At 36.2% G+C, this 60948-nt stretch overlaps 2 protein-coding genes across 3 annotated transcripts in view; one reads left to right on the forward strand and one right to left on the reverse strand.

Annotated features, from left to right (window-relative positions):
* The window catches only part of ntn1a (netrin 1a), an 81050-nt gene extending 52370 nt beyond the window's left edge, over nucleotides 1-28680 (reverse strand). For both annotated transcript variants that reach the window (XM_051113333.1, XM_051113332.1), the window contains exon 1: nucleotides 27163-28680. In XM_051113333.1, the coding sequence (XP_050969290.1) occupies nucleotides 27163-28180 (1018 nt within the window). In that variant the 5' untranslated portion in view covers nucleotides 28181-28680. The remainder of the gene's footprint in view (nucleotides 1-27162) is intronic.
* A 2961-nt stretch (nucleotides 28681-31641) lies between these two features.
* Nucleotides 31642-59126, forward strand: pik3r5 (phosphoinositide-3-kinase, regulatory subunit 5). Its single transcript, XM_051112203.1, has 18 exons — nucleotides 31642-31898; nucleotides 41379-41489; nucleotides 43141-43241; nucleotides 43555-43623; nucleotides 44506-44644; nucleotides 44987-45056; nucleotides 46472-46646; nucleotides 47080-47248; nucleotides 48639-48707; nucleotides 48900-49759; nucleotides 51203-51328; nucleotides 51625-51756; nucleotides 53492-53585; nucleotides 54095-54171; nucleotides 54266-54359; nucleotides 54488-54570; nucleotides 55061-55176; nucleotides 57492-59126. Exons 2-18 carry the CDS (start codon nucleotides 41390-41392, stop codon nucleotides 57637-57639), a joined length of 2622 nt encoding a protein of 873 aa, XP_050968160.1. The 5' UTR covers nucleotides 31642-31898; nucleotides 41379-41389; the 3' UTR covers nucleotides 57640-59126.
* The last annotated feature ends 1822 nt before the right edge of the window (nucleotides 59127-60948 follow it).

Below are 60948 nucleotides of genomic sequence, written 5' to 3' on the forward strand. Positions count from 1 at the left end.
ATTGAAGGGTTGCTTTATTCACAAACTCTCTTTCGGATATTCTGATTTTTCGAATGAAGTAAATTCGCAGCTTGGGTGGAAACAGAGCTACGGACGCATAATGTAAGCTTTATCCGCACTCGAAACCGACTTCCTTTTTTTCCAAACTGTTTTGCCATAGAAGCACTTTGAGACAGAGCTTCTTACACTACAGAAAGGAAAGTCCATCCCTACAAACAGTGGTGACTCAACCCAAAGCCTATGGAGGAGGAATCGGATCGGTTACGTTTCCACACCCTCCGGATTTAAGGATGATTCGCAAAGTTTGTAAGACAGATGACGCCCAAGGAATGAAAGCCCATCTATGAGAAGTCGACTGTTGTCTTGGGCAGCAACCCTACTCCACAGTCTACATCCAGTTTACCACCTGCTGTGGTATTTGCATAGCAGCGCAAGTTCCCTAAAACTCAAATATCTCTGGTGTTTTCTGTAAATGACTTTCGGGAAATGGCTTCTGGGATACCACATTTGGAATTGGCACTTTTTAGTTGAGGTCTGAAGAATTACGGCACATATGAATGTGTTTAGAGCTAAAAGTGACTATTTTCATTGATAAAACTTGGAGCACATATGGTTATTATAATGTTTGTAATTTTTTTAACAAGTCACAGATAGCCTGGGAATATCGCCTTTGTCTCTATTATATGCGATTAGCTTTCATGTGATTTACTATCTGACCTTTTCTCCCTCCATTAGCCTCATTAGCAATAACAATGTGGCTGTCACATCAGGTGTGAGGACCTTAAGGCTCTCTTTTTCATTTAACCCCCACACACATACCTTCTCAGAGTTCATTCACACCAATGTGGTGGGAAGGTCTCAGGGTGACCAGACCTTCTGGAGCAGATGTCATTAGCGCGTGTCACCTCTCCGATTTACCGTCCTCGCTCAACGTTAACAAGCGTTCACGCTGTTTTATTGGAACACAACTCCACTGCAGCGGATTTTTCAATAAAATTTATAGAGCATGAAAATGACTTCAGTTGGGCAAGCAGGGACTGCAGTGGAACAGGGGAGAGGAAGGGTATGAGAGGCTGGAAAGACCATGGGAAGTCTGTTGGCTGATCGGAACAGATTGCCTGGAAATGACCCCGGTGTCCATCAGCCAGTGAGAGGGGGAGCACTTCAAACATTTTTTCAAGGCTCAGCTCTCTCAGTGCATTGACCTGTGTGAGTGTTTTAACAGGCTGCTAATTAGTAGAAGGAGTCTCATGGGAGATATTACCCCAAACCGAGAGGCAAAATACGAATATTGGTATGTAAACTCTGCAAACAAGTCTTGTTAAGCAGTGGAGCCACATGTATGAAAATTAGCTTCTGAAGTATTCATATTTCAGTGTTAAAGGACTTTCAGGATTCAGATTTCTTGATAATTTACTCACCCTCATGTCATCCAAGATGTTCATGTCTTTCTTTCTTCAGTCGCAAAGAAATTCAGTTTTTTTTTCAGGAAAACATTCCAGGATTTTTCTCTATACAGTGGACTTAAATGGTTTAAAGGTCCAAATTGCAGTTTCAGTGAAGCTTCAAAGGGCTCAACGTGATCCCAGCTGAGGAACAAGGGTCTCATATAGCAAAATGATCGGTTGTTTTCTAAAAAATATAAAAATGTTAGGGATGTTCATTTCGGTTATTTTTCCTAACCGACAGCCGACGCTCGTTAAACGGTTATTAACCGTTAACCGACAAGATTATTTTAAAAAATAGAATTTAATTATTTTAGAAAGGATAAGTGTCTGTGACTCGTTAAAAATACCAAAATTTGTTTTCCAGTGATTAATTTTACATGTGCAAAAAGCAGCAAACAACAAAACATGAGGAATCGCATGGACGCATCACATCACGCACTTGCAGCACTTCTGCCAGCAGAGAAAAACATCATAAAGCTAGGCTATATATATAATGAATGAATAGGCCTATACAATAAATATTTTTACTAAACAAAACGAAAGAAAAAACTGTGCAACAAGTAGCTATAGTATGCAGAGTTTTTGGTTCATTTTTGTGCTGCGCGAAAGGAAGACGGCTAAAAAGCGCCATCCTATTTTGATCTTTATTTTGCAAAAGCACAAAGATTTGTTTTTATTGTGAATGTACACAAACAAAAGCAAACCGTTTACATTTTCGATTATCTGTTTGACTAGAAGGAGTCATTTCCACTGTTAGAAGGAAAAAGCCTTTCCATTATCATAATAAAATACAGTCAGCCAAACATATGGAAAAATCACACTACCTAATCGTTATCAACATACTGAAGTAATATCATGCCAAACCATTTGTTTTATGTGGATACTGGAATGCAAGTGAAGTACAAAACCAGGTTTATGTAATAAATAATATTTTGGCATTCAAATACATCTCAAATACGGAAACAGTTGGATTTGTGTCGAATGAGAGACCCGACATTAGTTTTAGTTTAACTTTAACCTTAATTAATTTATTTTGGCTTGTCGTTTATATAGCCTAGCTTCTTATATTTTACATCCTTGTTCTTTCCTGAATATTGTTAAATTGAAGAATTTTTTATAGAGTGAGGGGGAACTAAAATAGCCTAGCCTATGTTTATATTGTTTTTAAACATTTCGCGTCGGCTTCAGAATGTAATAATAAAATGCGACTTATAGGCCTAGACCATCTATCTTTTTTTTTCTCTCAAAAATGCAAGTTTATTTTATTTTAATCATCCAGAAAACGTTTTAAAGTATTTTGATCAATTACTGGAAAAAAAAAAAAAAAAAAGAATGACCTTTTAAACCGTTTAACTGATTGTATTAATCGGTCAATATTCTTTCCGTCGGTTAACGGTTAACTGGTTAAGATGAGCATCCCTAAAAAATGTATATACTTTTTAACCACAAATGCTCGTCTTGCACTAGCTCTGCAATGCGCAAGCGCAACTTAATGCATTACATAATCATATTAGAAAGGTCACACACGGTTAGTTCTCTGTCTGTGTACTTTGGTTTGAAAATGTAGGGTAGGGTGTAGGACTGCACGATAAATCAAAATGAAATCACAATCACGATTAAGCAAAAGCTCCTTGTCAGGGAAGCATGGTTCTGTGATCAGTAGTAAATCTCCATCCGAAGGCCAGAGGGCGCTCTCTCGTGGAAACTCCAAATATACCCAAAGAAGAAAACCCAAGAAAATCAGGATCACTGCAGCTGAATAAACAAAAGATTTTACCGCTTTCATTGATTCATTGGTTCTTATTATAATTTTACTTATAATACAGTGTATAATAATCCAATGCCTTTATCACTGCTTAGAATACTATGAATACTATTCGTGCCTTATTCTGTGTAAGAAGCCACATCATCGCACAGAAGGATTTATTTCAAACACTCAACTGACATTATGAAGTGAGTTTGGAGTAAAAATACGTTATTAAATGTGATATTTTTACGTGCTTTCAGATGTAGCACCATTTACTACACAGAGCCATAGTTCACTGAAAAGCTACGCAAACAGCTGCCATTATCGCAGAACAATTTTGATTTCAAATTTGCATGGTTGCACAACTGTGTACTAAATGCTGCTACATTTGAAAGCATGTGAGATTTACTACTGATTACTGATTTACAACCGGCTTTACTGACAAAATGCGCATGACAATCGCCTTAGATTAATCATGCAGCCCTAGTATGGCGAAAAAATCTCATTTTCTCCTCAAACTTCAAAATCGTCTGACGTTGTTTTATCCTTTTTTGTAAAGGGTGTTTGATTTTCTTTGCATATTCGCTTTGTTAACATTGAGTCTGTATTTTCGCCTACATCAAGCGTGACTTTTCCAACGTGACTACGTAATGTATGAGGTCGAGTTAGTGGAGATGAGCATTTGTGGTTAAAATGATATAATTTTAAATTTTTTTAAGAAAATGACTGGTCGTTTCACAAGATAAGACCCTTGTTCCTCGGCCCTTTGAAGCTGCATTGAAACCTTCAACCCACTGGCCACCGTTGAAGTCCACTATATGGAGAAAAATCCTGAAATGTTTTCCTCAAAAAACGTAGTTTCTTTGCAAATGAAGAAAGAAAGACATGAACATCTTGGATGACAAGGGAGTGAGTAAATTATCAGGAAATTGTTATTCTGGAAGTGAACTAATCCTTTAATTGGAAATATTTGATTTGTATGGTCTCCACCTTCATCTGATTGATGAAAATTAAGGTAAAATTTCCATCTAAAGATGATAAATGAACACACAGACCACACATTCACGCACCCGCCGAGGTCTCTGTGCATCGCCCAGGACGGTAGAAACATATCACAGCCAGAATACAAATATAACGAGACTAACTTGTCTTCCATCCATTTCCATTGTTCTCAGACGTGCTACTAAAGCCTCGAATGGGCGGTTGTCCAAACCTTCATCAACAGCGGGCTGTGTTTTTTCTCCTCCCTGCCACATGTTCTGCACACCGTCTCTCCCAGCGTGAGCGGGGAGCAGACAGGAAGCCCCTAAAACTGTAAATCTAAAGCCCAGGTTGCCGATTCATCCTGCTATGACATGTTTATTGTTCTTTTTCTAACCGTTGTCCTCACTCCTCCGCCATTTTTTTGGATGACGCCATTCTCTCCCTACGACTCCAGAATCACTTAGCGGCTTTCTTGAAAAGCTCGTTGTGGTGTAATCAGCCTTTCTCACCATGTTAAAGTCATCAGACGCTCAGCATGAGCCTTCGGAGTGGCTAATTGCGTGTGAAGAAAGCACCTCTGTGGCCACCGGCCACACATTCCCTCAAGAGATCTTCCACAAGACAGATGGTCAAACCAAATCACAAAGCTATTAAATCATTTTTATCACATATTTTCTAAGCCTAACAAGGGTAATTTTCTATGGTAATTTTCAGTAAATGATAAACAATGTGTCCCGTAACCTGCTTTAACCCTTATCTGCGTCGCACCGCAATGACATACCACAATTAAACATCATTATCTAAAGTTTCCAAGTGTATTTAACTCTAGTTAAAAAAGGAAAATTGGGAGCCTGGCAAATGCCACAGTGATCGTAATTACTTTCTTTTGGGGAAATTAATTTATCCAACAATAACAATCGCCAAAGTCAGAAATTCAAACATATTTCATCAGCTGGTTTGTTCCACTTAAATGACTTCAGACAATGATTGAATTTAGTTATTGTTACTGTACAGGTTCCATAACCATAATTACCACAATAAAATGCCCATTATACTGTCCTAGTTCCAACTGGCATTCCAGGGTATGTGGAGGAAAACCACTTGCTCTGTTACCTTGAAACACTTACAATAACTTCTAAGCAGTGGAAAAAAAAAAAAAAAAAAACTTTCCACCTGTTGTCAAACTTAGAAATACAAGACACATTCTGTCCAGATATCCACCTGCTGAGAGCTATTAGCAAAACCAAACTGTGAGCTGCAGAGGCAGGTGCAGGTTTTATTGTCTGGCAAAGGATTGGATAATGCAGAGGCCTCTCGCTGATAACGGCAGAAGGTGCAGGCGGTGACACTGTAACTGTCATTAAATGATAATTACTGCACCGCAAGGCTTAATGAGATTTTAATGTCTCTTGAGCAGACACTACTGGGAAAAAAAGGTAGCCTTAAGCAATGTGAGTTACCTAAAATGAAAGCTGCGGTGACGGTGTTCAGGACCACAGAATTTGTTGACTGGCTTCATACAAAAATTTTATAAACACGTAAACAATGAGTTGTGTTTCTTGATTCAGTTTCCTACATCTATTACTTGATTAGCTCAGACACAAGTGAGGTCAAAGGTAAGCTCTGCTATCTCTGTAGGTAAGCTCTGTAAGCCCCCTGTGCTGTAGATAAGCAAGAAAGAGATGAGATAATGTCACTTTAAATACACGGCACACAAATGCGCACTTGCAGTCTACTTCAAATCTCTTAAAAAAAATACAGGTATTATAATAATGAAATAAAAATCCACACTTAAGTACTTTTCAAAGTGTACTTTATAATAATGTTAAATTAAAAGTTGTACTTTTAAAGTAAAATATATCATCTTGTTTTAAAACAGTACACTTATGTTGATATGTTGGAACACAGTTTTTTTGTTTTTTTTTTTTTGTTTTTTTTTTAAAAAAACCCTGATTATAATTTTACTTTAATGCATTATTTGATATTACATTTAAATACAGTTAATATATGTAAATGTACTAAACTGCACCTTCATCATTACATATAATTACAATTATATTAAAATACATGATGTTAACGTTTCAATAGATATAACATTGACATATTTTTTAGTTTACCATAAATACCAGTACGTTAGGCAGCACACTTTAACCATATTTGAAAGTAAACTGAAATTTTGCATAAAGATCTACTTCAGTCTAACTAACTGCATTTAATATAAATTTAAACTATAATACATTTTTATTTATTTTCATTTAATTCACATAAGTGTCTGAAAACAGAAAATTCATAATAAATCATACTAAAGTATATTATTAAAGGTATATTATTTCCATAATAAATACTCATTTTAATATGCCATGTACTTCTTTTTCACAGAGGTCAGGTTTAGGAACAAAATAAAAGATTATTTGTAACTTCACTCTTATTAAGTGAAGATGTCCTGTTTTTTTAAATGCTTCACAAAAATGCACTTGTTTAAAAATAAATAAATAAATAAATTAGTGTTGTCAAACAATTAATCGCGATTAATCGCATCCAAAATAAAAGTCTTTCTTTACATGATATATTTGTGTATACTGTGTATATTTATTATGTGTATATAAAATAAACACACATACAGTATATATTTTGCATGTATTTTCATATTTATATTAATATAATTAATATTATATATAAACATTTTTTTTAAATATAAACAATATATTGTTCTTAAATATATACATGCATGTGTGTGTATTTATATAAAGCTACATGATAAATATACATAGTATACACACATATATTATCATATTATGTAAACAAAAACTTTTATTTTGGATGCGATTAATCGGCATTAATCGTTGGACAGCACTAGGTGAGAGCAAATGCTTGATGAAACAAAAAGGGGCACTTAAGTTTAAATATCATGCTCTTATAAAGGGTCTGTCATCCACCTGCTGTAGCCCCCCAGGACTGAAAACTGTATTTCATACTAAAACTTACTACTGTACCATTAAAGTAATCCAGTCCAATGAACAGAACAGACGTACAAATTATAATTACTTAGTGTTTCCGGATGATGCACTAGAACAATAATAATCTCTGTAGATGTAATAAAAGTTCATAAGAGTGATATGTCTATATGTGTGTCCAGTTAGAGTAACCAAGAAAAACAAAGCTGAGGTGCAATTTCCGACCAACTGTCTACACTAGGCCCATAAAAACTGCAAACACGGCTGCTGTTACCGTTCTCCTTCATGTAACTCCGCTCTTCTTTTTTGTCCCCACTGTGTTTGTTTTTGAGGTTCTGCAATCTCTCCATTTCCCACCCATCACTATGGAAACCAGATACTGTATCTCAGCCAGGGCTATCCTGTGGAAACAGCTCACTTTCTCAGATAAATAAACGGTTACCACGAGGCCGCGGGAGGAGTGCGGGGAAAGGGAGATCAGGGAGGAGGTAACGCAGCAGGGCAAGGGAGCTGTGAAAAGCATCAGGCGTGGTGATCCTTATCACACTTTCAAAATGCAGCTGTGCCCCGGGCAGTAAACATCTCTACTGATCTTGACCACAAGGAAGAGAGATCATCTGGGACCACCAGCTACTGTAGAGGTCATTTCCTAAAGAGCTGCTGTTTTTATTCAGTTCATTCATTTGATTTAACAAAGCACACTTGCATTATAAACATGGTAAACTTGCATATGTCTTTTGATCTCTTTTTAAAAAATAAAAAAATCAGTGTTAAAGTGCTGATGCAACAGTCTTTTTAGTTGTGGTTATATAATACTATAGTATTTATTAAAATTATCTTTTATTTTTATATTTAAAATTTAAATTTTAAGTTTTAGTAATTTTTTTTGTTGCTGCATTTTTAGCTGACATTTTTTTATTTTAAAGGGGACATCGGATGCTAAGTTCACTTTTAAATGTTGTTTGAACATTAATGTGTGTTGACAGTGTATGTACAAATCTACCCTATAATGATAAAACTCCATGCAGTGGTTTTTAATTAATCTGTAAAAATAATATTCCCTTTTTCAAATCGAGCCATTCTCAGATGCCTGTCGTTGTGGCGTCACACTGACAGAGGCCGCTCCCAAATACTTGACTGACATGAGCGTCTTACCTAAGATCAGTTGTAACAGTCCAACCTCCATGTCTTGATGGCGGAGCAGGGATGTAATTTAGACAAGAAATGAGCGATTGAGTTGTGTTGTGTTGCTGGATTTAATAATGAACATAGTGGTCGTCATTTACTCCCGACATCTGAGCTGCTGAAGATGCAGTGGATTACGTTTGTTTGTGAAGGGAATGTGCCTCCCGATCTACATATATCCGTCTATGTTCGCGCGAATCATTCGTGATCCAGCTTCACTTACAGCAGAAGTGATTATAAGGGGTTTTTTTAATGAATCTTTGCGATCGCCTTTCCTAATAACATGCTAGTTAGCAAGTTTAGCGGCTAAATGTGGCTTAAGTAAACAGGCTCGTCACTCCACAGTGAGAAGAGAGGGGCGGGGGCAGAGCTCATTTGCATTGAGGGGTGGGAGCAGAGCTCATTTGCATTTAAAGAAGCCTCGACCAGAATGGGATGATTTTTGCAGATTTTGGCAAGGTAAAAGGGTGTTGTTTTACACTACCATTGAGAATTTTTAACCAAAGTATATTATAGACTTTTCATTAAGACCATAAAGAATCATATCAACTTGTGGAAAATGGGCATCCGATGACCCCTTTAAATATTTATATTTAGCTTTTTTATTTCAGATTTACTTTACATGTGTAAAGTTAGTTAGCAATTTTCAAAAGCCCCCATTCACATGAATTACAAGTGCCCTCGCTTTAAACCAGATTTTTGCTTTTTTTAAGGTAGACAAGAAAGAAGTCAGCATTTTGGTATTGAGCCTGAAATTTTCCTTCATGTATGAAGGAAGGTTTCACCTTGAATTTACCACAACAATTTGCATGCAAAACAAACTAACCAATTCTGACATTAAACAGATTCCTTAGATGTTCCAGGTTAAAAATAACGTTTCATGTTGGAATATGTTTTAACCTTACCGTTACACATACTAAACTAGCTTATAAAAATTCGGAGGAATGTTTGAAGCAGTCTCGCTGAGCTTACGGTTAAGGCACTCTCTCATGCTGCTGGACTCCCTCCAGCCCTAACACACAGGAGGAAATAAATAAAGAGGGCCATCAGATTGATCATCCAAAACATGTCTTTTATCCAAAGCCAGAGCCCTGTCCACTGGACAGCATAACATATGGAGCCTCAGTGAAAAGATCTGGAAAAGAAGCACCAGCACATCCTAAGATGAACTGAACTGAGTGCCTAGAGATATCTGCTGTGATTGGCAGCTGCCTATTTCAGGCCAAAAAAGGAGCCCCATATTCTGGTTAAAAAAGAAAAAGAAAAAGAAAAAAGCATGACTGCTCTGGCCTTGTCTAACCACGGTTCTATTTTTTACCACATGCAGTACATGGTGGTCCTGAAAAAAAAAAAAACAATAATCAGCTGTAGAGAATGACCTCTTCACAACTTCATTTCCAGCCAGAAATAGTACCTTGGAGTATCATGTCATAACACAAACATCTTTATTTAAACCTCAATTTCCTTATCAGCAAAAAGACTGGTCTTGGTTTGTTTGCTTTTCCACTTTTAAATGAAGAACAATAATATACCTAAATGGTCAAGCAAAAATGAGTTTATCACCCTCACGTCAGAATCCTTCTCACATTTCTTAATTTCATTAAACATTATACTGTATATTTAGAATGGTGTTGGGGAAGTTACTTTGGAACTGTAGCATAAAATATATGGTAAAAATCACATAATAATTATAATAATAATAAACTTTAAATAAATAAATGAGGGAGGCACAAAAATATTCTCATATGAGTCAGAATTTAGTCATATGTGACCCTGGACCACAAAACCAGTCTTAAGTAGCATGGGTATATTTATAGCAATAGCCAAAAATAAATCGCATGGGTCCAAATGATTAATTTTTCTTTTATGACAAAAATTATTAGGATATTACGTAAAGATCATGTTCCATGTAAATTTCCTACTGTAAATATATTAAAACTTAATTTTTGATTAGTAATATGCATTACTTCATTTGGGCAACTTTAAAGGCGATTTTCTCAGTATTTTGATTTTTTTGCACTCTTAGATTCCAGATTTTCAAATAGTTGTATCTCTGCCAAATATTGTCCTAACAAACCATACATCAATTGAAAACGTATTTATTCAACTTTCAGAAGATGTATAAATATCTATTTAAAAAAAAAACGAACCTTATGACTGGTTTTGTCATCCTGTGTCACATATTCGCTTTATAAACAGTTTATTATTTATATACTGTAACAGAAATTGTATTTTTATCTGTGCATACCCATAAAAAGTAATTTTGAGTTGTATGAGATAACAGCCAGTTGCAATTTGTCAAGCAACACATTTTTGGAGCAAGGGGTGAAGAGAACTGTTTACAATCTTTGAAAAAATTTACATAAATCAGTATACGAATGGCAACAACAACAGCCCATAAGAGACTCATAAAATTGAATGACTAAATTACTAAAACATAACATAATATGCAGAGCAAGCAGAACAGAATTGCTGAATAAATGTTTTGGTGTTATTCAGAATATAATTAGAAATATTTCAATAATTCCAATTACAATAATACACTCTATAGGGCATGAAAACCTTTTTCTGGAATTAAAGCTTAATGAGAATACAACTTGATCAATAAATGCATTTAAGTAAATGTGCTTAACAAAATGAGAGTTTTATTGATTATGAGAGAAAAGAAATAGTAAGATGACCATACCTGCACTTACTTTTGTAGAGGATCTTGCCAACTGCATATTAGCATGGATATTTTTAGATTTGATGAACTTAAGCACTTGCTTTAGTTTCATTCTAGCTCACCATTTAATGCTATTTTTGGACGTTTTAAACATTATATTGAGTAGGTCAAGCATATGCGCCTGTTACAGTAGTTCAAAAAATTTGCGTTTAGCTAATATAGCTAATATATACTTTCCAGGAAAATATGCTATAGTATCATTCATGTAATTCACATGAATGGCCACATGAATCATTCACAAATTGGCCTTTTTTCACAGATTTTGGGAATCCTGGATTAAGTGGGGTCAAGTACGGTTAGTTCAGATGACCTGGAAAACCCTTCCTTCCTCTCTCTCTCTCTCTCTCTCTCTCTCTCTCTCTCTCTCTCTCTCTCTCTCTCAAAAAAAACACAAAAAAACACAACAAAACAAAGTTTTTTTTTTCATCTGGTGGTCTAGTTATTTCTTTGTTACACTGTGATCATTAACATTCCAAAAAAAAATCACTGACATTGTTATCGCTTTGCATATTGTTTCCAGATAAAATCACCACTAGTGCCGGTAAACCCCAATCATGATAACAGACGCAGGTTATTTATTAATATATAATTTTAGAATTACATAATACTGTGTTATGACCTCACAATAAAAGAGCTAAACAACTCAAATCATTTATTAGTGTATGTTGTATATTATTTTTTAAAAGAGAGTGGACATGTAATTTCTGAACTGCCACAAATGTGTTGCCAGATTCACGTTCATTTGTTTCTGAAATAACTGAACAAGCTTTTAGTGCCACTCACTGGACATTTCACTTTGAACGTGTTGCAAAACATCCAAGAAACTATGTAACATTATCATCATTTTGCAGAAACGTCGCCCCAAGCACGTTTTTCCAATGAGCCTAGATCGGTATTTTGTGTAGTATTGGATTGAAGGCTCTGAAGCTTTGTCCAAAGCACCAAATTCTTTCTGTTTGATAGGATTTTCTTAAATCTTATCTAAACTAACCTATTAGCCTTGTTTTAGCATTCTGATGCCAGTACATACATTCAGAGTGTCGAGTATTAATCTAAGTCAATACCCTTAAGCAATGGCTCTGTGTACAGTTGAATCCTGAACAAGTCTCTGCAGTTCCAAACCACAAACAGTTACAAATCAAAACATGGTCATGTTCAAGTACCACAGTTTAGGTAAATAAAGACAAATTTGCTTCAAATGAGGCGAGAAGAGCTCGGTTTACCTCAAACCGAGACTCACCATCTCTCAAAAGAGGGTCAGCAGGCTTTTGGCTCTTTCCTTCTGTATAAATGCAAATAGAGGTATCTCATTTATCAAACTTGCGTAGTCCCAACATCTTCCAGTCTCTCCTGCGCTATCTCAATATTTTCCAGAGCACCTTATAAAACCTGTCATTAGTTAGTGTTCACCTTAAATCCTGTAGTATATTTACACTACTACATCCTTCATAACTTTCCTCTGAGGTAGGGCAGAAGCCCTGCTGGGGTTTGTGAGGGGGTCCGGTTAGGAGGTCCGGGACAAAGCGTATGGCTAAACACACGTAATTTCATACAGCCATTAATCACAGAGAGCCAGTTGCTGCGGGAACTGTTGCCTTGGGGACGATGCACTCATGCTCACCACTGGTGGTCCTGTCGACAGACCTACCGGACACATCAAGCCTTAAGTGCCAAGGGTCGCACCTCAGGTGGTACAACAGAAACAAGGAGCGAGAGAGATGCAGATCTGTTTTTCACTCTGCGGGCATGCTGTATAACTGCCAGCTCTGTGTTGCTCTTGTATTCTCTAGAAATACTACCAGACGTGAATAGTTTGCATGCAGGTGAGTTCTCACTCACAACATCTTCACATATTGACGCTTGGTCAGGACCCCTTGGCGTCACTTTTTGACACTCAATGTACCCATTTAGCATCACTTTTCGACATTCAGGGCCCTCCATTGTTTTCAGTTGTTTGTATTTATGATTTGCATGCATTTGTAAAAAATAGAATATAATTTTATATAAATTTATACACTGTAAAAAAAAAGTTGTTTCAACTTAAAAAAGTAAGCATTCGTGCTGCCTTAAAATTTTAAGTTTACTCAACTCAAATATCTACTTAAATTTTAAGGCAGCACAATCACTTACTTTCTTAAGTTGAAACTACTTTTTGTTACAGTGTACTGTCATTTGAGCACCTAACCCCATCCCTATACCCTAAACCTACCCACTTCTGAACAATATAAAACATGTAACAGGCAAATATAAGTACAGTATTTATTGCAAAAACTGACCATAAATAAGCAATATAAAAGCATTACAAACAAGTACTGTCGCATTCAGAGTTTTTCTGAAGCTGCGATATCTTTAAGCGAAGAAGAGAGTAAAACATAAGGTTTTAATCTCTGAAAATGATCCCGCTCCATTAACACGCTCACATCTCAGTCAAAATTGTACTTCCGTAGCATGATGTAATTATTCATGAGGCACACAAGAGCCAATAGCATTTCATAACCAAGGCTGATGTAAGGCTTCCTCACAGACTGCAGAGTTAGCTTTACAGCACACAGAGACGGCGATCATGTCGATTCCTCTCACAAATCAATCGTTTTGCCTCGAAAGACTTGGAATATTAATATTTTTTGAATAAATTATGACTATAGTTGTATCTGCCTGTTATATTTTGTGTTTTTTGACAAATGGTAGGTTTAGGGGCAGGGGTTAAGTTACATGCTCATAAATGTATTATTAATGTAATGTAAATAAAACTTGTGACTGTTTACACTGAAAAATCACACCCCAACATATATGCAATAATGGCAATATTATTGCCCAGTATCTAATTTAATCATTACAATAAAATTCACGTCGGCATATTGACGCCAAGACAGGGTTGCCAGGTTTTCGCAACAAAACGCACTTAATTGCTATTTAAATCTACCCCAAATGCATTTTGAGGAGGGTCCTCTGGTAAAAATAGCATTTTGGCAGGTAAAATACACATTCTTTTTGGAGAGGTTCCCTTGGTAAAATTCACATTCCAGAGGCTCGCTTTAACCCGCGGACATGAAAAAGAACCTGCATCAACAGTGTTAGAGTAGCCTGTGCCAAAGGTTTCTTATTTAAAGCAAAGGAGGAGGCTGCAAGTCGAAAAATGACACTAAAGGGGTACCCCGTGCATCAAAAAGTGACGCCAAAGGGTCTTGACCAAGCATCAATATGTGTCAAGTTGTGAATGAAAATGTGTTGGTGAGACAGGACAAGCTAAAATGAAACCTAATCAAAGCATTATGTGTGGTTGGTTTGGTCCTCTAATTTGATTGGACATGCTAAGTTAAAAAAGAACTAGTATTTTTATACCATTGGAAATTCCATCTGTTGTCTGTGTTTGCAGTATTCCAGACTGCTTTAGGAATCATTTTTTTTTAATGTAAACTTTTGTAACATTTGTGACCCTGGACCACAAAACCAGTCATAAGTGGCAAGAGTATATTTGTAGCAATAGGCAACAATACATTGTATGGGTCTATTAAGGATATTAAGTAAAGATCATGTTCCATGAAGATATTTTGTAAATTCCCTACCGTAAATGTATCAAAACTTAATTTTTGATTAGTAATATTGAACTTCATTTGGACAACTTTAAAGCCGATTTTCTCAATATTTCTTAAGATTCCAGATATTTAAATAGTTGTATCTCAGCCAAATATTGTCCTGTCCTAACAAAGCATACATCAGTGGATAGCTTATTTATTCAGATGATGTATAAATCTCAAAAATATACCCTTATGACTGGTTTTGTGGTCCACGGTCACATTTGTCATACATCCTCAAGGAAAAACATTGCATTGTGTTTGGTATTAAAATAAATGCAATGCACAGATTTTTGGATTTGTGTACAGGTACACTTTTCCAATTGCTTATTTTATACTGTTTCATTTCACTTTTAATTTTGGCACATTTTCAAATGTACTATTAATATTATTACATAATAATAGACTTTTGGACTTTGAGACTTTGAACTTAAAATAATAAAAAAAGACATTTTAACAAAATATTTTTTACTTTATGCTAGAACTGTACCACATTTGAACAGTCTCTATCTTTCTCTGCTCATTTCGTTTTTTTCTTCACTGTATGTTTGGTTTGGCTGAGAATCCAGCCCAAACACTTGCCCTCCACAAAGGAACCACCCTAAGCTGAGGTCATCAATTCTGAACCTATACCCGGGCAACAGAGTTTAAGTCACAGAGGAGAATAGACGTCGAGATGAACGGTCGTGCCGAGCAGTGCACATGGAATGTGTCAGTGTTTCTGCACTGTTTACAGCTCTGTTTATGATCTGTGTTAACAGTGTACTGACACTTTAACTGGCTTCAAAACAGCCGCCAGCACGAGGGCCATGAATCTAGGGCGGCAGCAGACCTGCGTTTCACCTCATAAGGAAAGAGCAGGGAATACCTCCTTCCAGACGCTGTCATCTAAGCAACTGCTTGTGTTTGTTTTTGTTTTTTTTTAGAAGAACAATAAGAACTTTTAAAAGACACAAATATACTTGTACTAGATACCAAATTATTGCTATTTTTTCATCAAATTCTTATTCTTAAGTTCATCCGATGTAATTAAAACCTAATAAACTGGTATTTTGCAGCCTTTCACCTCTTTTTTGTCATGAAAGCACTGACTTCTAAGAAATCTGACTAGCTCATTTTAATACACTCTTGAAAATAAAGGTGCTTCACAATTCCATAGAAGAAACTTTTTTGTCTAAATGGTACCATAAAGAACCTGTAACATCTGACGAACCTTTCTGTTTCACAAAGATTATAAAAAGGTAAGAAAGAGATGGTTCTTTAAAGGGGTCATCGGATGCCCATTTTCCACAAGTTGATATGATTCTTTAGGGTCTTAATGAAAAGTCTATAATATACTTTGGTTAAAAATTCTCAATGGTTGTGTAAAACAACGCACTTTTTACCTTGCCAAAATAAGCTCTGCAAAAATCATCTCATTCTGGTCGAGGCTGCTTTAAATGCAAATGAGCTCTGCTCGCCCCGCCCCTCTCTTCTCTCTGTGGATTGACCAGCCTGTTTACTTTAGCCGCATTTAGCCGCTAAACTTGCTAACTAGCACATTATTAGGAAAGGTGATTGCAAAGATTCATAAAAAACCCTTATACTCACTTCTGCTGTAAGTGAAGCTGGATCATGAATGATTCGCACGAACATAGACGGATATATGTAGATCGGGAGGCGCATTCCCTTCACAAACAAACGTAATCTACTGAATCTTCAGCTGCTCAGATGTCGGTAGTAAATGACGACCACTACATTCATAATTACATCCAGCAACACAACACCTCAATCACTCAATCGGAGATATTCTTGTCTAACTAACTTGTCCAACCCTGCTCCGGCATCGAAACAAAGAGGGCCGACTGTTACAACTGATCTGAGGTAAAACGCTCATGTCAATCAACTATCGTGGGAGCGGCATCTGTCGGTGTGATGCCACAACAACAGGCATCTGAGAATGGCTCGATTTGAAAAAGGAAATATTTTTTTTACAGATTAATTAAAAACCGCTGCATGGATTTTTATCATTATAGGGTAGATTTGTACATACACTGCCAACACACATTAATGTTCAAACAATATGTAAAGTGATCTTAGCATTCGAAGATCCCTTTAAAGAACCTTTGACTGAATGGTTCTTTGCGGTACCAAAAATGGTTCTTCCGTGGTTGTGAAGAAACTTTTGAAGCACCTTTATTTTTAAGAGTGTAGTGTTCATCGAATAATTTGACCTCAACAAAAGCACATTAGGCCTATAGAAATTTAACTGAATAAATTCAATTGTTTTCTTTTCATTTCTTTTCTTTATTTTGGAAAGAAATAATTGTAATCATTTATAAACATTAATAATTTATTCTGCAAAAATGCATGAATTGATTAATCGTGACATGACTGTAGTAAATTCTGCTTTGCCATCACAGGAATAAATCACATTTTAAATCAAAAACAGTCATTTTAAATTGTAATAATATTTCTATTACACTATATTCTTAAATCTTCCACTGTGTTTTGATCAAATAATATACTGCTTTCAAAAACACTTTTAAAAAATCTTACAGAGCCCAAACATTTAAATGGTACTGTATATTTTCAGACTATTAAAATGTCCTTTGTGGTCTCTCAGACCTCAAACAGAACATGAGATGATGAATAGGGCTTCTTCAGTGAAGCACATTCTCTTTTCAGGACCACAAGAATTTAGTTTTAGACATAGAGGTACAGATGTTTGTCATGAGCTCTTCACTCTGACTCTATTCAGCTGTCTCATCCCTGACTGTAATCTCAGCAGTACATTCTCCTGGCAGACTAAATGGAAAATATCCGGCTGATGTTTATTCTGGCAGACTTTTGTGATAGAGCCGAGAAACTCTTTTTCTTGTGTGTACATGTTACCTGTTAGAAACTGTCACTGATTTTGTTCTTCAGTGTGACAGGTCTATAGTGACAAGTACATGTGTGAAGTACATGTATATAAAAATTACTTAAATGACATAGAACAACCTGAATACATAAAACAGAATTTGTTTCAAAACAACTGCCTTCCGGTAAATTTGTAAGAAAATAATTCACCGTAACAATCAAAATAAATTTAAAGTCCCCATCTGTAAAAAGTAAAACTGCCATTTTTGTGCCAAAAAGAAAAATTGCTCAATTGCTCACAATCATCTGTCTCACTGAAATCTTCATAACATCCCTCATTTATTCCCGTGTTTTGCCAAACCACAGCTGAGAGAGGCTGACACAAGCTTTCACTACAGAATAAAAGGCTCAATTAATTCATTTAGCTGTTTCTTCGCCTCAAGGGCCAGACATCAATAGGCGAGCAGACAATCCTCTTCTGTGCCTACTATAAACAACGCCGGCTGGCGCTGACTGAGGAAACAGGTATCAACAAGGGTGAGTCTGAACAGCACTGCAGCGCTGTGATTTAAGAGAGGTGTTAATGCCATCAAGAGTGAAGTCAACTGTGTCTTCCCCTCAAGGCTCACACAGAAACAGCCAATAAATTACACAATTGCATGATATATGAGAGAGCTATCCTTATAGTACTAAAATTCACAGCCAAAGAACAGCTAGAAACGAACAAGGCACACCTAAGACAAAAACATGCAATGGTTACAATTATGTTTTTGAATGAATACTGTAAAAAGTGGTTATGTCGGGGCGTGACCCAGTGGTTAGCACATCTGTTTCCACATGTTTGATGCTCATGTGGGCACCACAAGGTATATTCTCCATCTCATTTATTTATTTATTTATTTATTCAACTTTTATTAAACAAATCTCAAATCTGAGTTAGTATGATTTACTCTGTGTGTGAATCAGACTTCGAGGCTGGAGACACAAAGTTTGTGTTGTGAAAGTCAGCCAATTTATCCTCAGCTGGTTCCCGTCAGTGATGGGGAGACTGCTTTATTTCTGTATCACACTAACAATGCAGACAATGAGGGATGACATTCCCCATGTTCCTAAGAAACAGCTTCGAATCTGAGAAGTGATAACATGAACCTGCCTGAAATTTTCAAATGTAGTCATAATAAGTCATGATAAGTTGTAGAGTGTGTAGGAGAAGCGGCAAAAGAACACGTCTCCATTTTGAAACTTTCACAGTCTCATTTCAGAGACGAGCTCAAGGTTTTCTTTTCTTGGGCTTGTAAAGGGAATCTGTGTTCCATTATGTATCAGACCAGTAATATCAACCAAAAGCCTCAAAAATGAATGTTTTGCCTAAGGGAAGCTGAGAAAGTCCATTGAGATGGCCAATATAAAGTCTAAACCCTGCCGTTTTGCCTAAATCAGAGTGTCCTGTGCAGTGGTAAGTTTTTTTTGAAAATGTTGTCCCTTTTCGTTCCCTTTTCAGTCCCTTGTGAGATGAAGCAGTGCCACACACAACAAACAAAGGAAAAAATCCAGATGGTTGGTTCATTTTGCATGACTCTCTGAATGACCTTAATTTTACTTGCTCCAAAAATGTAGCAAAATACTTCGGCATCAATTTTTTGGCAAAGCCTAAAGCTTATGTATAATTTCACAACCTTTCTAACTCAGAAATCCAAACTGTCTCCATGCTATCCCCCCAAAAACATTCTTTGATTATTTATTCTATCACAGATTCCACATGTACGGTTATTCAACACAGACAATATTGGATATTGAAGCTGAAAGTGAAAAATAACTCCAAATCAAGTAGGTCATAAACATAGCCTGAGATTATTTGAAATGGGAAAATGCTGTGTGCCTGAACAATATATTTATTGCATCTAATCAACCGAATCGGAAGCTTTCCAAATCTTCATTTTTTTTGTCTAAGCAGAGATATTCTGCCTCGGATTTTTGTTATCGATTACAATAATATGCGTTTTCCCTCAGATATTCTTATTGTGATGTTCTTTTAGGATGTTTATTCAATTCATACTAGGGGAATTTAAAAAAAAATACAGACGTTTTGGCTGAAAGGCTTCTTCAGTGTCGGACCACTGCTCATTAGTTGATCTTACACAATCTGTAAGTACTATCAGGTGTTCATGATTGAACAAACAATCAGCCCAGTCCAACTCAGCTCGTTCCTAAAATAACAACAATAGGAACAATAACACATCAGGCATATTGTTCCTCAGAGTTGGAATTGAGTCATGAAAAAAATGCTTTAAATGCCAGTCCCAGCAGGCTTTAGCTCTTGAAAGGAGCGTGGCTTGATATTCTCTGTTCATGTGCCATCGTTCTGCCTCAAATATTTCTATCCTGTCAATATACACTTTTCATACATAGGCCTGAAGCTGTCAATGTGTCCTTGCATAACAAGCACATCATTGTATTTCAAAACAACGCTGAGGCGCTCCGACCACATGTGGTAAAATGGGAAGACAGAACTTTGGACAATGTTAAACATTGTCAGACTGATGAATAAATTGTTTTGACTCCCAGTTATAATCAGCGCTGGTGTCCAGTTCTTTTAAAACTTGACAATTACGAGCAATCTAAAACGGAAAAATGACGTCAGATATTTTTAATAGTATTCTCTCACAACTGGGCACAGTATCGCTCCGTCAATTATGAGCATCCCAATGGAGAGGCATACTGAACACATCCAGTCCTTTGAATTCTAAGGCGCATTATCATACCCTCACACATACCATCCCGCGTGAGCGCGATATGTGTGCTAACGCTCATGTTTCCAAGCCCGTGTGTGTGTGGTGGCGTCTAGTTAAACGAGATGCAGATGGCTGGTTTGGGCCTAGTGCGCTGCAACCTGGCAGGCATCAGGTTGAGTTTGCTGTAGAGTATTCGGCTCTAGAGCCAGGCTCTCCTCTGGAAATATACTCACCCCCCCTGCAGCAGAGCCCCAGCGTGGGCTTTCCGCCAGCACTGATCTCGCCAGGAGGTCTGGGCCTTCTCAAAAACACACAGCCTGCCCCACAGGTTTACAACAGCCAGCTCAATGCACTCTCAATGCAGCCTCTGGTTCTCCTGAAGAGGCTGGGCTTGTGCATCACAGTCCCGAATCCAAATTCTCAAAAACATTGTTTTTTAATCACCCCTCCTGTCAAAAAAGTCCAAAAAAAGCTGCCAGCCGGTATGGAGTAACATGAAAGAGCTAATGAGCTTGCTCACTTTCTAGTGGAAAACATTCATGTTGTACAATCACAAACAGGTGGTTTAGAACTTCTAGGTGTTTGCCGAATTTGTTTGATGCATCTGCAGATGATGAAGATCCTTTACAAGAATCAGACACATATGAGAAGGTCTTGTTCGCCTGTGGTTTACAAAACAAGCTGAACACCAGTAAACACTGATAAGCGTTCTGGGAAATGTGGTCACTGGATTAGAGAAATGAACTGCTGCACGTCTATGATGGTAATTCATCCCCTTTGAACGGCTGTGAGGTAGAATAATGAGGTAGCAGAGCAAAGTGCAAAAGCTCCGTCAGGTTTCAAATCTCACATCTCACCCTCTTTTGCTTGATAGGTGTGATTATTTGATCCGTCGGCAGCTTTGAAGATTAGAGACGCTGATTTATAAAAGCCACGTGGCAGCTAAAACATTAACTAGTAACTTTTACTGTTACTGGCATAGCCAAACACACAAACAGTGAGATTACTGATAGCTGATTATCTAAGAAATCTGACAAACAAATTTATCACGCCTTTGTATTATATAACCAAAGGATTTATATATTAAAATGAGTTTTTAATATTAAATATAGTGCTTTAATTTTGTTTTTTGAGTGAAAAGAATGGAAATTCTGTTTACATTTGTTGTACAGTATGTAACGAGTATGATTTTTTTTCTGCTGAACTCAAAAAAAACAGAATAAATAAAAAAGGCTATATGAAGAAATTCTCGTTGTTGTCCATATGATGAAAGTTAATGGGGTGCACAACTTTCAAGCATCATACAGGTCCACTGGTTTAATCTATTTCTGAGACCAAATAAAATGGCGATGTGTCAGTAACATTAAATATCAGTGGTTCTTCTGTGTCACCTGACTTAACGTCACGACACAAGCACCAATGAGGTTTGATGTTACTGATGTGTTGCCGTATTTATATGAGTATGGTATGATGGTGTGGGTAAACCTGAGTTGATTAATTATTTGATTTGATTTGAGAATGAATCACTACTTAAAGTGATAGTTCACCCAAAAATGAAAATCCTGTCATTTACTTTCCCTCAAGTCATTCCAAACCTTAAGACTTTTCTTCATTTTCAAAACACAAATGTAGGATTTCGTTTACCATATTTAAAGTGTTCTATGTATAAGTGTTTATAAATCTAAAAAATATATATATAAAAACTCAGTTAAATATGTTCATAAGACTTGGATTAAACCACTCAATACATATACAGTTTTATGCAAAAGTTTGGGAACCCCTTGCAGAATCTATGAAAATGTGAATAATTTTAACAAAATAAGATTATACAAATGCATGTTATTTTTTTATTTAGTTCTGACCTGGGTAAGATATTTTACATACTGTAAAAGATGTTTACATATAGTCCACAAGACAAAAATTAGCTAAAATTACTAAAATAACCCAATAATTATTAAAAATTTTTAACAATCTTCATCCTGTTCAAAAGTTTTCACCTCCCAGCTTTTAATGCGTCGTGTTTCCTTCTGGAGCATCAGTGAATGTTTGAACCTTTTTTAATAGTTGTGTTTGAGTCCCTCAGCTGTCCTCAGTGTGAAAAAATGGATCTCAAAATCATACAGTCACTGCTGGAAAGGGTTCAAATATGCAAAAGATGCTGGAAAACTGAATAATCTGCAGGACCTGGAGGATTTTTCTAAAGAACAGTGCTCAGTTTAATGGTTCAGAACAAACAAGGGACTCATGAACAAACATCACAAAACAAAAAAACAGTCATAGATCGTCCAGGTAACCACACACAGTATTAAGAACCAAAGGTTCCCAAACTTTTGCAGGGGGTTATTTTAATATTTTTTTTTAAATAATTTTTTTTATATTGTGGACTATGTAAACATCTTTTATGTAAAATATCATACTCAGGACAGTACTAAATAAAAAAGTACATGCATTTTGTATGATCTCTCTTATTTTATTAAAATTATTCACATTTTCACAGATTCTGCAAAACTGTAGATACTTTTTTCAGTCTCTTTATGAACTTTATGAAGTATCAAAGTTTTACAATTTTCATTTTTAGGTGAACTAACCCTTTAAGTTTCAATCTGTTTAGCACGAAAAGTGATTGTGTTAAACTACTGGAGTATGGATTACTCTTACTCTACCTTTATGACAGTTTTGGAACTTGAAACTCCACTGACGTTAATTGTGGGCAAAAACAACTGAAACATTCTTCAAATGTCTTTTTTTCTTCTGCAGAAAAAGGAAAATTATAGTCAGAAACAACTATTCATTTACATTTGAGGAGAGCAAACGGACAGTACTTAATATTCTTCTAAACCATGAATAAATGTTCTGGGAGATTAGCCCGATGGGGTCACTTAATTCATGTGTTTGGCATATTGACCTGCGAATTTCAGATTCAGGCCCAAGAGAGCTCTAAAGCACTTCCAAGTGTGCATTTAATGTTCAAGGAGATCATGCAGTAACTATGTGAGACATTATGTTCAGACTGGCAGAGTCATGTTGTGGTTTTGCGTGTGGTAGGGATTTAAGGGAGTTAAACTTAACTTTGTGACAGAGAAACGAGCACATGCTGGAAATACAAGAGAAGCGATTTGTATTCTGACAGCGATTTGCTTAGCTTCCAACAATAGGGGACAAAGAAACATCCCTGATTCATCTAAAACCACAGTCTGAGATTCAACACATCCCTCTGTCAAGATTACGCTGTTTTTGAACATCTCCTTCTCTTCACTGAATTGTTTTGCTGCCCAAATTAGTCTGCTCCAGCGAAGCTTCTAAGAAATCCTTTACATGCACAGTTATAATCAAGCTACAGCAAGTTATTGCGTATCTGAGCTACACTCTATAAGTATAAATGACACAATGCGTAATAGCGTAATTGAAGGATTAAACGCACACTGTCTGTTTTTCACACCAGGTGTACATTGGCAAGGCAAACTGTATGTAATTAAAGTGTATACATGCTGGACAAGCCAAGCTACAGTTGCTTTTTTCAGGTCTGTTAATCTGACTTTACAAAAAACAGATTGGTATGATTCATTTGGGACTAACGACATTTTAAAATGGAAAACTGTTGTTTCAGTCCAGTGGAAAAGTAATTTTTAAAGTGCACTGAATGACAAAAATTCAGAAGAAAATAAAAATGATAACTCTGCAATATAAACACTGTTAATGAACTGAATTGGATTAAGATTGAACTGATTTAAACTGGATAAAGACACTGTTGTCTTTTATAGATACGCTTAATAGCTGTAATTGAACTATTACAGTTCTATTTCACAACTGATGCATTTTGCAACATCAACTGTTCTTTTCCTGTTTATTACTGTGAAGTTGCTTTGAAACTATCTGTATTGTAAGACGCACTACGAAAAACAAAAATACTTGACTTTAAAGAGTTAAAAATTAAATTTCCCCCAATGAGTGACATTCATTCATCTCATCACTTTGTATTCTTGACAGGCTTCAGACTGTGGCTCAATGCATTAAGGAATTATGCCTCTCAATGGCATAAGCTGATCAATATCGTAAGGCCACATTAACAGGGCACTCAGGGGTTTATAGGGGTACTTTTCCACTCAAGGATCCAATCAGTTAAGTGCAGTTCAAGTGAAACCTAGGTCTCTTTGCAGTTGCGGCTATTGATCGCTATCTATTAAACACTCTCTCTCAACACTATTTCTTATCCTATGTTTCACTCACTTTAAAACCTCCCTTATTATCTCTGTTTCAAATCCATACATCCTATATTTATTCTTATCATATTTAGTAAGTGAAATTCATAGCACAGCGTCCCGGTTCAGCTCGAGCCCCTTGGTGAAATTTCCTTTCAGTAAGAATTCAGTCTAGTACATGAACACATATTAGGACCAACAAAGACAATTTACATTGAAATACTCCCTAGAATGCTGGAATGTTTCTCCTACATACAGTAGTGCTGAAAGAGGACCAAACCCTCAGTCAGATCATTTACAACATACATTTCCATATTTAAGTTGGGGTTATGAATGAGAGGTTGCCATAGTGTTTCTATAGGTGTTTGATTGCATTTCGGCCTCACATACACACACAAAGGTTTTCCCTTGGGTTCTGCCCCGGCTCAGAGGTGTCACACGGCTCTTTCTTCTCCTGTTTAAGCTCTGTTTGCTTTAACGTTGCCCACCCCTTCACTCCTCTCTTTTCACTTCTTCACTTCTTTTCATTCTCTTGCTCTTTCTTTTCATTTCGCCACTGGATCTGATGGCACTGCGCTCAGGAAAAACACAGCCGAGGAATGTTCTGCAAAAGCGTCGGCTCGCTGACAGCAAGATGGATGCTGTGAGTGACGATCTTTTGTGCCCCACGCAAGACTCACACATGCAGGCCCGGTAAAAATAAAGTGTCAAGGATACAGGGGAGCAATTCATTTCTCCTGTGAGACAGTGGCGTCTAAACTGGTTCGTTTACATTTCCAGCAAACAGATACATGTTTGGCTTACTCAGAGCGAGGAGAATAAGAACAAGCTCTTCTTTTCTACGATGAGTCAAAACAGTCACTGAAAACTAACTGGGCAGGTGCGAAATTAGCTACAGAATCTGTGATTGATGACAGATGATGACTGTCAGGCTCTTTTCATTATAGTTATGATTCAGATTTGTTTATGCAGGGCCAGACATTATTAGCATGTGCAACTGACAGTGCACTCTCATTCAGTACAGACTGCTGAAGTCATTCTACTATTGACTCAATAAACAGATACATAATACATTAAAATATTGCTATTGATTAAAATCATGCTTAAAGATGCATGTTTCACCCACATATTCTATTTAATACAGTGAAAGTGAAATCAGAGAAATACACAAAGGGGATTGTCAGTGTTATTTCAACACTGTCAGTGCTGTTTTATTTTAAGGAACGTTTTAATCTACAGGAATTATATGCATCAGCTGCACCCATAAGCACTTTTAATAACCCAGAGAGTTATCTTATCTATCCGACTGCTGATAAACAGTCTGCTTTAAGAGTGCTTCAGCTAGGTTTGGGCCATCTTAAGAGCGGCCAGACAATTCAGTGCAAATTATGGCAGTTAATTTCGTTTATGAATGGGTCCATTTAATTAAGCGTCATGGGTATCATTTCTTTACTTCTGGCGTAAGCAATAGACTAAATATTTATGCTGTCCCAGCTAAGTTTGTCACGTAGTGATATTGTGTATTTCAAATATCTGTGTAATAAACACATTTTTACAAATGCGCAATGAAATATAAATAATCATAATAACAACGACAATAGTAATATGTAAATAAATAATTGGCAATCTTACCAGCTGTCTGATATAACTTAATTCGACCATTTTAAGTCTTTTATTTGTATTTTGCTTGTAATACAATGCAAATAAAGAAAGAAAGAAATAAAGAAAAGTAATAGGTTAATAATAATAATAATAAAAGAAAGTAATATAACTGAATATGTCTAAAAATTCATTTTAATAACAGTGATAAAAGTGAGTGCACGGGCCAAAACCCGAGGCGGCTCGTTGGCAGACTATTATCAAATTGCTCTTTAAACGACAAAATATATGATGTTTGTCTTTCTCGCTTCAGTCTGTAAGGACACCTGTTCACTTTTTTCCGATTTTTTTTTCCATTATACGTGATAACGCCGAATACGTCTTAATATTTTTAACCCCTAAACAAATAATAATCACTGTGAATATTATTTTAAAAACCTAAACAGTTTAAACAGTAAAGAAATATCTTAAATATCAAACAAACATTAACACACACCTTAACAATCCGTATTGGACAAACGATTACACATTTTTGTTCAAATATATTTTACCGAATTTTGTTTAAAAGAAACGTACAGGAAACATGTACGCCGAGCCTAAGTTTCTTAAACTCCCATATTAATGTTTTATTTTTGACGTAAACATTTATATAATAATTCATAAAATCGTTTGCAAATGTTTGCAGACGTTGAAGTGAAGCTCATTCATTATTTATGTTTGTAAGACATTTATTTAAACGTAAAGCTGTTCGATGCCGCGATTGGTAAAAAAAATAAAATAAATAAAAATCAACTGTAAGTATTAAATCGTAATGAATTCTATTTGTTTAACCCTGACAGCAGTACTAGCCGCTTAACTCCAAACCATTTTTTCTTTTTTTAAAATTAGAGATTATTGTTGAAATTTCTCCAAGTCATTGAGTGAACTCTCCATAAATCTGTCACTTATATTGTTATACTGTAACGGTCCTGTAAGTTCCCTTCACTAGATGCGAAACGCTTGTAGTTAAAATGAAAACACCCGCACTTTTCACTTGGCAGTCATGGCTGGTTTCGAACTTATCTCAAACAATTGTACGTGCGACGAAAGATCTACGATATGTCTTTGGTGATATGTTCTCGCCTTAGGCTACGCGCTTCCAAAAATGATACAGAAATAAAAAGTTGGACCTACCGACACATTCGTTGGCTTCTCTGGCGGTTGCGCGCTGCCAGGGTCGGTCATAGTGAAAAGGTTTGCATCTGTCACACTCTGGTCCGGCTGTATTGTGCTTGCACTCGCACACTAGGTTTCCATCCCGGTCTTTGACGCACCGTGACGCGTGTCCATTACACTTACATCTGCCTCCGACCTGCAGGTCTGACACGGCGTAAAAATACGAATCTCTGGCCAGCTCCGAGTCATCCTCATTTTCGTCTCCGAAGGTGTGCAGGCGGCTGAAAGTCACCTTAATGTCAGTGGCAGTCACCCAGTCCTGGAGTACGGGTGAATTGTCAAAGTCGTGCGCGGAGGGTCGCCCGTCCAGGGTGCTGAACGCGATCAGCCCGCCAGAGAGAGGGTGCATGTCGGTGTGAGAATCTGTGCAGATGGCCTCTTGCTCGTTTTGCTTAGTGATCGTGGCTTTGCTGGGCTTGTTGTACATCTTTCTACACTGGGTCGAGTAGTACTGGAAAGGCACCCAGGACTTCCCATAGTCCATTGATTTAAAGATAGCCATGGACTCAGGTCGTGGTGAGCAGAACTGCAAACTCACGTAGGTCACCTCAAATTTCTTGCCCAGGGATAACGTTAAAGTGACGTTTTGAGGATACTGGATGTAATTGTCCGACTGCCAGCAGGTGAGATTATGAGGATTGTTCAGGTCTGTTAGGTAAGCAGGTGGGTGATATTTCTTTGGGTCCGACGCGTCGCACGTGTGGCAGTTTCTGTGCCGTTCATCCCCTTTCTCAGTCACCACACAGTAGCGACTCGGTGTTTTGCCGCAGGTGCTGGACGCGCGCACTTCCTTCCCGAACGCCGCGTTCACGAAATCGGGGATGCATCTTCTGGGGTGACCGTTCTCGTCGTAGCATGGATCCGGTGGGGAGGTCTGAGCGGCGAACATGCTCATGCCGTATCCGCCGACAGTCCCTTTGACCACACAGTAGAGAGTCACCAAAGTGACCAAAGCATCAGAGACCCTCAACATCATCACGCGCCTTCCTCAGTCTCTCCTGTGCTGAAACACAGCCGTGTCCTAATGAGAAGATGCTTTCAGTGTTTGCAGATGGAAAATCAGTTGACAGGCTGAGCGTGATCAATCCACAGCCGCTATGACACCGCGATCAAACCGGTGCCAAATAACAAACTAGTGCGAGTCTAAATCAGACTCCAGCATATGGGCAAACTCCAGAATCTAAAGCACTACGGAAGATCCGACAATAATAACGCTTTCGCAATTAAGGAAAATCGCAATTGGAAAAATCCCCACACAGGTCACTGTACCTCCGTCAAACAGTTCAGCAAAAGCAGAAAAGTCACAAAACAATCTCAGTTCGTGCTGGCTCTCTTTTTCCTTGAGTATTGGACACGCACTTTCACTTGTATGCTTCTTGAATCTCTGCGCATGTAGAGGATATAAGAAGATCCCGTTAGTTTGAGCTCTAGTGAGATAGGAGACACTCACGTTGTCCCTCTCTCTCTCTCTCTGTATCTGCTCTATGGAGAAAGAGCCGGACGCGTCTTTACACAGGGTTTTGAGCTCATTCATCTCCAGCAGTGACACTCGAGAGAACAACGACATCCACTGGTAGATTATCAATAAAACCAGCAGACCGGGATTCAACAGAATATAATAAGCGTAATTTCTAAAACATATCCAGTATCTTTGCTCTGAAAAATGTCGCGTAGCGTATTTTTTTATATAAAATAAAGGGTACAGAGACTTTAGAGAAAAATATGAAAATAATGCTTATTTTGTAGCAACAATATAAGTCGAGTACAACAATAAAAATGCTTATTTCAGCAAGACATGCACAAAATCTGAATTTATAATTTTATTATTTGGTCATTGTGTTCTGGAAAATTAACTTAGGTTTTATTAATAAGTTTGTTTATGCGATAACAAAGCTTTTCGGTTGGTGCCTCAATTGTATAGCATCCAGCGTTAATTGACTTCTTTTAGTTTGGTTTACGTGTTTGATTAACAGACTATTGTTCTGATTATTAACCAATTCATTAGTAACCCATTTAATAAGCTTCCCATTATTAAAAACAAACCACGACAGCAAACTACAAAACTTTTGATTATCCATATCAGCTAATGTAACTGATTTTGCATGAAAAGTCATGGTGTTCGCATTTCTAACACTTTTTCTTTTTTAGATCGGATGTGGTATTGGAATTGGAATAAAATGCTTTCTCCCTCTCAAAACAGTAATTTAAATCTTTACGTGAACATATCCTACCATACAATTTTATTGCTTTTATTTTTATTTTTTTATAATCACTATAGACTAACCCAAACCCTGACCGATTATTTAGGCCCACTGTATTTATGGAAATAAATACATACTATTAAAAATAATAATAAATAATATATTAATAATAACTGTGGCGCCACAAAGGGACGTTTGAACAGATTTAGCCAACTTCTGGGTTCAATTTTGTCTAAAAGTGTAGCTCAGTATTAGTTTCCACAGTTAGCAAACAGCACTGGTTGTACAGAGCGTGCATTTGATAAGCACGTCATATATTTATGACATGGATGTTTATTGTTGAAATCATTATATAGAAATATTACATCATTTTTTATTTACAAATAAAACGAATTTCGCTGCAGATATGCAACGCTATAATACATTGTTATACAAAAAGAAAGCAATGACAATAATATTTGTCGATGTGCCTGATACTTTTTCAGATGAAAACACACGAAAGGACTACCGTTGCTATAGTAACTTAAAAGGAAGAATGATACATTTGGCGCCAAATAACTACGTGTTCTGACAAAATTGTAATCTGCGTGGTTACTTTGTTATTTATATAAGGCCTACTAAACTAAGTTTTGAGAAAAAAGAAACAAAGAATTAGTGACGTTATGTTCCGGATTCTCTGCAGTTATGTGTATAATCAATAACAGCCTAACCTTTGTATTTTTTTATTTAGCCAAAGTGAACATGCAGTGCGATAAATATTTGGAGTGGTGGATCATATTGATATTTAAACAGTTGTTGAAACGCAACTTTGAAACAGAATTGCTAAATATCCTAGCCCTAGACTATGCAGCTTACTCGTTTCATGGCGGGTTAGACTCCTCCGAGCCACTTCCTGTAATTCACAGTGAGGATAAAAAGTGTTGTTGTTGTTGTTGTTTTTCTCATCTAAAACCAGGACACATTAAATATCCCAACATTTTAGGAATAACAATGTTCAGCTTCCTATCATATCAGGTGATAAATTAATCAAACGGTAATGCAAATTTACTTGTTATCTGTATTAGCGACTTGCTAAGTAAAGCATCGCCTGAATTTACATGGGTGATTCGACTGGGTAACCAAACAGGGTGATCAAAGACGCATGCGCAATGGCATGGGTGTCAGAATGCGTTTCAGCTGAGGTCTGAAAATTAGATTATTTATGTGAATGTAAATAAAACCAGGTAATATTTTCAAAGAGATCATTTAATTTAATTTATTTTTTATTAGACCATTTATTTTGTTTTTAATTAAAATATTTGTGGCTTCCATTTGAGAAAGTTCAACCTCAAAAAGCATATTCAACTTGTGTTACTGGTTTTGATAGTTTATCGGTAAGTTTGAATATGTTTTCCCGCATTGTTTAATGTTATTCATACCACTGCAGCCTAAAACTTTTACTTGCTAAATGTTGGTTGGTTTATTTTTCTGCAACGCGGTTGGCCCACTAGATGGCAGTATTTCATTTCCACTAAAAGTCAAGCTCATCCAAGTCACGTCGCCTATAAACTAATAAACACCTGCCGTGTCTACCATTACATATTCTGAGCTTTCTGTTTTGATCCCTCTGATTGGAAGCGTTAACAGATAAGTTCCTTCTTTAGAAGAGCCAAAAATCGTTCAATGAGTTCCCCTTATTGTGAAGGATATTACAATTAAGCTGACTAATATGTGTTTTGAGAAAGGAAGATACAGAGTGTGACACAGACAGAGAGACACGCTTACGGGTACAGAATGCAAATTTTGACCTCTGGGGAAGTTAAGTGATCTTTTGCTGAGTATAGAGGCTGAGGCTGCAGTTAGACTAGAGAGAAGGCTGACAAAAATACAACCTGCCATTATATTATTTCAATAAAATTATTTAAAAACAATATCAAACAACACAACAAATGGTGTGTACTTAACAAGGACCTTAGTTAACTTTTTTAAAGTTTAAAAATGGTAAAAACAATATAAAACATTTTGTTTTGTTAGTGGAATGTAGGTACTCTTATGCTGGTGAACATTTTAAACGTATCTAAATTATTGTTCAGTCATTTCAAAAAGCTGTCATTTCTAAAACCAACTTGCCATTCATGGCAGCTTGCCATCCACAGCATTAGTAAAACGAAGACGTCTGTCAAAGAACAAAGCCTGCGTATGTAAGTTAAACCTCCTCCCACTCACGAACACATGTAGCCCATGTCTTCCTCTTTGAGTTCTTCTGCACCTTCTCTCTCTGAGTTCCTGTTTAGTCGCACTAAAGCTCGGCAGGCGTGCTGATAACTGCTCCTGTTGTTGCTGCCGTTGTTCAGTGTCTATGTAGGCTGATATAACCTGATGCTGAAGGATGTGGTTACATTTCCACCTCTTTTCATCTTAAGCACTGGATTAGACTGAAAGGACATCGGTTCCGCCTCAGCCCGCACATTGATAAAAGGCAAAGAAATCATGGGAAGAGGATAAGAACTTCAGGTAAGTGTTGCCTGCGGTGCATTCCTGTATTGTGATCATTTTAATCTGAGCTCAACTAGCCTAAAAAAGGAATAAAACTCAGAATTACAAGGCCAGGTCTGTGGATATGATGTGCAGGTGAATTCCCATGAAAGCCCATGAATTGCTTTAGCTAGAATCAGAAACGTTTAGCTTCCTTCAGCTCAGATATTCACATGTGAAGACTCCCAATGCTCCATGAGCTTTTAAATGGAGTTTTAAGACAGATGATGTTCATTGCTGGGAATGTCAGGTGGAAACTTTACTATTCACTGATTTTGTGCAGTGAGGCATGCAGGACAGCAGTTCTGAATCAGTAATCTGTTAAATGATGTTCATCTATACAGTCAGGTAATATACTCAGTTGACAGCATTGGTGTTTTATTCTGTTATATTACGTGGTTGTATGGTTTTACTACAGTAAACTGTAATGAAACTTTGTGTTAGAGCAGTTCTTTAAAACATGACTGCAAGACATTCACGTAGGCTTCCTCTGTGGTGAACGGTCATATGTATAAACAGTGGCTTAATAAGAGATCTAATCACATTCAAGAAGCAGACTTATAGCAGCCGCTCTAGTTCTCACAGAAGATCCGTTAAGATAATGAAGGGGGGTGACATAGTGTGACAGAGATTATTTTTCTTCATACATACATATATATACAGTATAAACATCATGAAGTGTGCAGATTCTAAATGCTTGATTGCAAAATACAGTCAATGGCACAAATACAGCTGATGTTCCTTCTTTGCAAAATCAATTGCTTTGGACTCAGTTAGAAACGAGTGCACTGTAAATTCATAATATTTGATGCAACAGACACCCATTTCCAAATAAGAATGCAGTATAAGCCTCTAAGTTCAAAGATCTTACGTATATGCAGATGAAATTTGCATTTTACTTGCAAATTAGTTTTCTTGTTAATACTGTCTATAATATTCAAATGATATATTTGTTTTCATTGCCACCATAGTGATTCTGCAAGAACAGGCCTTCAGTGTATAGGTGACAGGAGCAAGTGTGATAGAACAGCTTTAAAGCAGTGAGATACTTCTCCTTTTCATGCACAAACAGTATCCGACAGAAACTCTAATAATACATACATAAGGAAGTTTAATTTTTCAGCCATTCATGTGCTTGTCTGTCAGCAACCCAAGAGAGAGGAATATCAAATTTTGTTACTGTTCAAAAAGAAAGATCAATAGATATTGCATACTTATATTTATGTCTCAGTACATTACAATGCAGTACAACCAATCAATCAATAAATAAGCAAGCAACATCACACAACTGATGCAACTGTAATTTGTAAGTGCTTGTGACAAACTTTCAGCTGAGTGAAATAACAGGTTCCTTGGCTAAAAAACAGATCATTGGCTAAGTTTGAATTCCAGTTGATTTAAAATCTGCTGGAAGATTACGCAACTAGGGACTGGAAATGAAACTGGATGAAAGTTTCAGTGGTGACGATCATCAGTGTGTGTATCATTGCTTTTAAACACAGTGGTCAGCCCATAAAATGTCACTGGACAAAACACATTTGTGTTTAGACTGTGCGAAAGTTATAATAATGTATTTCAATGTATTAGATACCCAAAAGCCATCAGGCACAGTTATTATATACATACAACTCTTACTTGACACATTATGTTAGTCTAAATGGCTGTCACAATACAAGTTTTGGTCCCACTTCATATTAGGTGGCCTTAACTACTATGTACCAACATAAAAATGTACTTATTGTTTTCATACTGTATTGCAAAACACTTTTGCTGTTATTGAGGTGGGATATTGGTAAGGGCAGGTACAGGTTTGGTGGTGTGGGTAGGTTTAAGGGTGGGTTAAGGTGTAAGGGATGGGTCAACGGTGCAATTATAAATGTACTTGCAGAAATTAATTACAGATGTAATTACATGCATGTATTTTTTAAAGTCTAAGTAAAATGTAAAAATGTGTACAAGTTATTAATTAAAATATAAGTACATAGTTAAGGCCACCTAAAATATAAAGTAGGATGTTTTTGTCAGCCAGCTCCTCTTTGTTCAGAATTCGTTAAGTTTGAGTCATAATTTGAAGTGAAAGTGGCTCCTTTGTAATCAGACATAGGCGTTGGTTGTGACTGACATGGAAGACACTCTAAAGTTGTTTTGTGTTAAACCTCTTCCTGTTTGTTTGACAGTAGAGTTCATATCTTTTCTATCAAATTCATATTACCCACTGTTTTTACCTGTGAGCTCATCACATCTGGCATGCAGAAATGTGTTACTTTCCAAATATAGAATGTGTTTTATTTACACTACATAATTACTTCAGTGACACACTTATTTATATGTTAAATACATCACAGAAAAAAATGCTCAACGTGCTTTCGGCAGCATCATATCATTTATTCAAGATAAAATTAACTCAGATCAGAGAAATTCTGTAAAAACAGACTGGATTCAGAACAGCACTACTGCATACACTCAAAATATATACAGTATTACATCTTTACAAGGGCAATTGTAAATTTCACAATATGGGGATGTCCATACTTTCACTTGATAAACAGAATAGCCATAGGAATTTTCCATCTTCTCCTAAAGTTGTTTTTTACTATCTTTCAGTACAATAAACATTATTGTATTAAAATATATACAGTTGAGGTCAAACGTTTACATACACCTTGCAGAATCTGCATAATGTTAATTATTTGACTAAAATAAGAGGGATCAAGAAGGAGAAAATGCATGTATTTTACATAAAAGATGTTTACATCTATAGTCCACAAGAGAAAATAATAGCTGAATTTATAAAAATGACCCCGTTCAAAAGTTTACATACACTTGATTCTTAAAACTATGTTGTTACATGAATGATCCACAGTTGTGTTTTTTTTTTTATTTGTGATAGTTGTTCATGAATCCCTTGTTTGTCCTGAGGAGTTAAACTACCTGCTGTTCTTCAGAAAATTCCTTCAGATCCCACAAGTTCTTTAGTTTTTCAGCATCTTGTAAATTTGAATTTCCAACAATGATTATGATTTTGAGATCCATCTTTTCACACTCAGGACAACTGAGGGACTACAGAAGGTTCAAACACTCACTGATGCTTCAGAAGGAAAGACAGTGCATTAAGAGATAGGGGTGTAAACTTTTGAACAGAATAAAGATGCATACATTTTTCTTATTTTGCCTAAATATCATATTTTTTTTTCATTTAGCACTACCCTTCAGAAGCTACAGAAGATACATGTTTCCCAGAAGACAAAATAAGTTAAATTTACCCTGCTCTTCTAATCCAAAAAGTTTTCACCCCCTAGCTCTTAATGCATTTTTTCCTTCTGATTCATCAGTGAGCATTTGAACCTTCTGTAATAGTTGCACGAGTCCCTCAGTTGTCCTTAGTGTGAAAAGATGGATCTCAGAATGTTACAGTTATTGTTGAAAAGGGTTCAAACACACAAAAATGCTTAAAAGGCTAAAAAAAAAAGGAATTTGTGGAACCTGAAGGAATTTTCTGAAGAACAGCAAGCAGTTTAACTGTCCAGGATGAACAAGGCACTCATGAACAACTATCACTTTAAAAAAAACATAATTCAGGTAACAACAAAGTATTAAGAATCAAGCGTATGTGCTTTTGAACGGGGGCATTTTTTAATATAAATTCAACTATTATTTTCTCTTGTGGACTATATTTAAATGTCTTTTTTGTGAAATATCTTATTCAGGTCAGTACTAAATAAAAATATCATGCATTTTGTATAATCCCTTATATTTTGGTAATTGAAATTTTGCAGATTCTGCAAGAATATGTAAACTTGACCTCAACTGTATACTGTAAAACATGTAAAAACTGTAAAAAAAAAAAAAACTCTGAAAGGGGGGGAGATAGCGCAAAGCAGCAAAAAAGTAACAATGTAGTTGTATTTATGTTACAAATGTAATTAACAAGTCATTCAGAGTCCTTAATTCTTGTTCATGCATCATTTTTTATGCATGCACGCTTTAGACATTTGCTCGTTTCCTTGTTTTATATAACACACTACCCTTCAGTTCGGTTTTACACAACATAAGCTGAAACTGAGGTGAGTGTAAAGTTCCCACAGGTACCAATAGAGACTAAAAGGAAAGAATAGAGTTCCTCATTTCCGCCTAGACGGGAGAAAATCAGCATCCTGGTTCTGGTAAATATTGCTCTGTGATAGATCCCCTGCATCCTACTGTATCTGCTTAACTGGGCTACTGTGTCGGCGACAACATATAAAAAGGAAGCACTTACCGTTGAATGTTGTCACCATTGTTCGACTGCTGTTATTTCCTAAAACGATCACGGCAGGGGCAGTTTGGCCTTATTGTTATGGGAGGGAGGGATGTGGATGAGAAGACTCTGGGCTCACAGGACAAGGCGCATGGGGGATATTGGTCCCCATCAATCAGAGACTCCACACAATGAGCGTCGACCCCCTCACGGTGTGGGAGTCTATCATAGCGGCCGATCGCACCACAACAATGGAGCAACACCTGTTTCCTCGGCAAAACCCGGGAGCAACCTTCCTGTACAGGGCTGTTGGAAATATGATCAGGAGAAGGAGCTGAGATTAACCTTCATGCTGGGTCACAGTGAAAACGTGAATCAGCTGAGATGAAGGGAGCATCTCATCACACATGCTGTTGGGATATGAGATTTTATAGCTGAGGTCTGATTTTAGATATGAAATTTAGTGTCCAGTGTTTATACTGTCCCTGTTTCACCTCTCTGGAGGTCTGAAGTTGTCTACAGTATGTGTATTGTTGTTTTGTTACTAAAGTAATGCTATAATTTATTATTAGAATAAAAGGTGTGATCCAAATTTGGAATGCAGCATTGCTGACTCAGGATAATGTACTGAAAAGGCCCTGGTTGCGTTTCACTGATTTTGTTCATAGTCTGTGCACCTCAAATGCATCTTTACTTCACATAGGAAGTTTGCTGGGATTGTGTTTGTGTTGCCCAGATGAAATCATCCTCTCACATAAGAGGATGTGAACACATCCTTTTACGTGTCAACAAGGTCACTTCCACATTTTCAGAGGTTGCAAAATGAACAAAAGGCTACAGGCATCTGACTGACTGACGGCTGCTGGTCACTTGTTTGCACCAGTTTAGTTCTGTATTATGCCACGAATCAGACAACTGATGCAAAACCTGTCTAGAACAGGTTTTTAACCAGGGGTCCTAAACAAATTTTCACAGGTGGTGCAGGATGACAAAAATATTTAAATGAAGAAATTATTATTAATACAAGTGAGGTCAAAAGTTTACATACACCTTGCAGAATCTGCGAAATGTGAATTATTTTACCAAAATAAGAGGGATCATACAAAATGTATGTTTTTTTCTATTTAGTACTGACCTGAATAAGATATTTCACATAAAATACGTTTACATATAGTCCACAAGAGAAAATAATTGCTGATTTTTTTTTTTTTTTTAAGTGATAGTTGTTCATGAGTGCCTTGTTTGTCCTGGACAGTTAAACTGCTCACTGTTCTTCCTTTGTTCTTCACTGTTTTTGGTTTTTCAGCTTTTTTTGTGTATTTGAACCCTTTTTAACAATGACTGTATGATTTTGAGATCCATCTTTTCACACTGAGGACAACGGAGGGACTCATATGCAACTATTACAGAAGGTTCAAACACTCACTAAAGCTCCAGAAGGAAAAATGATGCATTAAGAACCAGGGGTGTAAACTTTTGAACAGAATGAAGATGTGTACATTTTTCTTATTTTGCCTAAAAATCATATTTTGAAGATACTTACATGTTTCCCAGAAGACAAAATAAGGTAAATTTACCTTATTATATATTTACCCTGATTTTCAAATTCAAAAATCAAAAACTCAAAATCATACAGTCATTGTTGGAAAGGGTTCAAATATACAAAAGTGCTAAAAAACAAACAAACAAACAAACAAACAAAAAAACAAAAACAAAGAATTTGTGGAATCTAAAGGATTTTTCTGAAGAACAACAGGCAGTTTAACTGTTCAGGACAAACAAGGGATTCATGAACAATTATCACTAAAAAAACAGCTGTGGATCAGTCAAGTAACAACACAGTATTAAGAATCATGCATATGTAAACTATTAAACTGGGTCATTTTTATAAATCCAACGATTATTTTCTCTTGTGGACTATATGTAAGGATTTTAGGATCTATTAGGATTTTTCTAAAGAATAGCAGGCAATTTAACTGTTTGGGACTTATTACAATTACCAAAAACAAAACAAAAAAACTGCTGTGGATCATTCAGGTAACAATGCAGTAAGAATCAAGCATGTGTAAACTTTTGAATGGGATCAGTTTTTATAAATTAAACTACTATTTTCCTTTAATGGACTTTATGTAAATGTCTATTATGTGAAATATCTTATTCAGGTCAGTACTAAATAAAAAATAACATGCATTTTGTATGAGCCCTCTTATTTTGGTAAAATAGTTAACATTTAGCATATTCTGAAAGGTATGTAAAGTATGTAAACTTTTGACCTCATCTGTAAATTAAAATGCTGAAAACAGATAAAATCAAGATGTAAACAGAAATCATATTTTTTTACTTGTTTACTTGTTTTACTGTTTTTATTGAAAACAGTTCTTGAAATATCTAGAATAACAGAATAAATAGTGGTTGAATAATTTAATATCAATACTCCAGTTAATAAACAGATTGAAAAACAAGCAGCTTTGTCATAATTACAGCAGAAATAACAATATCTCAGCTAGGAGATTGAGCCTTTGAGTTAAACCAGGGATGTTGCATGGGGAGAGTTGTTACACAGTTTAGGCTGTACATGAACATCACTGTCTCTGTGTACGAATATAAAGGATTTATGATTTATTTTAATCTAAAAAAGCAAATCAACATTTCACTTCTGGGTTGTAATTTAATTTGCACCTGGCACTTGTTCCCACCAGGTGCCACTTTCTATGAAATTAGTCAATGAAATATCAGTCAAATGGAAACAATGTTGTTCCAGTCTCACAACACAAACCAGCTTTTTGTTCAGCTTTATAATAGAAACAGCAATCATAAGTTCAGTGATGAATTAGTTCCTTCCAGCCAACCTGGCAAGGCTACAATAGAGCTCCGTAAGGTCATTAAGGCTAATATCAGGCTGTTCCCGCTACCTCGCTTGCAAGCCTATTGTTGTGCTTGAAAATAAGTGACCAGCGCTAACAGTTTGTTTGAGGATAACCTTACTGTAATTCAGAGTGAGACCAGTGAAACTGCTTAAAGTAGGTTTTATTTTTCATCCTGGTAACTGTGCTTGGCAGTTTGAGTTTTTTCAAGTCTAACTCGCCTAATGACTGACAGACAAACATGTGGGGTTTGTATATACTGTTGATTTTTCTTGAGTTAACATCAGCAAATTCCCCTTAGTGACCACTGTGAAATAAAAAAGAAGAAGAAAAAGAATCTTTGGATTGGTGTTGCATAATTATTGAATTTAAGAGCTATGTGGATAAACCTAAAATGGACATCCTGCCTGTTTTATTAGATCAGAAAAAGCCCCTGACATCAGATAGGCAATCAAGATGAATCTATTTTCAGAACTGCTTTTCTGCTTTTTTTTTTTTAATTGAAGAACGGCAGGATGTGCCATATGTTATTATCTGACCGTATATAATCTGACTGATTATTAGAAGTTGCATATGGAATGATTAAACTTTAAATTAAAATGTAATTATTATATAGAAATACCATTAGGCTTATATACAGTATTTTCAATTTACATCAAATCACAAAACATATAATCCGTCATTAACCACACTTTCTAACCGGCAAATAAATCAAACACAGTTAATTGAGATGGTATATCAGAACGATTTATATGAAATACCCTCGTTTTCGTTATTTGTTTCATAATGAAATGTTCTTGGACCTATAAATTCCCCAGCAAAATAGTTTATCACCAGCAACAGACAAATGTGCTCTGCACTTCTCAGTTTATGCAAATCCGCTTTATGACGCATGACGCTCAATGGGCCGTGCTCAGCGTGTTAATGCAACGTGATGTTTGGTGAGTGATGAGTTTAGTATATGTGTTGTCAAGTGTTTGCGAGAAGCTAAGTGAAGCAAAGGGCTTTACTTTAATGTATCATCTATAATATTGGTGGTTTGAGTTTTGAGTGTAATGACTCAGTGTTAATATCTCTCTAAATGTTTGCTTCATGGTTTGGGGATTTTTGTTTTGACATTGGGGAAGTTTTAAGAATGTCACTAAACTACAACACACAGGAGGTGCCAAATATAAGCCACACTTACTTTATGTTCAATTTGATTTACTGACCCAAATACCTACATTTGAGAGGGGGAAAACAAGCGGTACATAAAAAATGTATTACAAATTATTTTTAAAACTGGAGAGACAGGGAAGTGGAATGACCGCGTTGAAGGCGCTGTAAAAGATGCGAGAGGCCAGTATCAAACACGTTTACAGAACAATGGAAAAGCAGCGCATTGGAATCCAAAAATGCGTTTTGTGTGAACGGCCCCTAAAATGACTTAATATGTAATCATTCTATCTATATCTCTTTCACAGCTGCACTTTAAAAACTGCTCATGTCAGCCAAACTTTAAACATTTAGCTGATCTAGTAAAGTTATTGCGCATTTCAAAATGATATTGGTCAGTGACTCACTGGGAGAAAAAAAAATCAGTTTTTTTCCATTTAGGGAAATTAGTGTGTTGGAAGAGGAATTCTCTGTTTTGCCTAGTTTTAATATAATGACTTTACTCTTCTTATTAAGCGCTAATTCGCATGAAGTTCCTATTTGGGTTTTACAACTTACTGTATGCGCATCCATGCATTCTATCTTTGAGGTTTGTTCAGCGTTGCCTATCATTCCTGGATGTCTGTTCCCAAACTACATACTATGTGTTGTCCTTTATTCCTAGATGGCAGGTGGCAAACTTCTAACAGTAAATGTCAGGAACTCTAAATGGTTTCAGGAAGAAAAACAAACAGTTGGTAGCTGTGGCATCCCCTTAATAATCCCTAAACCACATAGTTCTCTTGAAATTCTCTGACAGCAGGTAGAACATTTTCCTAAACCTCAATATCATTTACAGACATGCAAAGGATGCTGTATGTTTACTTCCCTGAAGGGAGAGGAGTGTGTTTGTCTATGTAGATAACATTATATGGAATTTTATTGACACAAGCGGCTACTTCATTCAGGTTACACCAGCTGTGTCACTGGATTGAAACCGTGCACAATAATTTATAACATTTTCTTGACTGATATGATTGGAATTCTCCTGTTTAAACATAAACAAGCACTTCCGCCATCTTATGTAACACTTTTTTAGCATCATATTTACAAATCAGATAAGGGAGGCAGTGTGCGTTTATAACCTTTTTGTTTTACTATTCAAAAACATGTTGAATTTTACAGCTTCCTTTATATGACTTTAGTTATTATTTTCTTTTCCAGTTACAGTCAAGATGCAGCACACCTCGTGCACAGAGGACCGGATCCAGCATGCTCTGGAGAGATGCCTAGATGGACTCCGGCCATCTGAAAGCCTGACACAGTCCTGGAGCGGTAAGGCCACCCCACTGACCATGTGCTTTTGTTTGGCATCAGTGTATTGTTTTTTTTTTTTCATTTTAATTCTTTACTTCTGGTTTGTATGTGTATGTTTTTTTTTCTTCTCATTTTTCCTATTGGTTTTCAAATGACCTTATGTTGCAAATCGGAGATAATAGAGATTTAGGTTAAAGCAATGTTAGGATTAGAAAGCATTAGAGCATAAAATATAGTTAAGCAAATATTTCTGATGTTATAATGAAAACTGCAAAGATATTAAAATCTGATTAAAATAGATACTGCGATATTCTTGAAAAGAAAAACATATTAAGTGGGCATATTCTTTAGTTATTATTTCTTGAAAATATTATGTAGAAAGTGCTAAAATAATAAGCTCCTTCACTGCTTATTAATAGATAAAAAAACTATTTTCTTTAGTTTGGTGGTGCGTCATGAGTCATGAGGTGCAACCAATACGCAGTAATATCACAAAACAGGAAATAAAATTAGAGAAAGGATCCCTGCAGACCCTAATGACTGTGTTGCAAGGTCAAAGTCTCTTAAAATGTCATAAATTGACCTTTTTGTGAATTTACTTGATGGTTAAAACATATTGAACTTTTCTTGAAAGTTTTTCAAAACTATATGAAACCAACAAGAATACAGACTGTACACGAATTTGTCATGCTTTAAACTAGGTTTAAAAAAAAAAAAATTATAAAAAATCCTTTCTTTATTTTGAACATGATACCATAAATTTTGTCATCTGCCCATATAATATGACTGGGTGGGTTTAAATGTCAACTAAGTGGACATGTCTACATCAGCCCATCCACATCTGATTGTAGCATTTAATTGTGTAATCACAGCAAAACACTAATTTCTCCAGTATAAAAGCAGTTTAAAATTTGAATTTGCTCAAAGACAACATGATACATAGCTGTGAAATACTACTATTTTTACTTCTCTATTTTAGAAAGGTCATATATAGAATGTTTATTCATTGTATATTAGCTGTGTTCTTATGAAACAGGGAACTGAACAAACGAGATCACACTGACAAACAGCATAATGTTGTTTGGTACAGAATGTGAGACTGTTGATAGATTCAGAAAGAAGGTGTTATTTTCATAAAGTGCTCTAAAGGAAATGTATTATTTGACACCTTCATTTGGGCAGGAAGTTGCAGGAAGATGTCCTTCGAGTAAAGCACATTATCAGCCACTGCAGATCTTTAGCTGGAAAGTTAGCTGCAGTTGCCTTAAATATCCAGTTCAGCATCATTCTAAATTTGTTTTGAGGTTAGGCACAGTTCTGTCACATAACCAATATAATCTGTTAATGCAGCTGCTCTCAAATTGAACACCACAGTATGTTCTTTCTCAGAATTCTAACCAAAACTGCGCATCACGGTTTAGCGCAGGGAACTCAGGCTGTCGTGTAATTAACCAGCCCATTCCTGTCTGATGTGTGTGTTTAGATTAATTCCTACTTTTTTGTGTGCTTGGCTCATTTTGGCGTTATTGGGGTTGTGCAGTGGTTTCATGCATGCCATGGGGGACTTGTTTACTAGATTTCATGTTCATTTGAGGTATAAGACACGCACATTTGTCCCAGTTTCGCAATTAGGGTTCTTATGTGTGTATATTTCTGCATGTTTATGCAGCTGGCTGGTGTATGAACCGCTGGAGTCTAGAAGAGCTGGTTAAGAGGGACCCAGAAAATTTTGTCATTCTGCTGCAGCAAATTCTCAGAAAAGCCAGAGAGGTGAGTGCGCATTCAGACACAACCCCAACTAAACAGAATAGTACACCCGCAATGTAGAAGTGATACTTTCAGTCACGTTTGTGATCAGTGTCCTCTGTGTTGAGCTCACTATGCCCCCTTGTGGGCTCTGCATGCTATGACAGATAAGATTGCATCTAATCTGTGCTAAGATATTAGTGTTATCCATAGTTAAATTAAGTTCAGCAGAAACTTGTTTTAATTTATTTTACAAGTGATCAGGAAAACAGTGTAAATTTGTCTGTAGGTGGTGTGTAAAAGTGTTAATGCTGTATATCTTTCTCTGCTGTTTAAGGTTCAGCAGGAGTGTCATTATGAGCTTGTGGCCCCCTTGGCTCTCATGTTCGAGTCCACACTCCTGCAGGTAAAGGTTCATGAGCACTGGGTTGATAATTCAAGAAGAAATCTACCAAAGCCTTGATAGAAACTAAGAATCTAATTGTACTTATTGTTCTTGTAGCTAATACTGAATGCTGCTTAGTGTTAATTCTCACAAATAATTAATCCAAATATTATTTTTTAATAGTCTTTATTAAAGTTGTAGGATCTTGAATAAGGTAAAACATAGAAACCTTACATAAAATGAAAAAGAAATATATGTAATTTTTAAAAAGGTGTATAAAAATGTATATGAATGTGTACAATTTATATATTTTATGTATTGACAATATATTTTTTTTAATTTACAGCTTTTTTGCAGTAATTAAAGGGATAGTTCACCCAAAAATGAAAATTCTCTCATTAATTACTTAACTTCATGTTCCAAACTCATAAGACCTTTGTTCATCTTCACAATGCAAATTAAGATATTTTTTGTATTTTTGACTACCACATTCAAGGCCTAGAATGGTAGTAAGGAAATTGATAAAATAGTCCATGTGACATCAGTGGTTCAACCTTAATTTTATGAAGCTATGAGAATATTTTTGTGCACAAAAAAACAAAACAGCTTTATTTAACAATATTTTTCTCTTTTGTGTCATAAAATTAAGATCCATTGCCGTTGATGTCACATTTCAGAAAAAAATTGCTTATTTCTTTTCTGAAGATAAACAAAGGTCTTATGGGTTTGGGGTGTGCAAATAATGACAGAATTTTTGGGGGGGGGTTGGCTATCCTTTTAAATAAGATAAAGTTTAGAAATTCAAATACATTTTAAATGTTTAATGTTGCTATTTAAGCCTTATCTCTTTCACCCAGAAGCTAATATATTGAAATCACAAATGTGTCTGTTTTCTCTTTGCAGATGCCTCTTTGTCCATCTGATGGAGAGATTCTGACAGAAGCTTGTGAAGTGTTTCATGGCTTTCTAGCATGGCCTGAACCCTACTGTAGCGTGTGCCGTAACCTGCTCTCTACTTTACATCAAGAGCTTAGAGCTCCAGGTAGCGTATTCACACCAATAACAAATGATAAACTTTTATCAGTCACGATCATACAAGTTAACACCTCATCAAAGACCATGCTGTTGACCTTAGTCAAAATGTACTAAATCATAGTATTTAACAGAAAAGTGCAGTGGCATACTTCTCAGTGGTTTCAAGAAGCACTGCAGCTGTTTTTCAAAATAAGTGTTGTACTTGTTTATCTGTTTTAAGAGCACTAGTAGTACTTTCAAGATTACTTAACTTGCACACTAACGTCAGTGCATTCGCTAAGATTATGTTTTGTTACATAATGTTGAAATCTGATGAAATAATGTTCTTGTGTGCATTTGCTTGTATCAGGGATTTCGTACCACAGGTTGGTAAGAGAGGAACAAGGCCTTGCCACCTCCAGTCAGCGTTCTAAGATCATGTGAGTGTATTTCCACAGAAGCAGGAGGAAATCCTGTTGTGTCAGTTATTGCTCAGCCCTTGTGGTTGCAGTCTTTACCTCTTGCTTCCTGTGTCAGTTCTTGGATATTCAGAATTTGTCTTATTATAATATTACTTATCTTTGTGAAACTTTAACTTCAAAGGCTGTGTGTCCAGTCAGATTTATTGTAAATAACATGATTTGTTTGTGATTTATTTGTCATACAGCCTAGGGTTTAATTGACAAATTTTAATGTTAAATTGGAAGTATTTTTGGGTCAAAATTAATTAATATTAATAGGTGTAAATAAGAAATAATAACAAATGTTTCTTGAGGACCAAATCAGCATAATGGAATGTTTTTCAGCATTGTTGTGTATTTGAACCCTTTCCAACAATGACTGTATGATTTTGAGATCCATCTTTTCAACTATGCTACTATTATAGAAGGTTGAAATGCTCACTGATGCTTCAGAAGGAAACAAAATGCATTAAGAGCCAGGGGGTGAAAACTTTTGAATAGAATTAAGATGTGGACAGTTTTCTTATTTTGCCTAAATATCATATTTTTTTTCATTTAGTACTGCCCTTCAGAAGCTACAGAAGATACTTGTTTCCCAGATGACAAAATAAGTTAAATTTACCCTGATCTTCAAATTCAAAAAGTTTTCACCTCCCCCCAACTCTTAATGCGTTGTGTTTCCTTCTGAAACATCAGTGAGCGTTTGAACCTTCTGTAATAGTTGCATATGAGCCCCTCAGTTGTCCTCAGTGTGAAAAGATGGATCTCAAAATCATACAGTCAATGTTGGAAAGGGTTCAAATACAGAAAATGCTGAAAAACCAAAGAATTTGTGGGACCTTTTCTAAAGAACAGCAGGCAATTTAACTCTTCAGGACTCATTAACAATTACCACTAAAAAAACAAAAAACAAAAAAAAAACAGCTGTGGGTCATTCAGGTAGCAATGCAGTAAGTATTAAGAATCAAGGGTATATAAACTTTTGAATGGTATCATTTTTATAAATGCAACTACTATTTTTCTTTTATGAACTATATGTAAACGTCTATTATGTGAAATATCTTGTTCAGGTCATTACTAAATAAAAAGTAACATGTTTTGTATGATCCCTTTTATTTTATTATTTGATTCTGCAAGGTGTATGTAAACTTTTCACCTCAGCTGTGTGTGTGTGTGTTTATATTTATATATATATATATATATATATATATATATATATAAACACACACCCCCACAAAATGTCTTCATCTAAGAAAAAACATCTTAAATTGTTGATGTTATACTAAGCTCAAATACAGAAAATAACAAATAACTTCATCTATGAACACAAGTGATGTTTTATCTGTGTTTCTGCTACACTACAGTGATGTTTTCTAATGTTTTCTCTCTTGCAGTACGGTGTTGTTGATGAACCCGGCTGAGGTGCCTGCTGAGTTCCTGTCTGTGGCAGAGCAGCTCAGTGGAGCAGAGGTCTCACAGAGAGAGAGTAGCATTACACTTATTAAACACAGCTACCAGGCAGTACTCGGAACTAAATACCCACTACAGACCATCAGCGGTGCTCTACAGGTACACCACACTGTTCCATGGCACAAGATGATATTTCCTTTTCTAATGTTCTCCATAAGACTGATACAGAGCGTACGTGCGTCAGACGGTGACTGAGTATGTGTGAATGTGTGGGTGTATCACTTTGTGGGTGTCAGGAAGTGTGTGATCTGATGGGGGGAAGGGGGAGAAAACTGGATGTGTAACCAAAATGACTCATATGTGGTTGGTGGGTGGCTAGTGGGGCAGAAATAGATGGATTGAGTGAGAGTAATGAAGGGGTAGAGCTTGTTATAAATGGTGAAATTTATTGTAATTATATGTGATTACTTGGAAGTTAAAATCAGGGGTAACTTCATTTGAAATACAGCTAAACATTTATCGAATTCTAACTCTGAATGACTTGCAACAACATAAAAGCTTACGGTACGTGACTAAGTTGGTTCCTTTTTAGTGCCTGAGTGATGATGAGCTGGCACAGATCCTGTCCTCCTTGAGTGACCTTCTTGAGTCTGCAGCAGCCATGACGGATATAGCTAAAGCTCGAGAAAATGTCGAGGGTGGTCTGGAGATGCTGCGAGAAAAACTTGCCATACCAGCCTCCAACGGCAAGACTTCAGATGGTAGAGTCACACTTCCTACTTATAGCCTACCTCACAAACACTAAAGAGGCAGAGAATGTGCTTTGAATGGTTAGCAGACTTGTGTCCAACCTAATACAAATTGAAAGTGTGTTTTGTGAAATCCTAAAATTGTTACATTTACATTGCACTTACTAAATCAGTGGTTCTCACCTAAGGAATAGGGCCCGTGGGGGGGCATTAATTCTTAAAATTATTTAAGTTATATTTAAATATATTAACAAAATTAAAATGTTTTAAAAATGGCTGTACAAGAAAAAACTGACATTATATTTTTTAGTTTATTTTTATTACAACATGAGTACCGAAGGTACATATCAGATTAGATAGTCTTAAGCAGCACGGGTATATTTGTAGCAATAGCCAAAAATATATTGTATGGTTCAAAATGGGTGATTTTCTCAATATTTTGATTTTTTTTGCACACTTAAATTCACGATTTTCAAGTAGTTGTATCTTGACCAAATACTGTCCAACAAACCATACTTCAGTAGAAAGCTTTCAGCTTTCAGATGATGTATAAATCTCAATTTCAAAAAATTGACACTTCTGACTGGTTTTGTGGTCCAGGGTCACATATTGTCTTGGACAAACAGAGCGTCTTGGAGACAAACAGGTTGTGAACCACTGTTCTAAACTGCATTATTAAGGCTATTGTCAATCCATGCCATTATTATAGTAAAATCAATTATTCTTCACAAGCAATCAATAATATGAAAAAGAATAAGGTACTGCATATATTAAATATGCAGCATTATACACTAAATGACTGAAGTATGTGGACAACTTTTATTCAAAGCATGTGACTAATTCACCTGAAATTTCATTAAATATTTTAGTAGAATAGAGCCTGTTCACAAAGCAAGGTCCCTATTAAAACAATTTACTGAGTCTGATTGGGAAGACTTGACTGGCCTGCACAATGCCCAAGTCCATTGACCACCTGTGAGATGAACTGGAACCTCAGGTATAAACCAGGCTCCATCACCCATTACCTGACCTCACTTAAATTCTGTTGATTGAACAGGATCAAATCCCTATAGCCACGTTTCCCAGAAGAATGAACGCTGTTGTAGTAGCAAACCTCCTATTAATTCCAGTGACTTTGAAATTTGGGTCCACATACTTTTGGCCATGTGAATTGGTGGTCTACATCCTATAGAGTTTCATGGTTGTTGCTTGGTGACATACTACACTATTTGTCTGGGCAGCAGTACCTGGCACCAGCTCCTAGAAACGTAACCAAGATGGATGACCAACATGAAGCAATAAAGCTGATGGCACGATTTTTCCGCTTGGGAAACAGTGGTGTGTTGGGTTTGGAGTGGGCTGGTGATTAATGAGAAAGACTTTGTTGTGTTTGTGTCACTAGGGGTTCTTCAGACGCTCGGCCTTCCAGCAGCCAAGTGCTACACCTTCCATTGGGACAAGGATAATTTTGGTAGGACACTGAATCTAAACCAGTTCCATTTTTTTTCTGCCGTGGGCTTATTCAAACATTTGTTTGGCTGTTTTGGAATTATAAACATTCCCAAAGATTGATGTCCAGTCAGTTTGATTTAGTTTAAAATGTCATTAGTTGGAAGTTAATAATAACCCTCTGAGTCATGATTTTCCACCTTGCTTTTTCTAGATGTTCTTAACGACCTTCTAGATATGGAGTCTGAATTGACCTTATCTCAAACATCTGAAGGCATGGAGGAGGATGATGTCGACAATGTTGATGTGGAAGATGACGAATATGAGGACTTGGAGGAAGGTTTCGTATCAAACGGTTGCACTGACTATCGGGCCTCAACCTTCTCTACTGTCTCCTCCCTTTCCACGGCCTCCAAAGACTCAATGTTCTCCACTCTGTCAGTCGCTTCCTCCGAATACTCTCCTCTCTCCACGCTCTCATCCTCATCTCAAGCTTCAGGCACTGACAGTGACTTCTGTGAGGATGCAGAGGAAGACTGTCTAAGCACAGCCTCTGTGCCCAAGTCCAAAACCAGCGGACGACTTTCCAAGCGCCTCTCACGACTCTTCAAACCTCGCAGCAACTCTTTATGTCGAGCTAAAAGCCTGGGCAGCCCTGAGGCTAAAGAACTAGTGATGGCTGTACGCTCAAAGAGATCCAATTCTCTCCCACAGCAAGTGCGACTCCGGAGCTCTGAGTTAGGATTCCCAGCGCCTCCTCTCTCCCAGCTGCAATATGTTTGCTATAGGAGAAGACCCATTTTGAGTACTGACGATGTGGAAGGACCACCAGGGGCCACGGTGCTCAGAGTGGTGGTGTTTGGAGCAGATCATGTGGCAGGGAGAGTCGCCCGTGCCTATGGCAGCCTAAGAAAAAGCGAAAGAGACTGTCCACACCTGACTAAAGCTTTCAGGATGAAGTTTTTCTTTGTGCCTGTGAGGAGGGATACAACTCCAGCCAACTTGTCCATGAGGAACTCTGGTTCTTCTCTGCAGCTGTCAGTGAGTCCACTGAAACCAGCCGTCTCTAGCACTGTGAGTGGAATCTAGACACTTGAGCCTAAAGTATACACAGTTTTTTTGTGTGAATGCTAAGGTACACTACCAGTCAAAAGATTTTTAATGTGTTTTAAAGAAGTCTCTTCTGCTCATCAAGCCTGCATTTATTTGATCCAAAGTACAGCAAAAACAGTAAAATTATTAAATATTTTTTTGCTGTTTAAAATAACTGTTTTATATTTGAATGTATTTTAAAATGTTTTTTTTTTTCTGTGAGCAAAGCTAATTTTTCAGCATCATTACTCTAGTCTTCAGTGTCACACGATCTTTCAGAAATCATTCTAATATGGCGTTTTGCTGTTCAATAGCATTGCATACTATACCATTTAAAAGCTTGGAGTTTATAGAATTATAGAAATTAATACTTTTATTTTGCAAGGATGCTTTAAATTGATTAAAAGTGATGATAAAGATATTTATAATGTCACAAAATATTTCTATTTAAGATAAATACTGTTCTTCTGAACTTCCTATTTATCAAAGAAACCTGAAAAAATTCTACTCGGCTGTTTTCAACATAATGTTTTTTTGAGCAGCGAATCAGAATATTAGAATGAATTCTATTCATATAGAAAACCGTTATTTTAAATAGTAAACATTTTTCAAAATGTTACTTTTTTTTGCTGTACTTTGGATCAAACAAATGCAGGCTTGGTAAGCAGAAGAAACTTCTTTAAAATGCATTTAAAAAACTTTTGACTGGTAGTGTAGGTAGTGCAGAGTCTGCTTAGTTTTTGCATCAAAACTGGAGTATACTTTGAGCTTTAGGTTTTGTTCACTGTTTATTTTTAATGAAACGTACATCAGAGATGTGTGTTCCGCTTCTCAAAGCAGTTCACAGGGAGAGGAGTATGTGTCTGGATGCAGATGTGTTTCGCAGTTAATTTGCGTACTAAATTCCCTAGTATTTCTTTGTTCAGAAGTAACTAAGAACAAACTTCTTCAATTGGCATTCATGTTTCTTGTTTGTAGCCGCAAACCATTGCTGTAGTTATCACTACGTCAATCATTAAAGTTTCACATGTGGTTCCTGTATGCCGTAAACACTCAAATCACCAATTCACTCCCACATTTAAACGAGGTTATCACTCCCAAAACCTTGAGTGTGTACCGGCTACATTGTTTAATTGAATTTCAAACCACTCCGTATGGCTAATCTATGTACCCCAGCCTGGCTAAACTAGATTTCTTTTGCCGGTTTTAGTGGGGTTTCGGACATTTTTTTTTCCCAAGCTCGTCACCAGCTAAAGATAGATCAAAAAATAAATATATATATTAAGACAACAAAGATTTCAAAGATTAACTGCTGGTCTGAGCTAACTTTAGATCTCTAATAAAGTCTTTCATTAGATGAAAAGATGGTTTTGTTTTTATTGATTGTTACTCTATACATCCTCATGTATGATTTTGATACAACAGGATCTCTGTGTGAACGGGACGGAGGACAGCACTAATGACATCGCCAATCTTTTGGGAATGCTGGATCCCTGGTATGAGCGCAACACTCTGAGCCTTCTGGAGCTTCCGGTTAACGTGGTGTGCCAGGTGATACTTTCACATCCACGCACATTCATTCACATGAACAGAGAGTGCATGCATATCTAAATAATCAGCAAGAAGAACAGTAAATCTTTTGTTATATGGCAAGCTTTGACACGACATACACGCAGACTAAAAAAACCACATCCCATAAAACCACTCATATGAGGAACTTGTGTGTGTGAAAGTGTGTTTTGAATTGTTTTGATCATCACTATGGCCTGCAAAAGAACAAAAAAATCATTTACTTTTCAAATTATTGCAGAAAAATATTTTTATGCTAAATGTTCTGTCCATAACAGCAAACATCCAAGATTGAGTCAGACTTGTCTGAGGGTGCTGGTGAGGAACGTCTGCCGATATTTGCTGACCTGGTGCTCTATTACTGCCGACATGCTGCCCGCCCTGCCCTCATTCAGCTCTACCAAGCAGAGGTGAATAAAAACACACCATTTCCTCAGTCTGTGACAGTTTCTATTATTTATTATTTCCTGTTTCTTCCTTTCTCCACTGTGTTATGGATTTAGTTTTTTAAAAAATGTTCATTCATAATTGACCTATCCGTAAGCCCCTCCCCTCAAACGCTGATGAGCCAATGGCAGTCGAGTATCAGTTGCACGGGGAGCGGAACGCGAAACATCTTTAGGTTTTAACGCCGTAGAGAAACATTAGAAGATCTGAAGCTCGCATCGGTTTGATTGTGTTTATCAGAGGATAGGCAATAGAATTTATTTTATTACATTTCCTAAACCCAAACAAAACAGCAAAATGCCCCTAAGAATTCAACCCCAATCCCAATGAAGACAAAAATGTTTATTTTCTGGTTGTCATACACTCATTAAGTTGCAATTTTTATCTGCTCAAGCAGAAAGTTAATGTCATCTTGTCCTTCAGGTATCTCTGGCTAAACCTAGCTAATGGTCAGGTTAGTGAGTCTATGTTAATGTACAAACCTATAGAGCGAACTGTTCTCACATCATGTACAGTATAGGTCAAAAACACATAAACCGAGGTCTACATTTTAGTGTCTCTCCATATTAAAATGATTGAATGTAAATTAATTTAATTGTACCCTACGATACATGAACAGTGTTGATCCTTCATGTTGTCATCCGCAATTTTATCATTTTTTCACACTGACAGTTGTCATTGTAAGGCAGTGAGCAACAAAAAAAAAAAAGTTTAAAACGGGCTAAATTCCTACAAATGGGATAGTTTAAGTTATTTTAGTACTCTATGAAATCTACATACATTTTTAGATGTTGCTTGGTGTTAAAGGAGAAATCCACTTCCAGAACAAAAATGTACAGATAATGCTTGTCATCCAAGATCCACTCGTGAAGAAATTATGTTTTTAGAAGGAAACATTTCAGCATTTTTCTCCATATAATGGACTGATATGGTGCCCCGAGTTTGAACTTCCAAAATGCAGTTTAAATGCGGCTTCAAACGAGGAAGAAGGGTCTTATCTAGCGAAACAATTGGTTATTTTAATTTTAAAACATACAATTTAAACACTTTTTAATCTCAAATGCTCATCTTGTCTTGCTCTGCCTGAACTCTGTGTGTTCTGGCTCAAGACAGTTAGGTTATGTCGAAAAACTCCAATTGTATTTTCTCCATCAACTTCAAAAATCATTTCCAAAATCATCCTACATTGCTGCAGAAGTACCGAGCCAGTCTTTGCAAAGTGAACATGCAAAGAAAATCAAACACCCTTAACAAAAAAAGTTAAAACAGTGATATAGGATTCTGAAGTTGAGGGAGAACATGAGGTGGGAGTTTTTCGACACACCCTAACTGTCATGAACCGCAAAAAAACAGAGTCCAGGCAGAGTAAGACAATACAAACATTTGACATTAGAAAGTGAATAAATTGTAGTATTTTTATGAAAATAACCGATCATTTCACTAGATAAGACCCTTCTTCCTCGGCTAGGATCATTTACAACCACATTTGGGATGGTTTGAAGCCGCATTTGAAACTGCATTTTGGAAGTTCAAACTCGGAGCACCGTTTGTTCTGGAAGTGGACTTCTCCTTTAACTAAAGACTCTACAGTATTTCATTTACCTTTTCTACACTGTTTTGTAATTTGTCTAGCATCTTATACTGCCCTAATGTAATCCAGTGGTTTTACAAAAGTTTAAATCTTACTCTTGGCTGTAGTTGACACTAGCTGGAGGAGAGAGACGGACTGAAGTGTTTGTTCACTCTCTGGAGCTCGGACATACAGCTGGTACAAGAGCCATTAAGGCCATGGGTGAGTGTGGACAAACAGTATATCAAAATTTTCTCCTCAGTCTTTTCACAATATCTCATGTTTGATTAGTATGCTTTCCCTATATACATACTTTTTTTATTTTTCACTGTGTACATATCCTGTCTTCCTAAAAACCCTGTAAAATCACCCATGATGTTGTCTGCAGTGTTTTTATGTGGAGGTCAAAGCAGCACATGACAGTGTGACAATTGCTGACATAAGTCATGAAAGTCATGCGAAAAAGCCTTTAGTGTTTTTCTCTTTACATGTTATCCTTGTGCAGCTTGCTGTTGTTTGCAGAATTAACTGAAGGTTTTTTTTTTTTTTTTGGTGGTAGCAGATTTTCACTTCTCAGAAGTTATTTTGAACGAACAGAAGTAGCCCTAAATTATGACTGATCTGATAAATCATTTTTTTAATGTGAGAAGGAAAAGAAGGAACATTTCAGATCCTGTTCTGCATTGTTTTGCTGTAGTTAAGATGACTCCTTTTCTGTGTTTATTTTTCAGGTGCTGCAAGTAAGAGATTTGGCATTGATGGAGACCGTGAGGCTGTTCCTTTATCGCTTGAAGTTACTTACAACCGAGTAAGATGAACTATTCCAGTGTTTGGAAGAATTTTTAATGGTGCAAGCATGCAATTCTCATTCGTCCCCTCTCTTTTTTTGTATTTAAATATAGATACATATCAGTGGCAGAAGTCAGAAGACAAGAGCAGAGAAGTCCTGCACCTCTATAAACCTGCTAAAAGCCTGCAGGAATCTTGAGGAACTAGGTAGAAAATAACTGATATCATTATAGACAGACTATTTACATTTAGATGTAATAAATTGCATAACATTTCCTAACAAATTTCACAGAGGTATTAAAAAATATTCTAATAAATCTTGTCTTTGTCTTTAGATTCTAAAATGGAGTGCCTTCATTTGACAATGACAGAAGTATTGAAGAGACAAAACTCTAAATCAAAGAAAGGCTACAATCAGGTGAGCAGGAAGGAAGTATGGGAGAAAACTGAGATGCGGTTTAAACAGCCCGAAACAAACTTAGCGCAAACACCTACAGATACTTTCATGTGGTTTCTGCAGCAATGTGTAGCAGTCGACAAACAACAATTTTTTTACCGAGAGCAAACATTTTGGTTTGTATTTACCTGTTTCTGTAGCAGTTAACACGATATGGCTCATGTTTTTACACCTTGGTGTTTTTTTGGTGTCAGTCGTACTTTCATTTTTACAGTGTCAGTGGTTACTCTTCGGATCAGTTACACCACACACTAACTGTACTTCATCTTGTTTTGTTATTGTTTCACAAGAAAATATACCGTTGGCTACAAATTTGTTTAGAAAATGTTTAAAATAAGTTTAAAAGACATCAGCAATGTTAATGTAATTGCATAGATTAAGCTCAAATGTTTATGAATATGAAAGCTATTTGGGTGATTCAAGTTGTGTAAAACTGTCATTTGTGTTGCAGCAACTGACCACCACACAGGTAAAGGTGGATAAGGTTCAGGTTAGTGGAACTTGCAACACCACCTTCGCAGTTTGTCTGGACCAAGATGAGAAGAAAATTTTACAGAGTGTGACCAGGTATAGTTTGATTTCGTCGGCTTTTGTATGCTGATATTTGGCTAAAAAGGAGATGTATTTATTTCCTGTCCAGCAGAGGTAGACAGACAAGTCAGACAGGTTTTCACACTTGTTCCGTATGAATTAACCCCTTGAACTTGGCTACATGAATACGTTAAATTGCTAAATAATAATTCATTACTTTTTTCTTAAGTAACATTTGAAATGAGTACTTTTACAGGAGTAAAAGTTCCCTTAAAATTGTAAATGCGATTATTGATTACGATTATCATGATTTACACTGAAAGATGTTTTGAATAGCTTTATACCACTGTTTGACCCAAATGCATTTCACATTTTTGTATATAGTCTCTTCTTTAAATTAAAAAAAAAAAAAAAAAAATTCACAATTAAAACATGAGAAAAAAAAAAACTTAAGATAACCTTAAGATAACCTGTAGGAAAAATACACACACACTCTCTCTCACACACACACACACACACACACACCCACCCACACATCTTAAGGATTTTTGTTGTTGTTGTTTTTGTAATTGTGCCTTGTAATTGTGAACGATTACATAATTGTCATCTGTAATTGTAATCACGATTAGAAATTCTATTAATTGTGCAGCCCTAAGTAGTACTAAAACATTGTAAAACACATTGTTATAAAAACCTATTTTAAATACAGCTGAAGTCAAAAGTTTACATACACCTTGCAGAATCTGTTATGTTATTTTACCAAAATAAGAGGGATCATACAAAATGCATGTTATTTTTCATTTAGTACTGACCTGAAAAAGATATTTCACATAAAAGACATTTACATATAGTCCACAAGGAAAAAAAATATGAATTTATAAAAAAAAATGAGCCTATTCAAAAGTTTACGTATCGTTGATTTTTTTTTGTTGTTTTTTGTTTTGTTTAGTGATAGTTGTCTCTTGTTTGTCCTGAACTGTTAAACTGCCCACTGTTCTTCAGAAAAATCCTTCAGGTCCCACAAATTCTGTGTTTTTTTCAGCGTTCTTGTGTATTTGAATCCTTTCCAACAATGACTGTATGATTATAAGATCCATCTTTTCACACTGAGGACAACTGAGGGAATCATATACAACTATTACAAAAGGTTCAAACGCTCACTGATGATCCAGAAGGAAATGCAATGCATTAAGAGTCAGGGGGTGAAAACTTTTTGAATTTGAAGATCAGGGTAAATTTCACTAATTTTGTCTTCTGGGAAACATGTAAGTATCTTCTGTAGCTTCTGAAGGGCAGTACTAAATGGAAAAATATATGATATTTAGGCAAAATAAGAAATATGTACACATCTTCATTCAGTTCAAAAGTTTACACCCCTGGCTCTTAATGCATCGGTTTTTTTTTCTTCTGAAGCATCAGTGAGTGTTTGAACCTTCTGTAATAGTTGCATATGAGTCCCTCAGTTGTCTTCAGTGTGAAAAGCTGGATCTCAAAATCATACAGTCATTGCTGGAAAGCGTTCAAATGCACAAAAATGCTGAAAAACCAAAGAATTTGTAGTATCTGAAGGATTTTTCTAAAGGCAGTTTAACTGTTGAGGGCAACTATCAGTAAACAAAAAAACACAGCTGTGGATCATTCAGTAAACTTTTGAACGGGCTCATTTTTATAAGTTTAATCTATTATTTTATCTTGTGGACTATATGTAAATGTCTTTTATGTGAAATATCTTTTTTTAGTAAAATAATTAACATTTTGCAGATTCTGCAAGGTGTATGTAAATTATTGACTTCTATGATATTGACTTCTAGTAATGGCTGTTGAAAATTCAGCTTTGGCATTTCAATTGCATTTCATATATTTAAATAATATAAAATATTATATTTTATTTAAATACAATAAAATATCAAAATATGTTAAAATAGTATTTCACATTGCTGATTTTCACTATATTTCTGATAAAATAAATGCAGTCTTTGTGAACTTTTTTCAAAAAAGTTGTATCCTTGTGTTGTTTTAACATGAAATAGTCTTTGCATTAAGCCAGCAAAACTGAAAACAAAAAAAGAGGAACAAAATCATGAAATGTCATCTTCATGTTTTACTGTGAGATGGAAATGAGACTGAAAGTGACTCAGTGACCAGTGCTGTTTGTTACGAAGAAAAAAAGGTTAACTCCGTCATAGAGTTGCCATAGGGACACTAAAAATATTTGTTATAAAAATAATTTTGTGGCCAACAATGGGTAGACTTTTTCAGTGCATCTGTTATTGCCAGTAACGATTAGAATGTAAACTCCACTAAACATTTATACAGTGACATAAACAGCCCAAAACTTTTTGTCTTTGCAGGTGTGAGGTATCAGTTTGTTATAAGTCAGATAGTTCGACTGACTGGACGAAAGGAAGGGTGTTCTCATCTCAGATCCAGCCTCTGCAGCCAACCTTCTGCTCTCTGCTTTGTCTCCCTGTTTCCACTTTCAGTGGACCTCAGCCTTGAACCCAGAGATGAGGCTTGACCGTAAGACTTCAGCCTAATAGACGTCCATCTTCGTAGTTTTCCACTTCTTCTTTCAAACTACAACTCTACATATTGACTCACAATAAAGCTAAGATAGACTTTCGGGTGAAAGTGCTCTTATGTATGTACAGCACAGCGGGGGTAGTTTGCTTCAAATTTCTGAGATGAGCATAACTGGTTGTTTAGCCTGAGGTACATCCTACTGAATATAATTCAGTGGACAAGCTGAGACAATTTTGGGGGATTTATGACTAACACCTGAATCATGTTATGAATCAAAACCTGAGTCATCATCCATAATATCGGTTTGGTACTTTAAAAGGGATGTTATTACCAGATTGAACTGGAACTGGGGCTTTCATGGCTCTTATACAACAAGCATGGATCTCTCACTATGACCAGAATACTCTTGTTAATGCACATATTAACCATCATTTAAATAAGCACTGTGGACAATGTAATAATATGTTTGTATATATGACTTAATTATTTGTAGCTATAATCAAAATTCTCAGGAAATGTGTCTATATTCCTTTACACTTAATTTTTAATTGTATATTTAAACTCACTCGTGTCTGGCCAGAGAATTGAGACAGTGGTGCCTCAGAGTTTAGTCTTTGAAAATCTAATGTACTCTATGATTATTCTTGTATGTATTTGTATGTCCTCTCTGTAGGTTTATTTTTGCTGTGTTGTAACTTTAAAACCATCTGAAACGTATCTGCTTTGAATACCTCTAATTGTAGTTTGGTCGGTTTGCCAGCAGAGGTCCTTGCATACCAATTGTTGAGTTTTATCTAAACAGTGGTAAATAAACACAACACTGGAAGTGAAAAAACAAAACAGTTCAGTCAGTATGCTGGAAACCTGGCACAGTTTGTAAGCGAAACAAACTGAATTTTCTTTTTTCTTTTCTTTTCGTTTGTTTTCTTTCTAAAATGTGTGTATCTGTTCTCTAAAATTACCAGAATAACTGTCAAACCAATAATTTTCTCCTCTGTTTTTAAAACACTTTAAATTGTATATATTTTACCAAGATTATGGGGTAGAGGAGTACAATGTACATATGTATGTGTTTTTATTAAAAAAAAAAAAGAACATTTTCAGCAAATTGAGGGATTTTACTCTCTCTCAGGGCAGACCGTTTTTTAAATAATGTCCGTCTGTGTTTATTAAACTTTGTAAATACATTCTATTTGCAATAATACTACATTTCATTTTGTTGTGACAACATGTTGGAATGAGTGTTGTGGGTACAGACTAACAACCAGTGCTACTGAAATGTACTGTACACTGTTATGAAAAATGTATTTTTATAATATTTTGTCATCCTGGCATCCCAGAGAACTAAAGCGGTACTTTCCATGTAACTTGCATTCATAAAGTGCACTCAGTGGCTTTATATTTGGACATTTGTAACATGTCAAATTAAAAATATATTAAATAAAACCACTTTTTAAATTAAATTACTACTCACAAGTGTGTATGTGGTTACATAATGACTAACAATATTTTTGTCATTAGTTCACCCTAGTCACCAAAAATGTTAACACCTTTTATGGAATTGTTTTTTAATGAGACTGTCATTACATATTACGTAGACTTTAAATGCTTGCTTTTGTGAAGGCGTTCTGATGATCAAATGTCATGCTTAATAACTAAACAATGACAACTCTGTCTGCTTAAATGTTCCTTGAGAAGGGCAGTTTTTCTCAGGGTATTTATGAACTGTTTGCCTGTTCTAGATGTTATCAAAGATGGAAAAAAATGTCACAAGATGACTGTTAAAAAAAAAAAAAAAACAGCCTTTGAGGAAAAGCTTGGATATGTTAAGACCATATAAAATATCTGGTTATGATCAAGTTGTTCTAGGATGAATAGTCCCTTTGTCAATAAGGAATAGAAATACGATGATTTTGAGAAGAGTTGGCTTTGTATGACTGTCTTCATCAGCATGTCTATTCTTATTAACAGTAATAGTAATAGTAGATTGGTACATTCACAAAACCTGTCAAGTATATGTCCAAATATCAAAGACTATACCGTACACAGACAAAGATTTTGCTTAAAGAAATTGAAGCCAATTTTAGGATTAAAAAAATTGAAAAAATTCTCTCCTTACTATTACAAAGATCAAATAGAATGTTTCTGTCAGTCCATGCATTAGTGACTCTACGTTTACACTAGTGCGGATTCGTTTTAAAACGCATTTTGCTACGGTTACGTTCAGGGTTACCAGGTTTTCACAACAAAAACCGCCCAATTGCTACTCAAAGCTAGCCCAGTCCGTTTCGAGGGGGGTCCTCGTTAAAAATCGCGTTCCGGGGGATAAAATACACGTTTTTTATGGTCGGGTTCCTGGTAAATTAGTATTTCAGGGGCTAAATATGACGTTATCATCCCGAGGTTGCGTTTCAATGTAAACTGAACATAACGGAGACTTTTGAAAACGATGGCATGACTGCCCACATTAAACCGTAAACCCTTACGAAAATTAACCATGGTTTTATTAAAGTGAACGTGTAAGGTTTTTATTATTATTATTATTATTATTATTATGTGTAAAAGCACATTTTTCCTACAAATACCATGGTTAAACTATGATTAGAATACAAAAGCCATGGTTAATTCGTAGTCGCCATGGTTTATGTGTGGTAACCATGTTTCCCCTTCAGTCCTTTCACTACGACGTTACATATGGGAACTCGCTTGAGTGACCAATCACCTCTGAGCTTTATAGAAAAGGCCAATGAGAATTGACTCTATGCACGATCACTTCCGCGTTTGGTCTCAGCCCGCTTAGTTACATCCGGTGCAGCACCGGAAGCCGTTTTCGCTTTTGGCGATAACTGTGTGAAAATGCCGCAGGAGAGGATGACGTACTTCACTCGCTGTTTACAAGAGATTCCCTGGATAACTGTGAATGACGTTAATCGTATCGTGAGGCAATCAGCTCAACACTAAGAAAGAGAAGGGCTTCAAATTATATATTTAGAATTACATCGACAATTTTGAGAGTGAGTATTCTCATGCTAAAATGTTATCCGAATATCGATTCTAGCCATCTCCGTTTCTCACAGTTTATATAGTCTTTGCATTATTTGTATTTACTTATCTATCTACCTATCTATCTATCTATCTATCTATCTGGCTGTCTAGTTACATTTTCTGTACATTGTTTGCATCTTATATGTGATTTTTTTTATTTTTATTAATACACATTTTGGATTTTACTTTATGAACGTTACTAACTATAAGTAATATCTCAGTTTCTAGTAAGGATCGGGT

The sequence above is a fragment of the Labeo rohita genome, chromosome 6 (assembly GCF_022985175.1).
Source record: "Labeo rohita strain BAU-BD-2019 chromosome 6, IGBB_LRoh.1.0, whole genome shotgun sequence".
Taxonomy (NCBI): Eukaryota; Metazoa; Chordata; class Actinopteri; order Cypriniformes; family Cyprinidae; genus Labeo; species Labeo rohita.

Coding starts and splice junctions, on each gene's coding strand:
- pik3r5 (XM_051112203.1), top strand. CDS start 41,390: ATGCAGCACACCTCGTGCACAGAGGACCGGATCCAGCATGCTCTGGAG. Junction 45,057..46,471: donor AGTCAGCGTTCTAAGATCAT/GTGAGTGTATTT, acceptor TCTCTCTTGCAG/TACGGTGTTGTTGATGAACC. Junction 49,760..51,202: donor AACCAGCCGTCTCTAGCACT/GTGAGTGGAATC, acceptor TTGATACAACAG/GATCTCTGTGTGAACGGGAC.